Source organism: Acartia tonsa, chromosome 2 (genome assembly GCF_053477335.1).
Source record: "Acartia tonsa isolate MP-2025a chromosome 2, ASM5347733v1, whole genome shotgun sequence".
Lineage (NCBI taxonomy): Eukaryota > Metazoa > Arthropoda > Copepoda > Calanoida > Acartiidae > Acartia > Acartia tonsa.
In genome coordinates, this window is record NC_137261.1 from 17,677,721 (window position 1) to 17,740,956 (window position 63,236).

General features: G+C 33.9%; 1 long non-coding RNA gene and 1 other non-coding gene across 2 annotated transcripts; one reads left to right on the top strand and one right to left on the bottom strand.

Annotated features, from left to right (window-relative positions):
• Nucleotides 1-10,176: 10,176 nt before the first annotated feature.
• On the bottom strand, nt 10,177-10,380 carry LOC145312902 (small nucleolar RNA U3). The gene has a single exon (XR_013877173.1). It is a non-coding gene; the product is annotated as a small nucleolar RNA U3 (small nucleolar RNA).
• An 11,750-nt stretch (nt 10,381-22,130) lies between these two features.
• LOC145312732 (uncharacterized) lies at nt 22,131-23,256 on the top strand. Its single transcript, XR_013877095.1, has 2 exons — nt 22,131-22,258; nt 23,202-23,256. It is a non-coding gene; the product is annotated as an uncharacterized LOC145312732 (long non-coding RNA).
• Nucleotides 23,257-63,236: the final 39,980 nt, after the last annotated feature.

The window sequence follows — 63,236 nt, forward strand, 5'->3', positions numbered from 1 at the left end:
AGTCGATGTACATCCCAAAGATAATTCACAAGATTACCCCTGCTTTACAAATAAATTAGTAGTTGAGATGTTTTAATACTAAACTTAATGTATCAATCAATCAATATTCACTAAAGTCCTAAAAGTTGTTGAGCCAACGATTAGGAAACGTTATGAAAAAATTTTGGGACTAGTGTAATAAACAGCCCAGTGTCCCCTATTTCTCTGGGGATGGAGATTGGTTTATCTCCTGTTTTTAATTTTTACAATTAGAATATGAATCAACATTTTTCAGTCGGTTTGATAGTTTTAGAGATCTTTCTGAACTAATATACAAGAGGAAATTTATAATTTCTTGGGTATCTTTTTTTTTTGTTTTTTCTGCTTTATTTGGATTTGAACAAAAATAAATCTAACAGACTGATAAAAATGTCTAACCCATCCATTAAATAGATAGATAGATAAATCTATTGATAGATAGATAGTTTAAATGGTCCAAGTTTCTCTAAGTATTGCCGTAAAAGTTTTTCCATTGAGTGGCATTTCATGCTGAAAGGTTATAACCCCAAGCCAAAATCATTTTTTATGCAACATTTCAAGTAAAATCAAAGGACAGGGAGATGAATAATTTATTTTTCAGTATGGCTTCGAAACTGGTTTATAGCCATTTGTAACTCAACTCCAAACTCAAGGAAAGACTTTTTAGATGTTTCAATTTTTCATTTTAATATCCGCGGAAAGCTTCCTATTATACGATGCCTTAGATAACTTATTTATTAACAGTTCTAATTTTTTAGTTCTAACTTTTAGGTACTCTATTCCTATCTTTAAGTACTATAATAAGATTAGAAATATAGAGTTACAAACCATTCTATAATAGTCTTGATATCGAAGTGAAATTTATATCTAAGTATTTCTGTCCCTTAAGATCTCCTAATTGCTAGAACCATTTTGCTATTTATGTCATGGTTTCTGTATGTCCTTAAAGATCTCGCTTACTGCTAGAGGGGACAATGGCCACTTTATTACACTAGTCCCCAAAGTTTAAAATAACATTTTGTTTGGGGACTGTTATTAAATTGTTATTGGTTGGTGCTCAAACCACTAATTGTAATCTACAGAAGGGATAATTTAGTGTATAATCATTGGGGATGAAAATCAATTTTTCGCCATTGTCTTATCCCTTTAGATCCCTAAATATTTTAATTTCTAAACATACTCTCCTTTGAAGCTTCCCTAAAGGCTAGAGCTCATCCCACAGTGTCTTGAAGTTAAGATGAACCTCTATAAATATTACCTTTTATGTTACAACCTTTAAATCCCTTTCCCAAAATTTCTTTCACATCTAAGTAGTTTTGAGTTAAGCCATTCAAATGATGATCGCATTACAGAGTCGTTCATGGAAAAGGGATTTGTTAAAAGGATTTAGAAAATCCGAGAAAAATAATCCAGTGATCTAAAGGAATAAGACAATGGCCGATAAATTGATGTACTTCTTCAATGATGACACACAAAATTACCCCTTCTGTAGATTGAAATTAGTGGTTGAAACGTTTGGACAATCAACCTGAATCAATTATTTAAAATTCACTAAAGTTTCCAACATTTTTAAGCCTACGAATAAGAGAACGGTATTTTAAACTTTGGGGACTAGTGTAAGAAGCAATTAAAATTAAAAAAGAAAAAACATTGCCAACTCCAATTCAATCAAATTTTTTCATAATTCAAAATTATACCAAAGTTTATTGTCCAAAAGAAAAAATAATTCAGGCTTTTGACGTAGGTTAAACAATTGAAAGCATCAAAAATCGTATACTTTTATTATAGAGTAATTAAAATACTTAGGAATAACTTTATTTAGAATCATTAGAAAAAAGTATCAGTATGACTGTTTGTAAGTGTATAGCGAAAGATCTCTCTTACTGCTGAACCTATTTGGTTCTCCCGGGAAGTTATTTTAGGGTAGGGTAACTATTCCCTTTAAAGAGGAATCGCCTTTAGTTAAATATCGCATCGTATTATAAACAGCTTTCCGCGAATAAAAACATTATTTTCAAAAGTTTACTTATTCTTTTTCTTTTTATCTTACCTAAAAAATACAATTTCATTTAATAAAATACAATTAAAATATAAACAGTTGTCTAATAATATGCTGTTTAAAATGTACAACCAAGATAAAAATGTTTTATGTTCTCATGATATACTTAACCTTGACAAACTTATACATTTATTATGTGTGGTAGTATACAGGGATATAAAGGGATAAAACAAAGGCCAAAAAACTTATGAACATTCCCAATGACGATACACAAAATTACTCCTTATGCAAATTACAATTAGTACTTGAAACATTTGGACACTCAACTAAATAAAGCAACAAATCAAAATTCTATAAACGTTGCTAAGCCACTGAATAAGAATAAAACTTTGGGGACTAGAGTAATAAACAGCCCAATGTCTCCTCCCACCCTGGGTAGTATATGTATATAAATTTAAAATATATATATCATAAGTATAATAATCTATAATACAAAGTAGAACGATGTATGTTTGTCTGTGTGTCTGTTTGTTTGTTTGTAGCGAAGGATCTCGCTAACCGATGAACCGATTGGGTTCTACTTTACAGGGTAGCTACTCAAAGGTCCCGGGAAGGTTTATAACTATTTTCTTAGGGGATGGGACACCCTCAACCCCCCAAAAAAATTAAAAATACCCCCCCCCCCGAAAAAAGAAAAAAAAATTTCTTTTTAAAACTAAAATTAAAATTACGAAAATTGGTTTGATCAAACTTCTTGGGGCAAAGCCCCTAGAGGCTAGGAGCGAAGCCGCTAGTATATCTATAAAACATATGCATCAACCCATAAAGACGCCGCAATTCCAGTATAGCACAGAAAAAACTGTAGAAAAAAATAAATTAGTACTAGAAATTTTAGAAATTATTGTATACTGGTGGAAACGCCCCTCAGTAGTTCAGTAGTTCTCGATATCTTAAGCTACAGACAAAAAAAACTTACTTCTTTATATAATAGAATGCTATAGCAAAAATACCTATTGATCTTTCTACCAGTGATCTAAATGGATAAGACAATGGTCGATAAATTGATGTATATCCTCAATAATGCTGCACAAAATTACCCCTTCTTTGCATAACAATTAGTTGTTGAAGCGTGAAGACACTTAATTTAATCAACTAACCAATAAATCAACAAAAGTCCCCAAAGTTGTTTGGACAACAAACAAGAAAACGTTATTATAAAACTTTGGTCATAAACAGCCCAATGTCCTCTTCCTCCCTGTCTTTCTATACATTTTTCCATGTTTTTGTGTGATGATGTGACACAAAGCGTTGAATAAACTTTTCATTTAGGATCAAAGATGTCAAGGGCTTAATTTTACATTTTTATACCCATCTCTCTTTCTCTCTATATTTCTCTATTTCTTCAGTCATTGTCTCCCTTTTTCTCTCTCTATCTTTCTCTTATTTCTTTTCTTCTCCCTCTTTTTCCCCACATCTTAAAGGAAGCCTGCAAGAAATACCACGCTTTAACTGCTGAAAGACTGCCACAAGTAGACCAAATACCCAAAATTTGAAGCCTTCAGCTTCTATAACAAAAAAGTTCTAGGCATTTTAAAATGACATTTTATGTACAATGGAAATTTTGAAAGAATTGCAATGCTCATGTTGAAAACTTTAAAATTAAACTACGTGGCCTAGAAACAAAATTATAAGCTTATTTTTGTCATAAATTTAGGTTTCCAGTAACTAATTATATTTTTACAATAAAAATACCCATTTTTATAGTCAAAATCATTAAAAAAAAAAAGTTTTACTTGCGTTGTACCGAATGTACTGTAGCCAATCAGAAGGATGAATGAGCTTAACAACCAATCACAGCTAAGCTTGTATTAGTTTACCCCTTTGTTTCCGCTATGATTTTCGTTTAAAAATGCAATTTAAATCGAATTTTTTCCATAGATTTTGACTATGAAATGTGGTGTTTTTATTGTAAAAATGTAATCAGTTACAGGCAATCTAAGTTTCTGACAAAGATAAGGTTATAATTTTATGTCTAGGCAACGTAATTTAATATTGTTTTTTCTTTTATGAGCATTGGAAATCTTTCAAAAATTCCATTGTACATAAAATGCTATTTTGAAATGCCTAGAACTTTTTTGTTATTGAAGCTGAAGGCTTATAATTTGGGGTATTGGGTCTTCTTGTGGCAATCTTTCAGCAGTTAAAGCGTGTTATTTCTTGCAGGCGTCCTTTAAGTCATCTCTTATATCTTTCTCTCACTATTCCTCACTCTCCTATTTCTATTCTTTATCTACATATTTTCACTAAAGAAATTAAAAACTGATTATAGATCATATTAGGTTTTCATCTATTTTGGGAAGTGTCAGTGGTTTCCTTCCAAGTGCATAGCGAGCACAGAAACCCTCTTCTTATTTTTTAAATAAATTGAAAATAACCGGATAGGGCATTTACTAATAATTTATTCCAAAATAAGGAGGGAAAATGATTTTTGTGCGCGACTTGGCATTTTTGAGAGAAAACTCCTTCAAAATTGTTTCCCTTTTGAAGTACACATAAGTATAGGGAGGAACACTTATCAACTAATCAACTTGTAATAAAAAGCACACCCAGCTTAAGCTTTGCTAACCACTGAACCTTTGGTAAAAGCCATCCCCTAACGCCAGATCAATTTTAAAAGTTCTCTTATATTTAACTGTGTATTCTTTAACTCTTCTTTGATGTGAAAATGAATGAAATTCACAGGTATAGGACAATAATGGATATATTATTACTTGGATCCTTACATCAGATATTCATGAACTTTAATAAAGTGAAACTCGCAGCGGACTAAAATAACGATAACCCCCATCCACCCCATTTCTCCTACAGGATGAAGAAACTGACTAATAAGTGAGTTCCATGATAGCATCCTAAATTGACGACAATATACCTTAGTATATTTCCAACCATTTAATAACGATCATTTTTATGTTTTGTTATTCTGCAATTTATCACAACAGTAGTAATATTAAAAGAAGACAAAGCACCAGTCATGTGAGACTGGTGGAGGTGTTAGAAGCATAACAGTTTTTCTTTTGATGCAACATTCTTTTTTCTGTGAATGCATTGGCGAAGACCTTCGCCCTTCAGTTTCCAATCTTATTACAGTTTAATAGGACACTCATATTTTTTTTTTAATTGCAGTTCAGAAAAAAACTACAAAAATTTAAAAATAATTGGTAGACTGCAATTTTAATTTATTTGAATCGACGTAGGATTTATTACTTTAATATAAACTGTTACTCTAATCTTATTTACTGTTTTGATTTAATCATGCTATTTTTGCGGGAAATATGACTTACTATATATGAATTTGGATAATCAGTATATATAATAGTTGATAATGCGCTAAAATGGGTATCGAGGAGCAACAAAAAAGTTATTCAAAAAATAAAAACAAATCAATACACATTAACTAAAATAGTGGTCTGAGTTAAAGTATACATTTCCATTAATGCATTAAAGGGTTTAGAAACTCCAATTAATTAGTTCTAATTGATAAAGGATTCCAAGAATAGATCACTTTGAAAGTTAATGATTAAAAGATTAAAAGGTTGTATCTTATTTCTACTTTAACATACAATGAAGGAATAGTATTTCTCGCATCTTATTATAAATAGCTTTCTGCAGATATAAAATGTTCAATTATAAGATTAAAACCATTTTTTTTTATATTAATAGAAAACTGAAATCTTTAAGTATCACAGTTAACACAGTTAGGCCTACAGATGGACAGACAAATTGTTTTTAGAGTAGCTCAGCTAATATGAATGTAAATAGGAAATTTATCTATCACATAGTGATTAGTAATTGAACACTTGACAGAGTATACTAAATTTTAGGTTTAAATCAGAATAATTATTTGTACATGCATTGCATTTTTAGAATCCTAAAGAAATTCAGCATTCATGCAAAATTTTTGTGAGAAAAATAGTATTCATCAATCTTCAATTTGAAATGTGTACAAAGATTTCATTTGAATTTTCAGACATGCTATGGGAATTTTTAGATTGGAAAAGATGGTAATTAATCAAAAAGGTGCTATTCTATGCAAAGAATAGTTATTTATTGCATCGTATTATAGACAGCTTTCCACTTATATTAATTTTTCTTGGTACATGATTCATATTCTACATTGATTGTGATATCTTAATGGACATACAATAATAATTATCTGACTTCTTCATTCAATAATAAAACTATTTGTACTCTTAAATACAAAGCCATAAATATTTTTATGAAAAATAATAAGATCATGGAAAATAACGAAGTGGAGGGTTTTGCAATATTTTACAGTAGCTTTTCTCCTATTTCTAGTCCCTGCGGCAGGCTCAGAACCTGCCAGGCCTATTTTTTTTAACCCTGCGGGAAAATCAATAACATTGACTTAACCTAAAATAACCCTTAACCTAAAATAAGAATAACCTATCAAAAGCTACTGTAAAATATGACAAAACACGCTACTTTGTATTCTTTCCATGATCCAAATATTAAAAAAAAACACTGAATAGTCTACTTTTCAATGAAAATAATATGTTGTTTAACGTTAAGCACAGACAAACGAAATCTGATTAAACTAATCTTTCTTTGCCTTTGTTTTTAGAAGATATTTTAGATTAGAGGGCCAAATGTTTTTTATATATTCTTTTATAAATGGTATAAATGCTTTAAAAAGTATGTTAGCAAAAGAATTTTGCCAAGGGAGGTTCTCAAAGTGCAGAACCAAATCGAAAGGGTGTAATAAAGACAGCAAGAAGGCTTTTGTGTATCATCTGCATTGGTGATGAACATAATTTTTATTGGCCATTGTCTTATCCTGGGAATTATTCCTCTATATCTCCAATTCTATTTTGGGTGGTGATATAATAGGATCATGATATTGGTATTTACAGACAATTAATATTAAACTAAACTGCATTCAATGCTTGTAGTTAGATGATTTCTTAAACATAGAATAATTCTAGATAGAAAATAAAGCAGGTAGCTTTAAGTTATCAATTTTACATAAAATATATCTTATTTTAATACACACAAAATCAAATCATGATAAGAGATAACATACATTAAATTACGTAATTAGAAACTAACTCAAAGATATTAAAGTTTATAATTTAATCTATTTTGCAATTTTTATCTAATGCTAGCTTTTACACCTTATAAGAAGAAAAGTTAAAACACAGATTAAATTCAGATAGAAAAAAATTTATAGAGCTTAAGATTAGCAAAGCTAGAATTGTCAAAATTGTAAGACAAAATTAAAAGATAATGTGTATTATAAAACACAGACTAATTTTTCAAGGCATTGGATACCTATTTTCCTTCTACTTTTATATTTAATCCTATTTTGTAATGGCTATTTGCATTACAACAACCATTTAGTATTTTAGCATGATAAGAGTTTCATTTATACCATTACAAATAACAACATTCACTCTAAAAAAGTTTTTTTTAAATTCGATGATATTTATACCATATTATTTTACATTGTTATTTTTAACACCTTCAAAAAGAACATTAATTTTTTGGGAGGGGTGGAGGGGGGAAATGGTATAGAAGGTGGAGTTATTAGAGGTTTTTTGTTGGAGAGGTGAAGTATTGCCGAGTAGCTTAAAACCTGACCTGAGAAAATATGTCAAAGGCTTTTAAAATTATTTTTACAGTGTGCATGGTATGATACAAAAAGCCAGATGTGCTAAGCAGATTATCTTTGAAGCTTTTCACGGATTGGGACATGTTACTTAGATTAGGAAAACCTAGATTGCCACCAACTTTTCTGCCGGTCTTAAATCATATCAATTAGATAACTTCGGCATTTGTAATCAATAGTAATCCTTATAATAAAGTAACAGGATGTTTGTTTGTCTGTAACGAAAGATATCGATAACAGCTGGACTGGGACAGGGTAGCTTCTCATAAGTCCTTGGAAGGTTCATAAATATTTTGGGGGAGGGTACCATCAACCTCCCAAGAGAAATCGTAAAAAACATAGCTTACCCATCTAGCAGCCGAGAAAATATTTTTAGTATACAGCTGTTCTTATAGTAAATTTTTACATTTAACGTTCGGCTAGATGCCTCTAAGGGCGCAGCTGCTAGTATTTAAAAAGCAATATTTTAAAGTAAATAATCTTTTATATGTCAAAATAGTTTTTTTTCGATGTATTATCCCAGTCCCTGTTTTCTTTATGCACAATCATAAATTACAAGATTACAAGATTGAAGGGATGAAATCTAAATTTCACTTGCAGAATTTACAATTAAGCTTGTTATCTTTTTTTCTCATCAGAATAAATTAAATAAAAATGCTAAAAATCTTCTAAAGCAATAGGCTATTTTAACAAAACTTTTTGGAAAGATTTAAACTTACTATTCTGTACCCCTTTATACATAATTTATTTTAAAAAATGACGTCACACAATACAAATGACCAATGATAGGCCAATACACAGACTAAATTACCAATAGCAGGCCAGTATAATTTTAATTGACCAATGGTAGGCCAGTATGACGTCCTTTTTTAGGTATTATAAAAAGCTTCTACTGCTAATACTATTTAAAAATATAAATTCTAATGATAATAAATTGTTGAAAGTTAAAAAAAAAGCTTCTACAATACAATTCACTTAGTCCGTCACCAATGCAATAAAATCTGAGTTTTGTTTCTCCTAATATACGTCAGCTTTTGAATTTTTTTTATATTTTGTATGTTATAAAACCTTTCTTGCTTAAAATAAGATTTTAAGCAAAAAAGGTTTTTACCTATAGATGGTTTCATCCTTGTTATATATCCTATAATATAAAGTAGAAGGCTTTTTCTGTCTATAGCGAAAGATCTTGCTAACCGCTTAACCAATATGGTCCTCCTTTACAGTGAAGATATAAGTCTTATGGTAGTTTTAAGCTATTTTGTAGCCCTTTTCTTCCCCTTTGAAAACAGAACCCTTAGATGCTAGGGACGCATCCGCTAGGTATATAAATAAATGGCTGTAACTTTCTGTAAGTGCAGTAATGAAAATACATTACAAAGTTGGTAAACTTGACTGATTACCAGCTTATGGAAGGGTAATAAGCAGGGATCTAAAAGGATAAGACATTTGACGGTAAATTAGTGTACATCTCCAATGATAATACACAAAATTACCCCTTCTGTATGTTACAATTAATGGATGAAACGTTTAGTGTTGACCCCCAACGACAACTGAAAATAATAATAATTTTTTTTGAATTAATTTCGTTGTTGGTATAAGCTGACACCCTGTACCCCATTAGATCGCACCAAATTATCCAATTCTAAAACTTTTCTCCGAAAGATGAAAAAGAAGAAAGGTTAACAATAATGATAACATTTCCAATATTGCTTCGAAATCGATTAATATCCGCTGGATTGGAACCAGTTATCAGCTATACTAAAAAATTATGTTTAGCATCGAATTACAGACAAATTTCAAAAAAAAATTAGAATTAATACCTGTTTGATAGCTTGACCCTTCGGCCCCACGGTGCTATCAAAATTGGTTTAAATTTTATAATTTTCCATTTGATATCTGCGGAAAGCTGTCTATTATACTATTCTATTTACATAAAGGGATACGCTACATAAGCAAAAATTATAATGCTCAATTTCTTGTCAGTCAATAAAATTCGTAAATATACCGAATATATTGTATTTCTAAACATTTAATCATAAAAGGATGGTTGATTTAAATGAATTCTAAATATATATCATATCTAAAGTGAAGTATATCGCTAACCGCTGAACCGATATGGTTCTTCTTTATAGTGAACCTTAGATGGTTTAGGGTTATTCTAGGTTTATAAATAAGTCTAGGTATGGTTTTAGGTTATTTTTCTGCCCTTTCATATCCCTTCGAATATAAAGCTCCTAGAAGCTAGGAGGTGTAGCCGCTAATAATTCAAAAAAAATAGCTGTTATTGAGCTTTCATCAGCTTTGACAGAAATCGCGTATCAGCTTATGCTGCAACCGCTGGACCTATACACACCTCTTAGTGAAATAGGGGCGAAGCGATATTTTTCTACAAAGTGTAGATAAGCGCTTGTACAGCTGCCAGTATTTTAAATTGTTTAGCATATGACTAGCATATAACAGATATTTAAATTCAACCACTCAGCCGATGTCGTGGTCCATCTAGGAGATCACAGAGAGACTTCCAAGCGATCATCGATATGTTAATGGAGTCAACCATCAACGCCTTCTCACGCTCAGGACATGACATTCAACTCATCATCATGGCTTAGCTATCTTTAAGTTTCGAAAAGATACAAAGGATATATACTACAGAAATGATTCTGTGAAGTATAATCTTACCGAACAACGACCTTTTTGGGACATATTTTGAAAAGACTATAGATAGGTTGCTGACCAGCTGTAAACCTCCACACACAGCTTGATTCAGTTGCTGTGTCGCCTCAGAAATGCTATCTTTATACTTTTTCAAATAGCTGGTGACATACTTTGTTGATGTAACCTCCGGTTGGAGGTCTTCTATTAGGAAAAAAAAAGACACCTAGTGGCCAAATTATCGACTACATAACACACGTGTACACTGTTAAAAATAATTTTTTTTTTTAGCATCAGATGATACTCTATATTCTTCACATTAATGTATAGTATCAATCCGTACGTAGTAGGAAAAAAACGTCATTACGAAACAAGGAAGTTTTCAATGCATTATTAAGTATTAGGTAATGTTTTGTGAAGTAACAGGTAGTACTAAATAATGTATTTGTCTGTATAGTATTGTCTAATACGCTCTTGGGAATATAATTCATTACGGTATAAGTAAATTTTCATTACGCTCCTTCGCAATTGTTATTACGCTCATGGAAATTAACACTCTCTCATCTAAACCCCCCCTCACTGTCGACTAAAATTTCTCTAACAAATTTTTTTCGCCAATCTTCAATCACTTATATATTATATTATATTAAATATTATTTTATTGTTATGTAAAGGAATTATAATTTATTCAGCATGTGGGTTTTAAAATAAATTTTTCCAACATTGGTGAATTAGTCCTAGAATTTTTGTTCATTCATAAGGGAATATTCATCACACAGAAATTGTCCCATGCGATGGTAACAGCTGATTTTACTACAGCTCCGATGGCGATAAATATTAGTGATTGAAAAAAATACATATAAAAATAAGTAGTAGTTTTGATTAAAAATTTTAAAATTGTTTTTTGTAATCAGTAAATTGAAGAAGATAGGATACAAATTAAAAAAAAGCATTTAAAAAAAAAGTATTCTTCTAAAAAATGTTATGTTTTTTATTACTTCAAAAAATATTGGCGCGCATATTTGTGTGTTCAAGAATACACGAATGCCTGATTTTTAATTAATGTAAATTTGTTGTTAGTATTATTTTAAGCAAATTCTTCTTCAAGAAGGTTAAGTTATAAATGTTTTAGGCGTTAAGATCTAGAAAATATACCTAGTTGGTTTTATTTAGATATCTTAAAATCACACGCTTCTCGCAAATTCTTTTCCTTTGCATTAAGTAGTTTAAGTTTTCACCTAACAACATTAAATACTAGCGGATGCGCTCCTAGTATCCTAAGTAGCCTAAAAAAAACTTAAAATTAAAAAAAAAAAAATTAAATAGCCTAAAACCATCCAGAGATTTATAAGATCCATCCATAAAATGGAGAACTCAATCGGGTCAGTAGTCATTAAATCTTAAGCAACAGACAAAAAAAACTTCCTACCTTATATCATAGTTTTAATAAAAATCTGTTATGGACGGCCAGAATTGTAGAAAAGCTTAGCCTATCTCCCTTTCTAGCTTTTCAAATTATTATTTTCACCTGTGTTTCGGAATTAACCAAATATTGGCAAAATTTATAAAAGGGCTACATTTCAGACAACCATACACTCAAAATGCCAGCCAAGAAACAAGAATTTCCCCTTACAAGCAACCTTGCTCCCGCCATCCGCCGCCGTCGTTTTCCGCCACCGCCCCCAAAAAATTTGAAAAAATAACATGGTCTCATATGATTCAAAATTGCCTAATTCAGCGAGAAATGCAATAAAAAAAAATTTCGTGACGGCGGCGGACGGCGGGAGCGGCGGTGCTGCTGCCGTTTTTTTTTAAAGATACCAAAACTTGGGGTAATTAGTGACACAATCAAAAAGATTTCATCCAATTATCTCTAAAACTAAAGGAATAGCATACTGTATTTAAGATATACCTTCATAAACGAGAATTTGAAAAAAAATGACTAAGTCCCCCCGCAGGGTTGCTTGTAAGGGGAAAAATTTTTGAAAAAAATAACATGGTCTCAAATGATTCCAAATTGCCTAATTCGGCGAGAAATGCAATAAAATTTTTTTTTATGGTGGCGGCGGAAAACGGCGGCGGCCGGCGGGAGCGGCGGTCCCGCCGCTGTTTTTTTTTGAAAGATACCAAAACTTGGGGTAATTAGTGACACAATCAAAAAGATTTCATCCAATTATCTCTAAAACTAAAGGAATAGCATACTGTATTTAAGATATACCTTCATAAACGAGAATTTGAAAAAAAATGACTAAGTCCCCCCGCAGGGTTGCTTGTAAGGGGAAAAATTTTTGAAAAAAATAACATGGTCTCAAATGATTCCAAATTGCCTAATTCGGCGAGAAATGCAATAAAAATTTTTTTTATGGTGGCGGCGGAAAACGGCGGCGGCCGGCGGGAGCGGCGGTCCCGCCGCTGTTTTTTTTTGAAAGATACCAAAACTTGGGGTAATTAGTGACACAATCAAAAAGATTTCATCCAATTATCTCTAAAACTAAAGGAATAGCATACTGTATTTAAGATATACCTTCATAAACGAGAATTTGAAAAAAATGACTAAGTCCCCCCGCAGGGTTGCTTGTAAGGGGAAAATTTTTGAAAAAAATAACATGGTCTCAAATGATTCCAAATTGCCTAATTCGGCGAGAAATGCAATAAAAAAAAATTTTTTGGTGGCGGCGGAAAACGGCGGCGGACGGCGGGAGCGGCGGTCCCGCCGCCGTTTTTTTTTAAAGATACCACTAGTTGGGGTAATTAGTGACCCAGCCCAAAAGATTTCATCCAATTATCTCTAAAACTAAGGGAGTAGCATCCAAAATAAAATTGCTGGTATGTCGTGTGACGAGTCACCACATTTTCCCCCCCCCCTTTTAATATGTCATGAAGATAAAAAAGTTTAAAATTTGAAATCTTCAATTAAAAATTTGCGGTCACAGGAACCGTTTAAAGATTTATGAAGACCTGGAGGTTCAGGACTTGCAAGATTATACCTGGAACCTGAAATCGACTTGAACACATATATTACATATGAGGATGTACGATTATAGGATAGTTTAGTATTAGATAACATGAGATGCTTTGTTTAAGTAAAAAAATATTTTTACTTTTTACCTGAATAACCTTACCAGATTTGCTGGCATCCTGTGCCTGCCAGGAAGGAGGTATTAAAAAATTTCAACTCTCAGTTATGTCTCATACCCATATTTCAAAAGTCACTATTTTTATTTATCTAACTGAAGATTGTTCTTGACATGAAACACTGTGTATTGGACTTATCAAATAAAAATAACATGTTTAATTAAACTGTGTTGATCACTCTATATTATATAAAGTAGTAAGCTTTTATGTCTGTAGCGAAGGATCTCGCTAACCGCTGAACTGATATGGTTCTCCTTTAGAGTGAAGCTTCTTATAGGTCCCAGAGTGGTCTTAGACTGTTTAATTTTTATAAACAAATCGTTGTAAGGTTTTAAGTTATTTTTCTGCACTTTCATGTCCCTTCTAATATTCCTAGATACTAGGGACGCAGCCGCTAGTATAATATAAACACCAGTTTATGAAGAATTTTTTTTTGCGGGTATAGTCCCTTGCGTGGTAACGCCCCTTAAGGAGTGATTATTCGTATTTTCACAGTAGCTTTCCCCCTATTTCTAGCTCCTCGCAGGGTACTCTAACCTTGCGGGGCTAATTGCCTAACCCTGCGGGATAATCACCTAACCAAATATAACATAACCTAACCTAAAATAACCTATTAAAAGCAATTTTAAAAAGTCAACGAATCACCCCTTAAGGTGCGTTGCCACGAAAGGGACAATATCCTTTTTAGATACTTTAATATGTAGTAATTTGGCCGGTTATCCGGCCGGATATCTGGTAATTTGGCCGGATAAGTGCCCTTAGTGGGGCATTGCCGCCCCGCCAGTATTATAAAGTAGTAAGGTTTTTTTGTCTGTACCTTAAGATTTCCATGACCACATGAACTGATGGGAGTTTTAAATTTTATGGAAGCTTTTTATAAGTAGCCGGACATTTTTAGGCAAAAATGGCTCTAATCTTAGATTTTAATTTAATTTTCATGGAAAATTGTCTGTTTTGTTAATCCAGTGGGGTAGAAGGCCCAGGCTAACAAAACTGGTATTCATTTTATGATTTTTATTTTAATGTTCCGTGTAAAATTGTCTGTAATATGATGCCATACATGTTTTTTCAGTTGGGTTGACAACTGGGTTTTAACCAGCGGATATTAATCGGTTTTAAAGCCATACTATAAAAAAACCTAAAATTTGATGTGTCACAACATGTATATTGGAAAAAATGCACTTAACCCTTGCGGGCCATTCACCTAGCCCCCTGGGGTCGGTCCCCAACTTGCTGAATCATCTTAAATGATGTCCTTATTAATAGACACAGTGTATTTTAGTTAAAACCCTAAGAAAACACAATTTAAGGTAAGTTTCCACATCAATATATACCAAAAAATAAAATTTTTGGATTTTTTTTGCCATTTAGATGTAATACCTATAGGACTAGGCTTATATACCAAGTTTGAAGGGTCTAGCTCAATATTTAGACCATTTTGCTCACGGATTAAGAATAGATGTCATTACCCCCCCCCCCCCTTCTAATTTTTTACCACAACCCATTACCATATTAAAAAGCTTGGACGTCCTTGCGATTACGAGCAGATTTGGCCTTATACCCTTTAAAATTATTACATAATAAAAGTATAACACAACCGGAAATAAGAGGTCCTTAAAAAAAAAGAATTTTCGTTCAGGCATGTGAAAAATCACAACATGAACATTAGGATAAAAATCATAAAATTAATAAAGTAAGCCTGGGCCTTATATCCCTCTTGGTTAACATCTATGGGTCTAATCTCAAAATTTTTTATTTTAATAACAGCGGAAAGCTGTCTATAATACGATGCAATAAATTACTATTCATTATTACAAAATATGGAGGCACTTTTAGAAACCAAAATGAAAAGTCAAAGGAACTTCCATTTTTTTTTTGCTCTAGTGGCATCCACAGGAAATTTCGGACTCCTATCCCATGTGCCGAGCCGGGCCTATATAGAACGTAAAAAAATGATACAAAAATCATATGAAAAATATTAATTTGATTAAAACAAATTCACAAATGAATGTAGTTGGCAATAAACTTTAAAGGAGGATGTGGAAAATAACCATTTGGGCAGGGGGGGGGGGGGGAGGGGTTTACTCGAGAAGCCTTAGAGCTAGAGGGAGCTAATTTTGGATTTAAGCTTCTGTAGGGCCAAAGTTACTTTAAAAATTACACATTTTATTTTGGGTCTTTCCTTCGTGGGGCTTGTGGAGCCAACACTAAAAATAGGAGTTATTTTGAAAGATATACCTAAACCTGATTTTTTCAAAGAAAACTTTTTAAAAATAACTGAACTAAGTTACCATTACACATTTCATTACAACCAAATCTGTTAAGGTTACCTAGTTTAGTTATTTTTAAAAAGTTTTCTTGTATTTATTTGAATCTGGTGGATAGGAACCGGTTCTCATCCATATGAAAAAACTATGTCTAACATTATATTATATCCAGCTTTCTTTGAGTTTAAAAATGTACAATCATAAGATTAAAACCAGTTTTTTTAGCTGGTCCCTTAGGTACCTCGGGGCTAAAAAAACAAGTTTTAATCTTATAATTGTACATTCTATATCCGCGGAAAGCAGTTTATAATACGATGCGAGAAATAACTTTTCTTTGTTATCTTTAATTTAAGCTTAGAACTCCTATTTTTAGTTTTATGGGGTCTTTTCTCCAAAAGGCAAATGATGAAGGAAAGTCCCAAAATAAAATGTGTAATGCTTATTAATCAGGGTTTCAGATCCGCATTGATTTTTTGCGGATCTGGATCCTCCAAATTTGGTTAGTGCGGATCCGGATCCTTGACAATGAAATTAAATCACCAAATTTTTCAAAAATATTTATTCTTTAATTTGAAGTCAAAAATACTTTTAATTTTCAAGTCTGACCCTAAATCTTAAAGATTGGCTCTCATCAAGAGATTGTCTGAGGTTTTATATAAATTTAGGTAGATTTTTCTATTTTTTCCGCATTTTTTTGAGTCCAAGGATCCGGATCCGGATCCTTGGACTCAAAAATATGCGGATCCTTGCGGATCCGGATCCGAAACCCTGGCTTATTTAGTTCAGTAATTTTGATAAAGTTTCTTTTAAAAAATTCAATTTTCTAAGTTTTACCTATACATTCAGTCACATAAGAGATTTTACAAAAAAGAATTAGGTTGATAACAAAAAAAATAAGCATACACGTCCCTCCCAAAATTTGATACCTAATGAATTTAATTTCCTTTAAGTGTACAAACTTCCCTCCCTTATAGTCGGTCCATCTGTCCAGAACGGATAGCTTTTTTGTTTGTTAATTTAGGCATGTTAGAATTGTCCTATCAATCTCAAACTTTGTATAGTGATTCCATTAGTAGTGAGGTACAATTTAGAAAGCGTAGCAACTCTATAAGCATTACTGGTATGTCCGTACATCCATTTTTAACATGCTGATTTCTACATTTTACTAACAAATTTTTATGTGATCTAATTATCTGATTGATCTAATGTATGGTATACTGATTCCTGGGAAAACGCAAAGCAACTCTATAATCAAGTCCTAAAAATGTTAGTATGTCCATAAACATTATTCTGTATCAAGCAGTCTTTCATTTAATTTGCTTACAATTTGGATTATCCTCTTATACATTTATATTCTGATTGTTCAGTTTTGACACTATACATGGGTTAATGTCCATTTGTCCTACCATTTCTGTGCTTCACTTTAATGGATGTTGTCATTCTTGTAGAATATGGTACTACGTCAAACACTAGATACGTCAAACAGTAGATGCGTCAAACGCTAGACAGCCAAACAGTAGATGCGTCAAACGCTAGACAGACAAATGATAGATACGTCAAACGCTAGACTACGACAAACAGTAGACTTTGCCATTTCGCGACAAACAGTAGAATTTGTAAAGTGCGACAAACACTAGAAGCGACATACGCTAGAATTTAAACTTATAAAACATTTTTTCGTACATTAATACTAAATTTATATTTCTATTAATGCAGGTAGGGTAGTGCAGGGTTATTCCGGTAAATTTTTTGCTTCAACTTAAAAAAGAAAATTTCCCAAAAACTTTTTCCGGTTTTTAAGAGTGCAAATGAAAGATATAGCAATAACAAAGAAGCCTGTCTTGGTCCCGTTAAGATCTCGCAATTAGAAGTCGGTCAAAAATCGGTTTAAAGGGCCGTGGTTGGCCTATACTGGAATAACCCCACCAGTGGGGCTATTTCGTTCAGTTGACTTTGAGGGGGTGGAAGACCCCCTTAAAATATTTTTTTTAACATTTTAAACTATGAGTAGAAAGCTGAGGTCATTAGCTTTCTAACGGTACTAGTCGCATGCAGATCAGACAATTTTTTGACAACATTTTCCCCATTTTAAAAAAGTCGATAAAATTGCAAAAAAACATCAATTTTTTTCATGCAAACTTTTTTTTTAAAAATCGTACTTTTTATTATATGATTAGGTTTTTTTAAGCTTTATACATAAATTAGAGTCAATTTCTGATTCACAAGTTTTGGAATTTCTTTAAAAAAGTGATTTTTTCCCAAAAAATTTTTGATTTTAAAAATCCTGCCAGTTTTGACAGCAGTTTTTGATACATTTTTTCTTGTCTCAAATTGGCTAGTATTGACCTACAAGGGTGGTTAAGGTGTCTAAAGATGCAAAATTACATGCCTGACAATTAACTCGAAATGATATGGGGTCTAACTCTAATATTTCAACACATTTTATGCAACAGGAATTTTGAAAATGCAAAATCTTGGATATGTACTCTAAATCTTGGAGATAGAACCCATATCCTGGGGAGTTTTTGTTAGGACATGCAAAGAGCTTTCTAAGACACCTGAAACACCTTTCTAGCTTAATCCTAGTCGATTTGACATAAAAAATCCCAACCGCGCAAAAATCGCAAAAACCCTCTCATACAAAAAAGATGCAAGGGTTTCATATGGAATTTTAAATCTTCTAGCGGTATTTCTAACCCCTTCTTACATGAGCAAATGCAGCTGATACATCTTCAGGCAAATATTTAAGGCGTTACTTGGGTGATATACTCTTCCCATTACTATAAAAATGTGTCTGAAAAATTTTTAATGTCTTTACAAGTTGAAAAGCTTAGGCAACAAAACATGACATAATACAAGCAGTAAAATGACTAGTATTGTACATCACACAACAGGCAAGGCAATGATTAAAGCTTAGGTCATGCATTTAGGTTGTTTATGCTTCCAGATCACCCAAATTAAACATTAGGGTATTATACAGTTATAAATACAATAATAAAAAAGTAAAAAAAGTGACCGGAATAGACGATTTTTTTTTTGATGAAAAAAAAATTATGAAAAAATCAAGTTAGAACAATGCCTCCAATTGCAAATGATAAATGAATGCCATATCTTTCATTTTACAAAAACCCGGAGGTTGCTCAGCCGTTTAGCCGTTTTTTAGCTATTTTTAGGGCAAATCTGTCAAACTTTTTTGCTTTAAATCATGTGAAATGATAAAAAAAAAACATTTTTTAGATTTCTAGTACCAGCAACTACCGGCTAGAACCGTTTGAAAACGTTTTGGAGCGGGAAAAAGCATTATGTGGAGAGAGGTTTCGTGACTTATTTCTCTTGTAAATACCCAACAAATGTCTACACGGCTGAGCCGCCAGCCGTTAGCCACTACTTTTCCAACTTTTTCTTCGATTTAGGGAAAATGGACCCACCAAGGATTACTCATGCAAAAGGGGTAGTTTCATGAAATGCATTTGAACTTAATTTAGTGAACCGCATATTTTATCCTGGTTAAATGGTTAAACTACATTTATATGGCATATATTTGAAAAAATTTTAATTTTCTACCACATAGTTTTTGAAATATCAAGACTTGAAAATTGTCTTTTTAAATTGCATATATCACAAAAAGACAATTATCAGGTCTTGATATTTTAAAAACTACGTGGTAGAAAATTGAATTTATTTCAAATATATGCTATTTAAATGTAATTTACCCCATTAACTAAGAAAAATATGTTATTGTCCTTGTCTTTGAATCAGTAAAGCGATTCATCTGGGGTCATTTTGGGGGAAAATAGGGGAAGGCAGGCAATACTAATTCAAATTTCAATGGTGTGTTGTCACCTCGCTACAAACCCCTACCACAGGCACTACTTTAAATAATAATCACCTTATAATTTTATTCAGTAATAGGCAATATAATTTAAATTTCACAAAATTAGTTAAAAACCTTCTGGACCTATATGAAGCGTCACTTTAAAGAAGAAACATATCAGTTCAGCGGATAATGAGATCCTTTGCTACAGACAAAAATGCTTATATCATTTTCTTTTTAAGTTTTAAAAAGGTAAATTATTTTTTTTTTGTGGGGGGGGGGGGGTAGATACCCTCCACAAAATTAGTTAAAAACCTTCCCTGGACACATATGAAGCTTCACTTTAAGGAGAACAATTTCGGTTTAGCGGTTAGTGAGATCCATTGCTACAGACAAAAAAGCGTATTACTTTACATAATAGGATTAATTCTAGCCTTTGTCGTATCTATTGTTTGTCGCCTTTAGAAAAAATCTAGGGTTTTTCATATTCTAGTGTTTGTTGCATTCTAGTGTTTGTCGTATCTAGCGTATGTTGTGTCTAGGGTTCGTCTGTCTAGCGTTTGTCGCATCTACTGTTTGACGTATCTAGGGTTTGACGTAGTACCCTAGAATATACATCTAATATCATGGAAAAATCTAGATTTTAAATTTTTTTCAATTTTGTACCCCCCCCCCCCCCGACTACCAACGACTATTTTAAGTTAGGTTAGGTTTTAGGCTAGGGAGCCGAGCGCTGCGGCTAGGCAGGCAAGGGGGCCGAGCGCTGCAGCTAGGCAGGCTGGGGAGCCGAGCCCTGCGGCCAGAGTTCATAGTTCGCTGTCGGGGGGGGGGGTACTCAAATTTTCAATATTGAAAAAATTTTCTAAGATAAAATACCTCTCTTGTTAAGATTGGATAAAAAAATCTTTATGGTCGAGACTCCATAACTGTGGGGGGGGGGGGGGGGGGGGTTAAATGTGGTGACTTGTGCCACGACATACCAGCAATTTTATTTTGGATGCTACTCCCTTAGTTTTAAAGATAATTACTCCAAGTTTTGGTATCTTTCGAAAAAAAACGGTGGTTGGACCGCAATTTTCCGTCGCCGCCAAAAAAATTTTTTTTATTGCATTTCCTGCGAATTAGGCAATTTGGAATCATTAGAGATCATGTTATTTTTTTCAAAAATTTTTCCCCTTATAATCAACCCTGCGGAGGGAACTTAGTCATTTTTTCAAATTTTCGTTAATCAAGGTATATCTTACATTCAGTGCCTCTCCTAAGCTTTCAAAGATATTTAAACAAAATTTTTTAGGTAGGTCAGTACAAAATATTTAAATAAGAAATGGCAGCTGTACCGCCGCTCCCGCCGTCATTTTCCGCCGCCGCCGCCAAAATTTTTTTTTGCATTTCTTAAATTCAGTGCTTCTCCTGTGCTTTTAAAGATATTGAAACAAAATCTTTTACGGTAGGTCAGTAAAAAATATTTAAATAAAAAATGGCGGCGTTTTCTGCCGCCGCAGGATGGCTTGTAAGGGGAAAAATTGTTGAAAAAAATAACATGTTCTCAAATGATTCCAAATTGCCTAATTCGGCGAGAAACGCAATAAAAAATTGTTATTTGACGGCGGCGGAAAACTGGATATATCTAGATAAACGAGAATTTTAAAAATATTTTTTACTGACCTACCTCAAAAGAATTTTTTTCAATATCTTTAAAAGCACAGGAGAAGCACTGAATTTAAGATATACCTGGATAAACGAGAATTTGAAAAAAATTTATCAGGGGAAAAAAAAAATAACATGGTCTTAAATGATTCCAAATTGCCTAATTCGGCGAGAGAAGCAATAAAAAAAATTTGGCGGCAGAAAACGGGGATGGACGGCAGGAGCTGCGGTACCGCCGCCATTTTTTATTCAAATATGTTTTACTGACCTACCTAAAATGATTCCTAATTGCCTAATTCGGCGAGAAATGCAATTAAAAAAAAAATTTGGCAGCGGCGGAAAATGGCGGGGAACGGCAGGAGCGGCGGTCCCGCCGCCTTGTTTTTGAAAGGTACCAAAACTTGGGGTTATTAGTGACCCAGCCCAAAAGATTTTACCCAATTATCTCTAAAACTAAGGGAGTAGTATCCAAAATAAAATTGCTGGTATGTCGTAGCACGAGTCACCACATTTTAACCCCCCCCCCCTTTTCTCATTAGATTTTCATTGATCGCTTATGATTTTTTCAATATTCATACATTTTCAACTTTAAAAGAATTAGAAAGTGCAAAAGTAAGAAAATTTTGTAGTAGAAGAACAGTTTCATTTAGGTATTTTAATATTAGGCGCTTCTCGCAAATTCTTCTCCATGTAGTTTAAGTTTTCACCTAGCAATATTAAATATTAAGAAAAATCCCATTTCTCGCTTATTCGTGTAAGTTTTAATTAGGTACATATTCTAGTTTGGATTCGAATGATGTGTGAGTGTCAGTGGTTCTTTCTATTGATAACACTATTTTTTAGCCAGTGTCTTCGGCGTCTCGAGACAAAAAAAATTGGTTTTAATTTTATAATTGTACATTTTATATCCTCGGAAAGCTGTACATAATACGTTGCAAGAAATAATAAATATTCTATTATTTAGGACGTTCCTGGGTTGCCCATCAAAGTAGTGGGCGAAACAAGCAAGACTCTACTGAATTTAAGCAGTTAGTATACAGGTATACTTACTCTAGTATGGCTTCGAAACCGATTTATATCTACTGGATTAGAACCGGTTCACAGCCAAATCATTAAATCATCGTATTACAGACAATTGTCTATGAATATTAAAATAAAAATAATAATATCAATACAAGTTTTTTTTATCTAAAGAAATTAGGCCTTTTCGTGGCTAACAAAACTGGTTTTATACTTATAGTTTTTTATTTAAATATCAGCGGACAGCTGTCTATAATACGATCACAATGTTTCGAGAATTCTAATATAAAACAGAAACTCATAATTCTGTTAATTTTGCTTCAATTTAGGAATTTTTTTTTAATAAGAGATGGCAGTCTGTCAAATTTTTGGACCGGATTCTAAGTCTTACAAGAATTCGTCCATAAAATGGAGCATTCTTGCGGATTCCGGATTCTAGCAATATTTTAAAAGGCTTTAAAAAAAGGGGGGGTTTTCAATGCAACCATCTCGTAATCAATGTATAAATGGCACTTAGAATTCGAATTTTGATCTAAAATTTTGCATGAGTAATCCTTGGTAGGAATATTATCCCTAAATCGAACAAAAAGTTTAAAAAAATAGTTATTTCTCGTATCGTATTATATCCAGTTTTCTACGAATATAGAAATGTACAATCATAAGATTAAAACTGGTTTTTTTAGCCCCGTGGTGCCGTTTATAATACGATACGAGAAATAACTATTCTCGTATACATTCAAAACCGATTCTAATCCGGTGGATTAGAACCGGTTCTCATCCATACGAAAAAACTATGTCTAGCATCGTATGACATCCAGTTTTCTACGAATATAAAAATGTACGAGCATAATATTAAAACCAGTTTTTTTAGCCCCGAGGTGCCAAAGTCATTTTACATTTTTATATCCGCGTAAAGCCATTTATAATACGATGCGAGAAATAACTATTACAAATATTTTTAAGGTTTCAAGAATGATGATATTGCAGCAATTTGGCTGGAGGTTTAGACCTCAGATAAGTATTTTATTATCCCAATAGGGGGAGGGGGATGAGGTGTAGGGCAAATGTTAGTAAACCTTAAACAAGTAGGACCATATGTAAACCTGCGGCCTTTTTTCTCTCTCTCCATATCTCGTTAAATTAAACTGTTTTAATTAATTTTATTTTTTGTCCAATTTTTTTTTGCCTAAAGATTCTTTGTGTTTTTTCTTTTTAGGTTACACAGGAACAATTGGCATTTTCATTCAAGAACAGTTAGCAGGTAAACAATATCTATAAAAGTGCTTTTCGTCAAAGTACCAAGTGAGCACCCGTTAAACCCCTACCTCCCACCTTATTTTAAAAATTTAAATAAGCATGGATGTAGTTTTCTTTATTTATTATTGACCGCTGCGGGGAACCCTTACCCTACAGGGATATCCTGCATGTATTTTAACGTGAAACACTTGGAATTTTGAGGGGAACCACCTGAAAAAAAAGTGGCTTCGCTTATATTATACTTTGTTGATCCAGGAATCAGTATACCAAAAATCAGACCGATTGGATAATTAGATCACATAAAAATTTGTTGCTATAAAAGTAAAGAAATCAACATGTTTAAAATGGACGTACGGTCATTATGGTAATGATTATAGAGTTGCTAGGCTTTCTAAATCTTTCCTAACTACTAAAGGAATCACCACGCAAAATTTAAAATCGATAGGACAATTCTAACATGTCTAAATAAACGAAAAAAGCTATCCGTTACGGACGGACGTACGGACGGACCGACCCTAATTATAGAAAAGCTTCGCTTTTAAAAATCAGACCGATTGGATAATTAGATCATATAAAAATTTGTTGCTATACGGACGTACGTATGGACATTCCGATAATGATTACAAAAAAATGGTACCTAAATACTATAGGAGTCATCAAGCAAAGTTTAAAATTGATAGGTCAATTCTAACATGCCTAAAAAGCTATCCGTAAGGACAGACGGACGTACGGACAGACCAACCATAATTTATAAACTAGAAGCACAAAAATTGTGGATGGGAATACGTAGAAGTAGATTTAAAGTGTATTTATTAAAATCAAGAATAGATTTATTGGAGAAAAAAACAGGAAAAAGTTTTAATAAACACCAAAGATATGGGGAAATACGTCAAACATATAAAAATAGCCAAAAACCTACAAACGGGCAGTCTGACTATCATTGTTGTCTTCTTCAAACGACAGGTAATTTAATTTTGATATCTTTAACTGAAAAAATTTCGAAAATCGGACCATAAACACCAAAGATATGGGGAAAAAAATGTGAAAAATATAAAAATAGCCAAAAACCTGCAAAAAGGCAGTCTTGACCGTCTTTGTTGTTTTCTTCAAATGACGGGAAATTTAATTTTGATATCTTTAACTGAAAAAATTTTGAAAATCGGACCATAAACACCAAAGTTATGGGGAAAATTTGGAAAATATAAAAAATAGCCTAAAACCTGCTAAAAAGCAGTCCGACCGCCATTGATGTTTTATAATTGTGCTCCTTAATGATGGGAATGTTGTCAAAAAATTTCAGCTTTCTATCTTTTGTAGGAGCCGAGAAAATCACATTTCCCCCAATTCATTAATTACGGACGGACGGACAGACGGGGACGGACAGACGGGGACGGACGGATGGACGGACAGACGGACGGACCGACGGACCGACATTGTGAATTATAGAGTAGCTTCGCTACTAATACACAATTCTGCATCGTATTGATTTTTATGCTAGAACATAGGAAATTATACTATATAATAATACACATTTCTGTACCGTATTCTCCAGTGCCCTAGAGCGTATGAAATAGTACTAAATTTATAAACATTTCTGTGTAGCGTATTCTCCAGTGCCTTAGAGCGTATAAAGTAGTACTAAATTTATATACATTTCATTAGCGTATTTTCCGATACCCTACAACGTATAAAATATTACTATTTTAATATACTTTTCTACAGCGTATTCTTTATTACCCTAGAGCGTATCAATCAATACTAAAAAATGTTGTTATTCTATATCGTAACAATTATTGTGTTATACAGTATTACATAGTGTTATATATTAATTATATAGCTGTAGCGTACTGTCGGGTCCAATACTCTCCAGAGTATCATTTGATACTAAATAAAAAAATTATTTTTAACAGTGTATACATACCTAAAAATAAAAAAAAATAATCAGTTAAAAAAAAACATCAATTTATGTTATGTAATAGATTCAATTTGGAACGATTGTAATTAAATTCAGGGATTAGAAAATGGCCGCTAAATTGATGTACATACCCAATGATGATTCGCAAAATTCTGTAGATTATAATTAGTGGTTGGAACTTTTGGACACTCTATTTAATGAACAAATCAATCAAAATTCAATATAGTCGCAAAATTTTTTAAGCCAGCGAATAAGAAAATATAACTATAAAACGTTGGGGACTAGTGTAATAAACAGCCCAATGTCCTTTCCCTCGCTGATTTCAATTAATCACACAAACATTCGATTTTATACATAATCTTGTAAATTAAATATTTTTTAAAATTTTTTTTCTCTATTTGTAATTTTAAATTATTACTTTACTAAACAGATATTTGAAGAAGAAACAAAAATGTCCCGTTTAAGCTTAAAATTACTTTACATTGCATGCTACTCAGTGTTTGTCATCCATCCGTCCTAGTAGCAGGGATACAGGGATAAGAAGTTTTTCGGGTCAATTATACCTCCCCCCCCCCCTCCCTGAAAAACAAACAAACAAACATACTTAAGACTTAAGTGTCATTAAGGCCAAAAAAGACTTCTTTGGAAATATAATAGAAACATCTTAATGTAAAAATTTCTGTAAATATATTTAAATTACAAAAATGTTGATGCTTTTTATAGTGCCTGTAAAAATGACGTCGTACTGGCCTACCATTGGTCAATTAAAATGTACAATTGGTAATTTAGTCTGTGCATTAGTCTATCATTGGTTATTTGTACAGTAAAACGTCATTTTTTTTATAGGCACTATAATGATTTTCAAAAATGTTCCCTTTATTTTATCAGATATGTGTGACTTAAAAAATATTAAACCAATTACTTGTAGACTCTTTACATATCATTTTTAAGTAGCGTAAGCCATTCTATCATTAGGATCGGTCTGTCCGTACGATTTTCTCAGAGGCTATGTAAGATAGTTTTTTAGTGTAGATTCTCCAAACTATATAACTAAATGCTTAAACAAGTTTAAAATGAGTCCAAATAATCTCTAATTAATACACAACACACTGTTTGTTTATTATTTGTAATATGCATCCTTTTTATTAAATATAAAAGATCAAGTCTCCAATAAAATAAAACTTAAAGATACATTGCAATCAAAAACATTGTAATCATATAGTAATCCTACAGTGTTTTTTGTCTGTAGCTTAAAATCTCAAGAACTACAAAATTGATTGTGTTCTTTATTTAAGGTAAGCTTTACTTATGTCATGTGACGGTTTAAGGCTATTTTATTTCCAGAATTAAGTCTTGGAATGGTTCTGAGCTATACCTACTCTGTCAATTTAAATGCAGAGCCTCTAGATGCAAGGGCTTACCCACTAGTTAGTAGTTATTATAAAAGTTGTCATCTAAGGCATATTAGCGTTAACATACTTTTAAAAGATTTCAATTGCCTGATACTTTCGTTGAACTTATAAATCATTCATTTTATATTTTAATTTATTATTGGTGAGGAATTGTCTGTAATACGATGCTATACATGACTTTTTAGTAAAGGTTGAAAACTGGTTTTAATCCAGCGGAATTTATTGGTTTCGAAGCCATACTGGACAATATCTTTAATTTTTTTTATAGAATTGTAAATCTGTATATTCTAATTCATCCTTTTCCCCTAGTTGAGATTACCCTAGTTTGTCATATCAAACAAGATATGCAGTTACCTCAGGGATCTAAAGGGATAAGACAATAGCCGATTAATTAATGTACATTCCCAATGATGATACACAAAATAAAACCTTTCTTATATTACAATTAGTGGTTTAAACCTTTGTACACTCAACTTAATGAATCAACCAATCAAAGTCCCAAAAGTTGTTAAGCCAACAAATAAGAAACGTCGGCATAAAAGTTTGAGGACTAGTGTAATAAACAGCCCAATGTCCACTCCTTCTTTTAATTTAGTTACCTACAACAATTTTAGCAGAGCAGCTATTCTATACTTATTAATTTCTGTTTATCAGGCTATAGGAGAAATTCAACTCACTTTGTCAAATGTAAAAATCACTTATACACGTTTAAAAGAAGAAGTATTTCTAATCAAGGAAACAAAGGGATAAGACAATCGCCAATTAATTAATGTACATTCCCAATTGTGATATACAAAATCATCCCTTCTGTAGTATTGATAGATTCATATCAGTCTTGTTTAATTCTATATTATAAAAAAAAATTTGTATGAAAGTGCAATGAAATGCAAAACTTAGGCGACGTTTTTCTAGCAATTACTTATGTAATTGAGTAGACGTAGTTTAATCCGTTTTTTTAAATATAAACTTAGTTAACTTATGTACGTAAAAATTCGTGATTTCTGTAATAAAATGTCTTTATTTTGGTTTATAATTTTTCAGATTGTTATTGTTGTATTACTTGACTCAAGAGAGAGGAGACAACGAGCTTTTTTTCACTAGTCCCCAAAGTTTTATAATAACGTTTCATATTCGTTGGATTCAACCACTTATTTTAATATACAGAAGGAATAATTTTGTGTATTATCATTAGGGATGTACATCACTTTATCGGCCATTTTCTTATCCCTTTAGATCCATGGATTTTAACCCAATTATGATTACTCTAAAGTTATTTTCTCTATTACACTTGCGCACACTCTTAATTTCCGTCAAAGAATGTATTTGGTTTGATTGATATACTACATACATTTCTTAGCAAGTGTAAATACAAATCCACATAGAAAATTTGCAAAGAGAGAGAGGGGACAATGGGCTGTTTACTACACTGGTCCCCAAAGTTTATAATAACGTTTTCTTATTCGTTTGCTCAACAACTTTGGGAAATTTAATTAAATTTTGATTGGTTTGTCTCTTAAGTTGAGTGTCCAAACCTTTCAACCAGTAATTGTAATCTACAGAAGAGGTAATTTTGTGTATCATTATTGGGAATATACATCAATTCTTCGGTTATTGTTTTATCCCTTAAGATCACTGCTAATAAACTGTTGCTGACACATACAGTCTTTATAGTCAAATTTGTTTTTAGCAAAATTATCTTTATTACAGATTAAGTGAACACCACTAAATTATTTGGAATGATGTTACACTATTTATTTGAATATCCTGAGATTGATAATTCACAATCATTTTCATTTATTTACAAATTTAACGTTTTGTATTGATAAAGGGCTGTTTATTACACTAGTCCCAAAAGTTTTACAATTCCATTTTCTTATTCGTTAGCTTTACATTTTATGGGACTGAATTTTAATTGGTTGGTTCAAACATTTCATCCACTAATTTTAATCTACATGAGGGGTACTTTTGTGTGTCATCATTGTGGATTACATAACCTTATTGGTCATTGTCTTATCCCTTTAGATCCCTGATTGACAATAAATAGAATAAAACCCGTGGTCTAAAGAACCCTCTAACCAAGGAATAAATTGATGTACATCCCCAATAATGATACACAAAATTTAGACACTCAACTAAATGAACCAACCAGTCAAAATTCGCTAAAAGTCCCCAAGGTTGTTAAGCCAACGATTAAGAAAGCTTTTGTATAAGACTTTGGGGTCTAGTGTAATAAGCAGCATAATGTCCTCTACCTCCCTGCAAGAACCTTCTAACAAAGGTTGATAGATCATTAAATCAAAAGGAATTTTTTTCAAAGCAAATTATTTTTTTAAAACAACTTGAACTATTCGTTTGTAATTTTTAGGAGAGCTTGAAATATAACTTGAAATATATATGTTTTTAGGGTATTCAAGAGCATACTAGTTTTTCGTCAGATTTTATATCACTAGTTTGTACACTTTTAAATTTGTAAAGGTACAAAGCTATTATCCAAAATTGCGTATGAACCTTAATAGCATAAAACCAGAATAAAACACAAATAAAAAGGTATGTTTAATATGAATAATGACTAATTCTATACACTAAAACATAATTTATCAAATACACACAAGAATCATAACATTCCAACATAGCGAGGCCTTGAAATTTTGTAAATAACCAATTTTTTTAGAATCGGGCTGTATTTTATATTAATTTCTTAAATAATAACTATAACAAAGTCCTATAGGTATTTAATAAATCATGTTTTTTTTGCAAAGCTATAATATAATTACAAATGTCCGGTGGTCTGTACATTTCAAGGACGTTCAAGGTAATGGTACAAAGGAGACAAGTAAAGACCAATGGTAGGCCAGTATGGTGCAGAGAAATAAAGAGATAAGACAATGGCCCGTAAATTATTGTACATCCCACTGGACGATAAACAAAATTACCCCTTCAGTGGATTACAGTTAGTGGTTGAAACGTTTGGACACTCAACTAAATGAACTAACTAATAAAAATTACGTAAAAGTCCCCAAGGTTTTTTAAGCCAACAAATAAGAAAATATCATATCAAGACCTTGGGGACTAGTGTAATAAACAACCCAATGTCGCCTCCCTCCCTGTGTTTGACGTCATTTTTATAGTCACTATAAAAAGCTACAGATTGGTTACAGAGAAGCCAAATTTCAGTGCTGTATGGCACATGAAATAAATGCATGCACGGCTGATTATTTGCAAAATAACTAAAACATTGAATAGTAATCTCATAAACAATTATACAAAAGGATAGAAATCTTTCTGCAGATATAAAATCTATTAAAAAACTTAACTGTTGTACTTCTTTATGGTTAGGTGAGGCTTATATTAGTCTTAGAGGGCCTGCAAGGCTTATGCTTCTAAGACTGCAGGGCTAAAAAACCCAGCAGGGGTTCTATTCAGACAGAGGAGACTGTTATTATACTAGTCCCCAAAGTTTTATAATTACTTCTTCTTATTCGTTGGCTCAACAACTTTGGGGACTTTAGTAAATTTTGATTGGTTGGATCATTAAGTTGAGTGTTCAAACGATTCAACCATTAATTTTAATGAAGGGGTACCGATGTTTGAAAATAAGTAAGTAGTTTCAAAGTGAATGAAACTAATACCTTAAGGTTTGAAACCCCGTTAAATAAGGACGTCCAAGCTTTTTTGGGGTTTGGTGGGTAGGGGTAAAATAAGGGTTTTCAATTGTTTGGGGGGGGGGGGAGTTCTGTTTAAAAGGGAATGTGTCATGTGTGACGTCATAAAAAACACGTAAAAATTCATCTCTTTTTTAGAGGTTTAATACTTCTCCTCTCATCCTTCTTTTTAGACGTATTTTTATGACGTCACACATGACACTTTCCGTATCTCCCTATATAATATATGAATATTTATATGAATATTTCTCCCTGCCACTGTGAGGCGAATGTTTCATGTGTATTACATGCTAAATATCTAAAATTTTTGCTTTACATTAGTTTTCTTATAGTTTTATATCTTTTGGCTCATCTTAATATTCAGTTTTTAGCTTTACAGCTAGAAAACGATTTTGGTAGATTTTTTTCTATTTTAATCTTTAATAAAAGGGAAAAGATGACTGGACTGGCTGGAAATGGCTCTCCTCTGCTATTAAACTTCTTATAGATCCCGGGAAGGTAGATATCAATTTAAGGGGATTGCAGAACACATACACACGCACACACAAACAAACACACTCCCACGCACATATTGAATGCTAATTGCAATGAAACTCTAATTGTAATTTGAAAATGGCAAAAATTTGCATGAAAACTTACTTGTATTACATATTTTTAAAATTTAAATGAAAGTGATATTGATAAAAACCTCAAAACAGTACATACATACATACAATTATATATATCTGAGGGCAAATATATTACTGTTGAACACAGTAATAGTGTCTGACTGATTATGACGTAACAAAAAAAATTAGCCAATGAGAGGCCACTATAAATTTTACCATTGGTCAATAACGGCCTCTCATTGGCTAATTTTTTTTGTTACGTCATAATCAGTCAGACACTATTACTGTGTTCATTACTGTTACTAGACAGGTTTTAAGCCATTTTATGAATTCCAAATTAAATTTTTTATAAATTTTATCAATTACTGTTCGTTTTCCTTTTTTATTATAACTTCAGGGTGGGAGGGTACATTGGGCTGTTTAAAACACTTGTCCTCAAAGTTTTATAATAACGTTTCTGAATAATTGGCTTAACAACTTAGGGACTTAAATTTTGATTGGTTGGTTAATTGAGAAGAGTGTCCAAATGTTTCAACTAATAATATTTATCTATAGAAGGTGTAATTTTGTATATCATCATTGGATATGTAGATCAATTTATCAACCATTTTCTTATCCCTTTATATCCGTGGTTAGATTATAAGATGTGTATGTATATATTTTTGATAAATGAGAATCAAGAAACTGTATTTTCTTTGTGCTCTACTAATAAATTTTCATTCGCTGACTAGAGAATATTTTAAAGGTCAATATTTAAACAACGAAACTTATTGGCTTTCATATTATCATATGCAGAATACATTATGCGGTTGGGAATATCAGTATACACAGGTGTACTAAATCCAGGGATCTAAAGGGATAAAAAAAATAGCCGATAAATTGATGTACATTCCTAATGATGACATACAAAATTACCCCTTCAGCAGGTTAAATTAGTGGATGAAACGTTTGAACGCTTAACTTAATGAGTCAACCAATCAAAGTCTAATCAAGTCTCCAAGTTTGTTAAGCCAACGAATAAGAAAACGTTATTAAAAACTTTGGTGACTAGTGTAATAAACAACCCATTGTCCCCTCTCTCTCTGGTTATTTACACTTTGTTACATCATGTTGAATTTATGTTCCCTACTGTTAAAATGTAATGTATTTAAACTTTGAAGAAAAAAAACTGTCTTAACTTATACTCAGGGTTAAGGCAAAAAAATCTATAAATTTTAATATGATCATGTACCTATGAATCAAAAATTTTAAGGATACCAATATAATAGTAAGCTACTTTTTAAAGATACTTAGATATGTTTAAGTTTAACAAACGATTTAATTGTAATCAGAACAGATTTTTTATGATCAATATCATAAATAAAATATGTTTAAAGTCATATGACCTCTGTGTATACAGACAGCCAAAAGGCATTGACTTATTTTAAAACAATGTAAAAACTTTTCCAGTTTGGCTTTGAAACCGATTAATATCCGCTGGATTAGAACCGGTTCTCAGCCATTCTGAAAGAGCAGGTATAGCATCGTAATATAGACAACTTTCCAAGAACATTAAAGTAAGAATCTTAAAATTAAAGCCAGTTCTAATGGGCCGAAGGCGCGGGCTATATGCGATAATTAGCAAGAAATGTCTTATCCTTAACGTCCATGACTAAGGAATATCAAAATTAAGTTTTTATGCAAATATGTTTTAGGGGACTTGGTGCCTTATAAATATGTTTGGGGGGGGGGGGTGAGGTTTAAGGGAGTATGGTGGTGCATGATAAAGTAATGAAAAATGTGATCCTATCAGTTTGTTAAACCGCTAACTTTTGCTTGTGAAGCATTAATGTCCCCACTTGCCAGTGAATATTTTATATAGCAATACTTGATGCTAGCGGAGGGCTAGAAGGATACAAAAAATAGCATAAAACCAAAAAAGACATTTATAAAGCTTTAATAAAAAGTACAATTGATTTGGACAATCAGATTCTGAGATCTTTAGCTTCAGACAAATAAGCTTTACTACTATATAATACAGGATAGTATTTATAGCACCATCCCCTTATTTTCAACTTATTTTAAAAGTAAAGAGGGGGATTCTGTGCTTGTTAAGCACTTTGGGAAAAGAAAACCAGTTCTCAGCAATACTGGAGTTAATCCTATAATTGTACATTTTTATATCTGCGGAGAGCTGTTTATAATACGATGCGATAAATAACTATTCAAATATCCTCAGCTGCAGCCCAGTAACTATAAAAGTAAGAATATGTCATGCAAACTTTTTTTTACTTTTTTTATGGGGGTCAACACTCCTTTACCCCTTCCCCCATTGAACGTCCCTGCTGTTTTTTTTCAATAGACTTTTTACTGTTTTGAATTCACTCATATGTGTGTGTTGTCTATTTTAGAAAAGACTTTTTGAATAAGAATATTTATATACACACATAAATAAATACATACATAACCCAACCCACATTTCTTTCATAGATTTTTTTTTGAATTGCGAAGCTTCTCTATATTACATCATAATTCACTCTTTCTTTTAGTTTTCAGGGATCTAAAGGGATAAGACAATGGCCGATAAATTGATGTAAATCACCAATGATGATCCACAATATCGACCCTTAGATTAAGATTATTGGTTGAAACGTTTGAACACTCAACTTAATGAATCAACCAATCAAGAACCTATTAATAGTGTCTAACTTTTTATCTTTGTGACGTAACAAAAATCAGTTAGTCAGTAAATATAAAACTAGAAATTCGCCTGACAATCCAACTCATGTTTTTTTTGGACGACCATTCTTCAATAAAAAATCAAACATTAAAATATCATATAAGAAATAGACAATTCCTTTTTTAAAAATGCTATATGGTCGACACATCATTTTAAAGTTCTAAGTAAGTAAGTTGTTTTTACTTTATTTTTGACTGACTGAATTTGCACATAATAGTTCTTGTTAGAACAATACATATTTAGTATACAAACGAATATAAAACATGTTTTAAATGTATACAATCATTGTTTTTTTTCAATAAAAAGTTTGAGTATACAGTATGGCAAATCTACGACTAGCAAAAATACAGTCATCTGACTGCAATAAACACAGTTTATATTGTCAAATTCACACCTACATTTTATTAAATTTTGATTGGTTAATTCATTTTTGAGTGTCCTAACGTTTTAATTTCTAATTGTAGTCTTCAGAAATGGTAATTTTGTGTATCATTGTTGGGGATGTACATCAATTTATCAGCCATTGTCTTATCCCTTTAGAACCCTGATTTTTAATACACCAATTAAAAAAATGATCTAATTAAAATATTGCCAAAAGAAATTTGCTAATTAAAAGTTATGAAAAGAAATTCTTTCTTGTTGCCCTAAATATCAATTTGTATATTTAATTGCCATAATTTAAAACACTCCTTTTTTTAGGGATCTAAAGGGATAAGACAATGGCCAATAAATTGATGTACATTATAATGGTAAACAAATTTACCAATCAAAATTCAATAAAAGTCCCCACAGGTGTTAAGCCAAAGAATAAATATTCGTTGGCTAAACAACCTTGGAGACATTATTTATTGAATTTGATTGGTTGGTTCATTAGTTAAGTGTCGAAACGTTTGAACCACTGACTGTAATCTACAGAAGGGGTATTTTTAAGTATCATTACTGGGGATATACATTAATATATCGGTCATTTTCTTGTCCCTTTAGATCCTTGACTTGGTGTAGAAAATTTGAAGCATACCCGAAAAATTAATAATAATTTATTACTTTCAAACAAATAGTAGTAAAACGTTAAAATAGTATTAAATATTTTTATTAGTGTTGTGAAATTTTAACATTAAAATATTTGGCGCCAGATTTATAAGCAAAAATTGGGTTACAGTAGAGTCGTGGATTTTTAAATAGTAGAAACCTTTAGGGGAACTACCAAAATCATAAATTTTTTTTAATACTTTAAGAAATCCAAAAATTTTAGCGTCTAGGCCGATAATATCAAATTAGAATAATCATTGTACATGCGTTGCAAGATGTGTATTAACTCGAGAAAACAAAGTGGAAAATGTATTTCTATATTAATGTGATTATTTTACAACTAATAGCACCTTTTTCGCAATTGGTATGGAATTATTCACGAATACCAAATAAGGATTTCCTAAATTAATTTTACAATTGCGTCCTCCTTATCCCATTGCCTAAATAGGTATTTAAATCCTATATTTTATTAGGTACTAGAAATTTTAAGTTTAGAAACATTGACTTTTTGGTTTTGATGGTTTTAAGGGTTTACTTCAATAAGAATAAGTTATATGGCAAAATTTTGATAGATTTTTTACCCATTAAATTAAGCTTGATACTTTGAAAATTATTCTTCTGCTGCTACATCAGATGCAGCTTATACCAACGAAATTATTTTATTTTTTTTAATCAGGAAACCTATACGGGATTTAAGCTGTCGTTGGGGGGAAAAACTTTTTAATTTTTTTTATTTCGTTCCTATAAACAACTTTATACTTGTTTATTTGTCGTCAATTAAGAACGGAGCAGGGATCTAAAGGGATAAGATAATGGCTTATAAATTAATGTAGATCCCTAATGATGGTACACAAAATTACCTCTTCTGTATATTACAATTAGTTTTTAAAACGTTTGGACGTTTAAATAAATGAACCAACCAATCAAAACTCAATCAAAGTCCCCAAAGGTTAGGCAAACGAATAAGTTGTTTTTATAAAGCTTTGGGGACTAGTGTAATAAACATCCCATTATCCCCTCCAGATTCAGATTATCTGCGTGACTGTGAACAACTTTATACTTGTTTATTTGTCGACAATTAAGAACGAACATAAAATTTGTCAGGAAGGGAGGGGACAATGGGCTGTTTATAATAACGATTTCTTGTTTTTTGCCTAACAACTTTGGGGTCTTTTATTAAATTTTCATTGGTTGGTGTATTAAGTTGAGTGTCCAAACTTTCAACCACTAAATGTAATATACAAAAGGGGTAATATTGTATATCATCATTGGGGATGTACATCAATTTATACGCCATTGTCTTATCCCTTTAGATCCCTGAAAATGTTGTTCCCTAGTTGTTGTAGAGTAATAATAATTATTGTCAATAATTATCATTAATCACTTCACAGTTATATTATCTCAAAACAGCTGATGTTTACAAAGAGCAAATTGTTTTCCATTAGCGTCACTTTTTGAAGACTCAAATGTTAAAATACCCCAAAAAGTTTTCCTGGCAAAATAACCCCTTTGTGTTAAATGATTACAATCAGTGGCGTGCACTTGGTTGAAAATTTTGACACCATCCTCAATCATCAAGGGGGGTTTAGTGGGGTTACAGACAATAACAGAGGTTTTGTTTTGTTGTCTAGGGTCAAAAGTAAAAAAAAAGTAAACTTTTTTTCACATATCCCTCAAACTTAAGGAGGGTTTGTCCTTTTTTACCTTGACACACCACTTAACTGTTTTAGGGGGTTGTATCAGGAGCCGTCGTAGCCTTTGTAAATTTGCCAGAGGGGTGTGTATTACACCCTACTGCACGAATCGGATTACAAACATATTTTTAAGTTTCATGAAAAGAAAATTGCTTTAGATATTACCTAGAAAAGCTTAAATCAGTTGATTTAATAAAAGAGACATGAATTGCGCATAGAAAAGTATCGTTCATATAACTACTAATAATGTTATTTTTCGTTATTTTGATAAAGTAAAAGGATCTGCTTGTGTGTCTGTCTGTTTGTCTATACCGACGGATCTCGCTAACCGCTGAACCGAGAGTAGCTTCTCATATGTCCTGGGAAGTTTTATAACCATTTTGGGGTAGGATACCACCACCCTCCCCCAAAAAGTATGTAAACTTTTTATTAAAACTACAATTAAATGTGAGTGGTCGACTTCTCCCCCCCCCCCTAAAAGCCACTAGAGGCTTATAGGGGCGTAGCCGCTAATATTAGATAAACTGGCAATTTAAAACTTTTGTTCTTTATTTTTTTGTAGTATTGTAAGATGGTAAATCACAGTAACTATGAAAAAACTAAACCGTGAAGTACATAACATTTTAAAAAACAAATATTTTAATCATATCATATTTTATGTAAGTTGGTTATTGTAAAAAAGAGTGTTTTTTTTATGATGAAATTGAACTCGATTTATTGTCTTATCTTTAAAATTTGTAGCTATGTTAATGTCTTCCTACTCTTACATGGAGAATTCTTGTTTTAAACTATTTTCTTTATTTTTTATTCGTTGGAATATTAGTAAATAGTCTACATATTACACTATCAACTAAGTAAATCAACCTTTTACAATATACATAGTTTTTTTTTCAATTATGACGTAATTAAGAATTGAAGATGATTCTATGTTAGATACCATACTCCTAGCTATCTTTGGGTTTGTATTATTTAAAATCAAAGTCGGGTCAACGGTCTATATTACGTATAAACTATTGCCCCAGGCCCTAGGATATGTTATACTAATAGGATATATTATTATATATTAGGTCCTATTAAACTAACATTTGAAGGGTATTCAATTATAGATAGATAGATAGTGTAGAGGTTTTCAATTATCATAAATAACTAACTGTCCGAATAACTAAAAAATACTGATTCACACCCTTTTTGTTTAAGCTAAAGTGGTAAAAAGTTTTTAAAAAGACAGTACAGAACAAGGATGACAACATCCATAAAAGCGAAGCACTGAAACGGTAGGACAAACGGACATTAACACTTGTATAGTATCTGAACTGAAAAATCGGAACATAAATGTATAAATGTCGAATCAAAATTGTAGGTAAATTTGTTGAAAAACTGCTTAAAAACAGGATAATATTAATGGACATACTTACATTTTTGAACTTGATTATAGAGTTGCTTCGCTTATAATATTGTTCTTTGTTTTCCCAGGAATCAAAATACCAAAAATCAGATCAAACGGATAATTAAAACACTTGAAAATTTGTTGTTAAAAAAATTAGAAAAATCAACATGTTTAAAATGGACATACGGACATTCTGGTAATGATTATAGAGTTGCTACGCTTTCTAAATCGTACCTAACTACTGAAGGAATCACCATGCAAAGTTTGAAATCGATAGGACAATTCTAACATGCCTAAATTAACGAAAAAAGCTATCCGTTACGGACGGACGGACCGACCCTAATTATAGAAAAGCTTCGCTTTTAAAAACATATGAAAGAAAAGTGGGTTGGGTTATGTATGTATGGACATACGGACATTCTGGTAATGATTATAGAGTTGCTACGCTTTCTAAATCGTACCTAACTACTACAGAAATCATCATGCAAAGTTTGAAATCGATAGGACAATTCTAACATGCCTAAATTAACGGATAAAAGCTATCTATCTCGGACGGACGGACCGACCCTAATTATAGAAAAGCTTCGCTTTTAAAAAGACTAAGCAATGAAATAAAGGCTATACTTTTTCATATACTGTTCTATTAATCTGTTTACTGTGGGTTGTTTTAGTTTGTTTAAATTTTTATAAAGTACCCATCGAGTATTTCACACCCCCCCCCCCACAACTCTTTTTTTAATTAGTTGGAAATAAAGGGGAAGGGGTATTTTTTCTATTATGCCTAACCCCTGTTGTGGCTCTAACCTAGCAGGCCTATACCCTAGTACCCATTATAACCTAACCTAAACTGACCTAAAGTAATCAAAATAATCTTATAATAATTAAGTTATTCTAAATAATATCTTCTTATTACACATGAAGGTCTTTCGTAAATTTTTAAAAGCGAAGCAACAAATTTTCTTAAAATATTGTTTGTACTGATGCATTAATATTCTGCTAATTCAGTTCTGACAATCTACAAGTGTTAATGTTCGTTTGTCCTTCCATTTCAGAGCTTCGCTTTTATGGATGTTGTCCTTGTTTAATCAAAATTTTGTTTCTATCTGACAAACAAGATGATAGTGAGTTAAATGCTTGATTAATACATAATTCTGTATTCGTGGAAAATAAATATGTCTGTCCTTGTTTAGACCGTGTTTTGGACGAAACTGTCCTTGTTTTGCTTATAGTTCAGATAGATATATCTACCAGGGAGGGAGAGGACATTGGTCTGTTTATGCCACAAGTCCCCAAAGTTTTATTTATTTATTTTTCTTATTTGTAGGCTTAACAACTTTGGGGACATCTATTAAATTTTGATTAATTGATTCAATAAGTTGAGTACCTAAACGTATCAACCACAAATTATAATCCACAGAAGGGATAATTTGGTTTATCATAATCGGGGATTTGCATCAAATTTTCGGCCATTGTCTTATCCCCTTAGATCCCTGTATATCTACATCCTTTTTCTACACGAAGCAGACGGAAAAACGACGTGCCTAATGACTGCTAAGGTGCCTAATTACTATTCAATGACAAAAACATAGACCAACCTGAATATTTAAAAACACTCCATACGAAGTTTTAACACTTTTTTCACCGAATTATAAAAAAAACACTTCTCCAAAGTTATCACTTTTTGTAGATTGTTGCTAAACTTTTTATTTATTTTTTTAAAACACAAAAATAAAGAAAGCACGTATATGAAAGTACCTAACACAATGTTATTATGTCTGACGCGGGTTTATTATGATGTGTACGCGAATTATTGCGTAGCGTTACGCATATCTAACATTACTAAACACGTATTCTTGCGATACATTGTAGCGCTCAAGTATATACATAGTGGCGTACGTTTAACAAGGGGGGAGGGGGAATTATAATCCCCCCCCCCTTGTCTTATTCGTTTTTCATGTGACACCCCCCCCCCCCTAGGTCCCATCTTCTTCACCTTTAGGGAGAAGATTATTATGACTTTCAGGGTTAAATAAGCACAAACTGCTTTCGACCTTATCGATTCTTTTTTTTATTTATATGATTTTGATTGTAATATTTAGATAAAAATGTTTTTAAAAAAGACTAAAATTATCAAAAATGCCTTGAAACAAATTTTCTCTGCCGGGGCCCCACCCACCATCCTCAACACTTTTTCTTCAACATTATGGGGGGGAGGGAGGGGTGCATCATTAAAATTAGTTGGGGCTGTTGAATTTGGGGGATGGGGAAATATCTGTTGTTGTTAGAGGGGAAAATTTAGGGTTTTTGGGGAGGGCGGTGGGGGGATTTGTGGTGTTGGTTTGGATAGATAGATAGTAGGATAGCTAGATAGATAGATAGTTTGTTGTTGTTCTGAGTGTAGTTGGCATGCAGTTGTATCATCCCTGTTCTCAAACATCCTAGTGGCGCTGTTTCACGACCCCCCCCCCCCCCCCAACATTCATGCAGTAAAACTTTATATCAATCATTAAAACTACTGTGCATGCCTGTCTCTAACGAAGGATCTCATAAACCGCTGAACCGATATGGTTCTCCTTTACAATGTAGCTCAACATTGGGTGCTGGAAATGTTTATATAAATTTTGGTGCGAGGGTACCATCTCCCCTCAAAGAGAAATCGAACATAGAAAAAAAATCCAACCCCCCTCCCTAAAAAAAAGTACTTTTCATTTTAAAACTAACTATTCAATCCCCCTCCACATTAAGTGCATCTAGAGGCCTCTAGGGCGAAACTGCTCGTGGAAAATAAATTACTATACTCATACTCAATCTATACAACTTTAAATCTGATATGTATATAAATTATCTTTTATTGGATTTTCCTTTCATAAAATATAAAACATATCTTATAATAAAAGATAAATATAATTTAAATTAACCTCTTTAGAGGGAGAGGGTAGGTGTATTTTATGGCTTTAACAAGCAAAGGAGGGAAAATGCCTAGAATTCAACAGCCAACAACCATCTCCCACTCCCCCCAAACAACAACCATCTCCCACTCCCCCCAAACAACAACCATACCACCCAACAACACAACACAACCATAAGGTGATAATGGCATGACAAAATGGGAGGGGGGGGGGGGTAATTTTGTAGTGGGGTCGGAGTAACTTAGGAGGGGGAGGGAAGAGGGGGGATGGGAATAATTTTAGACAAGGGAGTTACACTTGGGTCATGAAGAAGAAGGATCTTTTGTCTCAAAATTCACATCAATCCCCCCCCCCCCCCTCCCTCCTATCCTGAACATAAACTCTGATTCCCCAAATTAAATGTTGTAAATTTGGGTGGCTCTGTGTGTGTGTGTGTGTGTGTGTGTACCCAAAAATGCTCATCTTCTCTTGTTGGCTAAGGACTTTTACAGTATTTAAAACTAGCTGCTGCGCAACTAGCATCTAGGGGGATCTGTATTCAAAGAGGTATATAGTAGACATAAAAAATCCATTCCAAAGATTAAATCTAATATTAAAATAGCCTAAAACCATCCCGTGACCTATGTGAAGCTTCCCTATAAAGGAGAAGTTAATGAAATATGTTTGAAAAGAAGATTTCTACTTATTCAGTTAAATGAAGATTTTATAAAGACTTTAAGTTTATTTTTAACTAAAACTAAATTTTTAGAGAAAATTTTATTTTGGCTAAAGGTAAATTGTACAATTAAAATTTTCATTAACAAAAAAATCCTATTTTGAGGGATTTTTTAGAATGGTCCTTTCCCTCGCTCAATAACTCAATCACTCAGAAATTGTATGTAAGAGAATAATTTATTATGATATTTGCATATATTTTACTCAAACAAGGATTCATATATAATTTTCTTATTATTAAATTTAGAGTCTTCAGAGACTTTTTCCAGTGAGGAGTCCCCCCCCCCCGGGAAAAGTTTAACAGGATGAGATGAATAAAAAAATTGGTGTTAACTTCTCGACAATATCTCCTCCCCTCCTTATTAAAAATTGTTTTGCATGCCATTGGTTTTTTAAAAGCCTAACAATTATAATTTAAATTGAATTTATATATCATATTTCCCCTGAGTATATAAAATTAATGGGAGAGATGTATGGAAAATAAAGAAACAACGTACATATCAGGGAGGGAGGGGACAATGGTCTGTTTATTACACTAGTCCCCAAAGTTTTTAAAAGTTTTCTTAATCATTAACTCAACAATTTTCGGACTTTTATTGAATTTTGATTTGTTGGTTGATTGAGTTGAATGTCGAAATATTTCAATTAGTTGTAATCAGTAAAAAGGGCATTTCACGTATTATTATTAGAAAGGTGCTTCAATTTATCGGCCATTGTCTTATCCATTAGGATCCCTGATATAAAGTTAATGGGAGAGATGTATGGAAAATAAAGAAACAACGTACATATCAGGGAGGAAAGGAATATCCTTGTAATAAAGTACAAGATCTTTGTCAGTCTGTCTGTCTGTCTGTACCAAAGAATCTCGATAACCGCTAAACCGATATGGTTCTCCTTTAGAGGGTAGCTTCCCATGGGTCTTGGGAAGGTTTATAAATATTTGAAGGAGGGTAACACCATCCTCCAAAGACAAATCGCCACTAAAGAAATCCCCCCCACTCTTATTTTTTTTAAAACCTACTTTTTAAATATATAATAAAACTAAGTTTCCAATTCAACTCCCCCTCCTCACGTGCCCCAAGAGGCCTCTAGAGGCGTAACCGCTAGTTAACAAATGTATTAATATTTACATATTTTTTCAACAAATAGTTAATACCCATAAAAGGTAAGAATTGGGGCAAATCTTTAATAGTCCTATCTGCAAATCCCTGATCATGTACATATGTTTAAATAGAAAGATAGTATGGGTAATTGATGGGGAAAAGAAAAATTAGGGGAGGAGATTTTAAAAGAAAGAAAGACAGAGAAAGATGGTTTTATAACAGGAATATAAGGAATATATAAAAAAAGAGACTGTTTGAAATCAATTAAAAAATGTATGCAATAAAGACGTTAAATAAGAATTTCTTTTATACTTTTAATGGATTAAATACAAGAGATTTTACTACTACTATAATAAGATTTTAATATTAATTAGGGTGCTTTACAGTATTTAACAAACTTGATTTTTCATTTTAAATTTAAGGACCAGGGAAAAAGACAAGAGCCTTCTAATCCTTATAATCATAATGATAAAAATATGCAAACCTTTTTGGATCATAGACACCCTCAATGCTTCACCCCCCACCCCTGCCTCTTTTTTATTGAAAAGTATGTTTATAGTCTCTGCAAGAAGCTCTAACCCTGCAGGACCCAAACCATACGGGATAAACGCCTTTTCTCTTCAAAATGTCTTTTAGGGAAACCGCCGAATAATTAAGTCTTCATCTGTAATTCAAGACTAGGAGATAGTTATTTATCGAATCGTTCTATAGGTAGTTTTTCGCGGATATTGATATAAAAAATAATAAGATTAAAACGAGTCCAGTGTAACAAAACTGGTATTAATTTTATGAATTTTAAAATTTTATAATTTTTGAGAACTGGTTCTAATCCAGCGGATAATAGAAATATTTAACCAGCTTTTACAACAAATTATAATGGTTAAAAGAATTACTTAAGTCTTAAGACTTTTTTTTAGAAATCTGAAAAAAAATAAAAATACATCTTATCAAAATTAAGTCTTTAAGTTAATCTGTACATAAATTATAAGTTGTCCTTAAAGTGAATTAATTTTCTGAATTGCATTCCCCGTCCCGTTTTTTGGGTATATTTAGAGGCTAATTTGATGTAACTGTTTTCAAAACTACAAATCCACAAATACATACATTAGACACAAATGACGAACAATAAATAAACAAAAAAAAACTGTTTGTTTGTGTCTTACAACCATCTCCACCCCCCATAGTTTGGCCTTTACCCCCGTGTAAAAGAAAGCTTAAAAGGACATTTATATTTTTGATTTTATGCAAGGATCTAAAGGAATAATGCAATGGCCTATAAATTGATATTCATCCCCAGTGTTCATCTAAAAAGATTGCCCCTTTTGTAGATTACAATTGGTGGTTGAAACGTTTGGACAATTAACTTAATTAACAAACCAATCAAAAATCATTGAAAGTCCCCAAAGTTGTTAAGCCAACGAATAAGAAAACGTTAGTAAAAAACTTTGGGAACTTGTGTAACAGCCCATTGTTCTCTCTCTCTTTCTCTCTGATTTGATGATTTTAGAAATATTATAAATATTTATATAAATAAGTCAAGCGGTATCTGAAGGGACAAGAATCAACCAAGCAAGGAAAGTCATACTGGAAAATCACTGAATGTCCTTTTGAGTGCCCAATTTATATCTCAATTTTAACAAGAAGAATTCAATTAGACGTATAAACAAAGGAGGCATTCCTATAGTCACTAGTTATAGTATTGTCACATTAGACAAAGGAGTGATTCCTATAGTCACTAGTTATAGTATTGTTACATTATACAAAGGAGTTATTCCTGTAGTCACTAGTTATAGTATTGTCACATTAGACAAAGGAGGGATTCCTATAGTCACTAGTTATAGTATTGTCACATAAGACAAAGGAGTGATTCATATAACCACTAGTTATAGTATTGTTACATTAGACAAAGGAGTGATTCCTACAGTCACTAGTTATAATATTGGCATATTAGACAAAGGACTGATTCCTATAGTCACTAGTTATAGTATTGTTACATTAGACAAAGGAGTGATTCCTATAGTTACTAGTTATAGAATTGTCACATAAGACAAAGAAGTGATTCCTATAGTCACTAATTATATTATTGTCACATTAGACAAAGGAGTGATTCCTATAGTCACTAGTTATAGTATTGTCACATTAGACAAAGGAGTGATTCCTATAGTCACTAGTTATAGTATTGTCACATTAGACAAAGGAGTGATTCCTATAGTCACTTCTTAAATTATTGTCACATTAAACAAAGGAGGCATTCCTATAGTCACTAGTTATAGTATTGTCACATTAGACAAAGGAGTGATTCCTATAGTCACTAGTTATAGTATTGTCACATTAGACAAAGGAGTGATTCCTATAGTCACTAGTTAAAGTATTATTACATTAGAAAATTTTAATCAAACAAACACTAAAATATGAAATAATTAAAAGCTTTTACTCCACTGATGAAAATATTTTGATTTTAGATTTAAAAATAAATGAATGTAGAATTTCATTGATTTCATGCTATGGGCCAACTCAAAATAACAACAAAAATTTCTTTAAACAATTAAGGGAAAAAATATTGAGCATTGGAAATACATTTTACATAATTGCAGGGGATTTGAATGCAATACCTACGACTATTCAACCAGAACAAGGTCTCGAGCACATAGACTTGATAAATACAAAATCATTGCCAAATTTTGAGCATTGTAAAGAACTTTCTTTGTGGATAGAAGAAAATTTGGGTATAGTCCTTTCCATGACATCGCTCCATATGGAGGAGCGATGGAGGAGCGATGGAGGGGCGATGTAGGAGCGATGAAGGAGCGATGTAGGAGCGATGTAGGGGCCATCACAGTACAATTTAATATAAATTTGGAGAAGGAGCGATGAAGGAGCGATGTAGGAGCGATGAAGGGGCGATGTAGGAGCGATGTAGGGGCCATCAAAGTACAATGTAATATAAATTTGGAGAAGGGGCGATGGAGGAGCGATGTAGGGGCCATCAAGTGGGATGTTATATAAATTAAGGTAAGGGACTACGGAGGGGCGATGGAGAGGCTATGAAGGAGCCATCATGGGGCTATAGTATAGCCTCTTATCATAAGAGGCGATATTAACGCCCCTTCAAAGGAGCTATTAAGAGGCCATGAAGGAGCTATAGCATAGCCTCTTATCATAAGGGGCGATATGAACGCTCCTTAAAAGGGGCTTTCACATCGCTCCATATGATAAGAGGCTATGCTATAGCTCCTTGAAGGAGCTATAGAAAATCATCGCCCCATATGGAGCGATGTCATGGAAAGGACTATACCCGAGGGTATAGTCCTTTCCATGACATCGCTCCATATGGAGCGATGATTTTAATTGATCGCCTCTTATGACAAGGGGCGATGTATTGGCTCCTTGAAAGGAGCGATTTAATAGCCCCATATAACAAGAGGCGATGTTATGACTCCTTGAAAGGAGCGATTTAATAGCCCCTTGCCCTAAGAGGCGATTAAATGATCCTTTATCGCTCCTTTATCGCCCCTTCTAAAGAGGAGATGATATGTCCTCTTATCCCAAGGGGCTATTTAATTAAATATCGCCTCTTCATGGCCCCTTCACTATTATATATATCTTAGTCCCTTGATGGCCCCTACATCGCTCCTACATCGCTCCTCCATCGCTCCTTCTCCAAATTTATATTAGATTGTACTTTGATGGCCCCTACATTGCCCCTCCATCGCTTCTACATCGCCCCTTCATCGCTCCTTCTTCAAATTTATATTACATTGTACTTTGATGGCCCCTACATCGCCCCTCCATCGCTCCTACATCGCCCCTCCATCGCTCCTACATCGCCCCTTCATCGCTCCTTCTTCAAATTTATATTACATTGTACTGTGATGGCCCCTACATCGCTCCTACATCGCTCCTTCATCGCTCCTACATCGCCCCTTCATCGCTCCTTCTCCAAATTTATATTACATTGCAACTTGATGGCCCCTACATCGCTGCTACATCGCTCCTACATCGCCCCTCCATCGCTCCTTCATCGCTCCTTCATCGCTCCTTCTCCAAATTTATATTAAATTGTACTGTGATGGCCCCTACATCGCTCCTACATCGCTCCTTCATCGCTCCTACATCGCCCCTTCATCGCTCCTTCTCCAAATTTATATTACATTGCAACTTGATGGCCCCTACATCGCTCCTCCATCGCTCCTTCATCGCTCCTACATCGCCCCTTCATCGCTACTTCTCCAAATTTATATTACATTGCAACTTGATGGCCCCTACATCGCTCCTCCATCGCCCCTTAATAGCCCCTTACCTTAATTTATATAACAAAGCTCCTATATGGCCTCTCTATCGCCCCTTAATAGCCACTTACCTTAATTTATATAACATAGCCCCTACATAGCCTCTCAATCGCCCCTTAATAGCCCCTTACCTTAATTTATATAACATAGCCCTACATAGCCTCTCCATCGCCCCTTAATAGCCCCTTACCTTAATTTATATAACATAGCCCCTACATAGCCTCTCAATCGCCCCTTAATAGCCCCTTACCTTAATTTATATAACATAGCCCTACATAGCCTCTCCATCGCCCCTTAATAGCCCCTTACCTTAATTTATATAGCATAGCCCCTACATAGCCTCTCCATCGCCCCTTAATAGCCCCTTACCCTAATCTATATAACATAGCCCCTACATAGCCTCTCCATCGCCCCTTAATAGCCCCTTACCTAAATTTATATAACAAAGCTCCTATATAGCCTCTCCATCGCCCCTTAATAGCCCCTTACCTTAATTTATATAACATAGCCCCTACATAGCCTCTCAATCGCCCCTTAATAGCCCCTTACCTTAATTTATATAACATAGCCCTACATAGCCTCTCCATCGCCCCTTAATAGCCCCTTACCTTAATTTATATAGCATAGCCCCTACATAGCCTCTCCATCGCCCCTTAATAGCCCCTTACCCTAATCTATATAACATAGCCCCTACATAGCCCCTTCATCGCTCCTTCTCCAAATTTATATTACATTGTACTTTGATGGCCCCTACATCGCCCCTACATCGCTCCTCCATCGCTCCTTCATCGCTCCTACATCGCCCCTTAATAGCCCCTTACCTAAATTTATATAACAAAGCTCCTATATAGCCTCTCCATCGCCCCTTAATAGCCCCTTACCTTAATTTATATAACATAGCCCCTACATAGCCTCTCAATCGCCCCTTAATAGCCCCTTACCTTAATTTATATAACATAGCCCTACATAGCCTCTCCATCGCCCCTTAATAGCCCCTTACCTTAATTTATATAGCATAGCCCCTACATAGCCTCTCCATCGCCCCTTAATAGCCCCTTACCCTAATCTATATAACATAGCCCCTACATAGCCTCTCCATCGCCCCTTAATAGCCCCTTACCTAAATTTATATAACAAAGCTCCTATATAGCCTCTCCATCACCCCTTAATAGCCCCTTACCTTAATTTATATAACATAGCCCCTACATAGCCTCTCAATCGCCCCTTAATAGCCCCTTACCTTAATTTATATAACATAGCCCTACATAGCCTCTCCATCGCCCCTTAATAGCCCCTTACCTTAATTTATATAGCATAGCCCCTACATAGCCTCTCCATCGCCCCTTAATAGCCCCTTACCCTAATCTATATAACATAGCCCCTACATAGCCTCTCCATCGCCCCTTAATAGCCCCTTACCTAAATTTATATAACAAAGCTCCTATATAGCCTCTCCATCGCCCCTTAATAGCCCCTTACCTTAATTTATATAACATAGCCCCTACATAGCCTCTCAATCGCCCCTTAATAGCCCCTTACCCTAATCTATATAACATAGCCCCTACATAGCCTCTCCATCGCCCCTTAATAGCCCCTTACCTAAATTTATATAACAAAGCTCCTATATAGCCTCTCCATCGCCCCTTAATAGCCCCTTACCTTAATTTATATAACATAGCCCCTACATAGCCTCTCAATCGCCCCTTAATAGCCCCTTACCTTAATTTATATAACATAGCCCTACATAGCCTCTCCATCGCCCCTTAATAGCCCCTTACCTTAATTTATATAGCATAGCCCCTACATAGCCTCTCCATCGCCCCTTAATAGCCCCTTACCCTAATCTATATAACATAGCCCCTACATAGCCCCTTCATCGCTCCTTCTCCAAATTTATATTACATTGTACTTTGATGGCCCCTACATCGCCCCTACATCGCTCCTCCATCGCTCCTTCATCGCTCCTACATCGCCCCTTAATAGCCCCTTACCTAAATTTATATAACAAAGCTCCTATATAGCCTCTCCATCGCCCCTTAATAGCCCCTTACCTTAATTTATATAACATAGCCCCTACATAGCCTCTCAATCGCCCCTTAATAGCCCCTTACCTTAATTTATATAACATAGCCCTACATAGCCTCTCCATCGCCCCTTAATAGCCCCTTACCTTAATTTATATAGCATAGCCCCTACATAGCCTCTCCATCGCCCCTTAATAGCCCCTTACCCTAATCTATATAACATAGCCCCTACATAGCCTCTCCATCGCCCCTTAATAGCCCCTTACCTAAATTTATATAACAAAGCTCCTATATAGCCTCTCCATCACCCCTTAATAGCCCCTTACCTTAATTTATATAACATAGCCCCTACATAGCCTCTCAATCGCCCCTTAATAGCCCCTTACCTTAATTTATATAACATAGCCCTACATAGCCTCTCCATCGCCCCTTAATAGCCCCTTACCTTAATTTATATAGCATAGCCCCTACATAGCCTCTCCATCGCCCCTTAATAGCCCCTTACCCTAATCTATATAACATAGCCCCTACATAGCCTCTCCATCGCCCCTTAATAGCCCCTTACCTAAATTTATATAACAAAGCTCCTATATAGCCTCTCCATCGCCCCTTAATAGCCCCTTACCTTAATTTATATAACATAGCCCCTACATAGCCTCTCAATCGCCCCTTAATAGCCCCTTACCTTAATTTATATAACATAGCCCTACATAGCCTCTCCATCGCCCCTTAATAGCCCCTTACCTTAATTTATATAGCATAGCCCCTACATAGCCTCTCCATCGCCCCTTAATAGCCCCTTACCTTAATTTATATAACATAGCCCTACATAGCCTCTCCATCGCCCCTTAATAGCCCCTTACCTTAATTTATATAGCATAGCCCCTACATAGCCTCTCCATCGCCCCTTAATAGCCCCTTACCCTAATCTATATAACATAGCCCCTACATAGCCTCTCCATCGCCCCTTAATAGCCTCTTACCTTAATTTATATAATCCTTACCTTAATATATATAACATAGCCCCTACATAGCCTCTCCATCGTCCCTAAATAGCCCCTTACCCTAATTTATATAACATAGCCCCTACATAGCCTCTCCATCGCCCCTTAATAGCCTCTTACCTTAATTTATATAACATAGGCCCTACAAAGCATCTCCATCGCCCCTTACCTTAATTATATAACATAGCCCCTACATAGCCTCTCCATCGCCCCTTAATAGCCTCTTACCTTAATTTATATAACATAGCCCCTTCATAGCCTCTTCATCGCCCCTTACCTTAATTTATATAACATAGGCCCTTTATGGCTCCTGTACAGCCTCTGTAATTGTATTGCCCCTTCATTATAGAAGGTAGGGCATTAAGGTAAGGAAGGAATGTGACCCTCTACAGTTTTAAATTTAAGTTTTAAAAGGATGACAAGGATGACAACATTTATAAAAGCAAAGCTCTGAAACGGTAGAAAAAAGTTTAATGAACATTAATAATGTAGAATGTCAGAACTGAATAGTCAGAACATAAATTTAAAATTCGAAACAAAATTGTAAGTAAATTTATTGAGAAATTGCTTACATGCAGGAAAATGCTTAAGGACGTACTCACATTTTTTGGACTTGTTTATAGATATGATTCGCTTATAACATTCTATTTTGTTGTCCTAGGAATCAGTATCCCAGAAATCAGATTAATCGGATAATTTTGATACATAAAAATTTGTTGTAAGTTAATAATTAGTATGCTTAAAATGGACGTACGGATATTCTGATAATGATTATAGACTTTCTAAATCGTACCTTTCTACTACAGGAATCACATGCCTAAATTAACGAAAATAGCTAACCGTTACGGACGTACGGACTGATCCTTAATATAGAAAAGCTTTGCTTTTAAAAAGTTAAAAAGATTTTTTGAGGGGATGGGGTAATATTTTTCTTGGGGTGAATTTTCTGGGAGGGTGGAGATACCCTCCCTCGAAATAATTATAAACCCTCTATGAACTTAAAAGAAGCTTCACTGTAAAGGAGAACCATATAGGTTCAGCGGTTAGCTTTTCTACAGACAAAAAAAGATTACTACTTTATATAATAGGTTATGAAAAAGGAAAAAAAAGCAAGATAACAAGGATAACAACATTCACAAAAGCAAAGCTCTAAAATCAGGAGGTCAAACAAATTTTGTTAAAATTAGCGTAAATCTATAATACAAAGTAGAATGATGTCTGTCCATCCGTCTGTCTGTCTGTTTGTCCGTCTGTCTGTCAGTCCCTTAAGATCTCGGTAACCACTGAACCGATTATATTCTACTATTCAGGGATTATACCTACTGGTCCTGTGGTGGTTTTAGGCTATTTTCTTGGGGGGTGGGATACCCCCAACCCCCCCAAAAACAAAAAAATCCCCCCCCATTTTTTTTTTGCTGAAGATTTTCTTGGTCCTATTACGAATTTCGCCAAAAAAATTTTTTATCACCTCTTGGGGTAAAGCCCCTAGAGGCTAGGGGCGAATCTGCTAGTATAGAATATAGTAAAAGGGCATAATTTTATTTTTAGTATTTGATTATAATACTAAACCTTGTTGTCCTAAGAAACATTACTCCAAAACCCAGATGAATGGGACAATGATCTTATACAAAAAAAATGGACGTACATACTTTCTAGTAATGAATATAGTATTGTACCCAACTGTTATAGAAATCATTCTGCAAAGTTTGAAATCGATAGGATATTTATAACATGTCTAAATTAAAGAAAATGTCGTCTAACCGTTTGGACGTACGGACAAACCAATCCTTACTATAGAAAAGTTTCGCATTTAAAAAGGAAAATTATAATGAAAATATAATGAATTAATAAAATAAATATAAATAATATAATAACATAATGAAATAAAGAAAAAAAAATAAACTAAGAGAATGAAATTTTTTAGTTAAATAGAATATTGAATAAGGATCATATAATGGACAAACAGACAAAGTAAGTTATAGAGCAGACTTTAAGAGAATATGCTATTACTCAAAGATTATCACGAAACCTAAGTCTTTTGAAGCATAATTGAGAGACAGACAAAATAATTTATAGACTGGATATACATATGTCATGGGAATATTCACTAAAAATCTCAACAGTCTATCTTTAACAATAGCAGAGAAAACCACATGCTTAACTTAATGAGAAGAGCAATGACGAAAGGACTAACCCTAATTGTAGAAAAGTTTCTCTTTTAACAAAAAAAGTATTTTTTTTGGTCTGAAGCTTAAAAATTTCATAAACTGACTAAATTCTCCATTTAAGGGAAGCTTCACATAGGTCATGGGATGGTTTTTTGCTATTTCATTTTCAGATTTAAGCCCCTAATTGGTTTAGGCTATTTTTCTGCCTCCTTACATTAAAAAGAGCGCAGCTGCAAGTGAATAAGAAAAGAGAAATATAAAAGAAGAATACATATTATCCTATTATATAAAGTAGTAAAACATAAACAAACGTTGGAGTGGACAAACCTAGGAATGGGACAATCGTCGGAGTGGACATTGCTTATGTAAAACGCAGGAGTGTCTTTAATTTTATTTATAAGATAAAAATCTTTCAAAACAAAAAAAAAATCTTGAATATCTTTTCTCACAGACTGAAATTTTAAAATCAGTCTGACAGTTTTCCAAAGTAGGTAAGTTCTATCGAAAGGCAAAGGTTTGAAACAGATAGAACATTTCATTAAACTAAAACATATTTTTTTCTCACATTGTTTACAACTGTCAAATATGTTTTTTTATATGCCTAACCCCTGCAGGGGGCTTATTTGTATATTTATATCTTAACCTAACCTAACCTGTGTAGAAATAACTAAACAAATGTTGTTGAAACCTAATTTTTAAGATATTATAGACACTTCTGCGTTTTACTTATATAATGTCCACTCCGACATTTGTCCGAAATATCCTGCGTTTGTCCACGTTAGTAAGGCTTTCTGTTCTGAAACTTAAGATCTCAATAACTACTAAACAGATTGCGCTTTCTATTTCAGGTAAGCTTAATATTTGTCTTGTAATGGCTTTAGGCTATTTTATTTTAAGTCGAGGGATGGTTTTAGGCTATTCTATTTTAAGTCCTGGGAAGGTTTTAGGCTTTTATTCATTCCCCTTTGAATACAGAGCCAATAGATGCTGGGGGCGTAGCCGCTAGTCGATATACAAAGTTTTTTTTTGTCTGTAGCAAAGGATCTCGTTTGCTCCTAAACCGATATGATGTATGTCTGTCTGTCTATATCGTAGGATCTTGCTAACCGCTGAGTCCTGAGATGATTTTAAGATAGTTTATTTTTTTTCCTTATAATAAAATAACAGGATATTTGTCCATAAAAAGCGAAGCAATATCTTAATTTTTGTTGTTGGAACTGTTATTCAGTTGATTATACCGAGGATCTAAAGGAATAAGACAATGGCCGATAAATTTTTATCCTTCCCTAATAACGATACACAAAATTGCAACACTACAACCAAAATATGACAAAAGTCCCCAAAGTTTTGAGCCAACGAATAAGAAAACTTCATTATAAAACTTTGGAGACTATTGTAAAAATTGCCTAATGTTTCCTTTCTCCCTGAGATTATACAGACTATCCTCAAACTAATATTTACATTAAAGTAACAGGATGTTTATTAGTATCAACTGAACCGATATGCTTCTCCTTTACATTGAAGCTTATTTTACTCGCAGGAAAAGTTTTCATTTTGGGGAGGGGACCAACACTTTCAGCCCCCGGAAGGTATCACTTCCCTTAAATTCTTAACCTTCCCCCTCCCCCCCCCTCTCCACCACATCTATTCATTAAAGTACTCCTAGGGTCATCTATGGGATTAGCCGTTAGTGACTTAAAAATAATTCAAGAGCAATGATATATTTACCAAATTAATACGATAATTTTGTATACATTTTTTATGAAAAAAAATTATTTTGCCAAAGGCAGCCAAAAAATAAGCAGCAAATATTTCAAAAATGCTCTGATAATCAGAGATCTACAGGGATAAGACGAGTGTCGATAAAATGATATATATACATATATACAGTGTGTTTTTTTTATGAGAACTTTTTTGAAAGCAATTTTACCTTACTTATAGTTATCAGAATTTAATGATTAATGGCTTATTCTCTTCTTTTTTTATAACCTTTAATAGAAAAGCAAAAAATATTTCAGTTTTTATTCAAAAAGTACAGTAAATTAAAAAATTTAAATCTTAGGTGTCAACATCTAAAAATGGTTTTAGTGCATTTTTCTTATAATCTACCTTTGCAAGAATGGCTGCAAAACGCTTCAAAGTTGAGATATAGAGCTAAAAATTTATATAGATACTATTTGTGACATGTACTAGAACATTTTGAAATTTGAAGGCCATATCTCAACCAGGGAGGGAATACTGGCCCCCCAATGTACTCCCTCCATTCTTGGAAAGGGTAGAAGATTTGAGCATTAGAAAAATGCGCTAAAACCATTTCTCGTATTCATTTGAATCCGGTGGATAGGAACCGGTTCTCATCCATACGAAAAAAATATGTCTAGCATCGTATTATATCCAGCTTTCTACGAATATAGATATGTACAATCATAAGATTAAACCCAGTTTTTTTAGCCGGTGCCTTCGGCACCTCGGGGCTAAAAAAACTAGTTTTAATCTCATAATTGTACTTTCTATATCCGCGGAAAGCCGTTTATAATACGATGCGAGAAATAACTATTTTAGATGTTGACACCCATGTTTTGAAATTTTGAATTTACTGTACTTTTTAAATAAAAACTGAAATATTTTTTTGCTTTTCTGTTAATGGTTATAAAAAACGAAGAGAATAAGCCATTAAATTCTGATAACTATAAGTAGGGTAAAATTGCTTTCAAAAATGTTCTCATAAAAAAAACACTTTATATATATGTATGTTTATATATTAATTATTCCCATTGATGATTCACAAAATTACCCCTTCTTTAGTTTAGAATTAGTGGTTGAAACATTTAGACACTCAACTTAATGAACTAAACAATCACTAAACAATAAAAAGTCCCCAAGGTTGTTAATCTAACGAATAAGAAAACGGTATTATAAAACTTTGGAGACTAGACAGCACTCTTGGATAAGCCAACTTATAACACTTTGGGAACTATCCCAATCCTCCCTGGCGAAATGACAATGAGATTTTTTGGTAAATTTGTGGCAAACTTTATTCTTAATAAATTAGCACTTGCCAAAATTATACTGGAGAGATATTTCATTGAAGAATAAATCTTTTTTTTTGCCCAAACTTTTCGTCAGCCAATAATAACAGATAAGTTAAACATTGTAAAAATAATATAGTAACTTAACTCGAGTTGTCGAGAAATTAGGTCCTGAGATGGTTTTAGGCCTGGAAAGGTTTATAACAATTTTATCTGTATTTCTTAAAATAAATTAACAGAATCTTTGTCTGTATGTATGAATGTCTGTCTGTACCGAAGGATCTTGCTAACCGCTGAACCAATATGGTTCTCCTTTACAGTGAAGATTCCTATAGGTCCTGAGATCGTTCTCCTTAATAGGGTAGCTTCTCATAGGTCCTGGGGAGGTTAATAACTATTTTATTTTAATCCTTATAATAAAGTAACAGGATCTTTGTCTGTATGTATGTCTGTCTGTACCTTGCTAACCACTAAACCGACATGGTTCTCCTTTACAGTGAAGCTTCCTATGGGTAATGAGATGGCTTTAGGCCATTTTATTTTTAATCCTTATAAAAAGTAACAGGATCATTGTCTGTATGTATCAAAGAAGATCGCTAACTGCAGAACCGATATGGTTCTCCTTTATAGGGTAGCTTCCAATAGATCCTGGGAAGGTGTATAACTGTTTTGAAGGAGGATATAAGGGGCTATTAAGGGGCGATGGAGAGGCTATATAGAGGCTATGTTATATAAATTAAGGTAAGGGGCTTTTAAGTGGCGATGGAGGGCTATTAAGGGGCGATGGAGAGGCTATGTTATATAAATTAAGGTAAGGAGCTATTAAGGGGCGATGGAGAGGCTATGTAGCGGCTATGTTATATAAATTGGCTATTAAGGGGCGATGGAGAGGCTATATAGGGGCTATTTTATATAAATTAAGGTAAAGGACTATTAAGGGGCGATGGAGAGGCTATATAGGGGCTATGCTATATAAATTAAGGTAAGGGGCTATTAAGGGGCTATGTTATATAAATTCGGGTAAGGGGCTATTAAGGGGCGATGGGGAGGCTATGTAGGAGCTATGTTATATAATTAAGGTAAGGGGATATTAAGGGGCGATGGAGAGGCTATGTAGGGGCTATGTTACATAATTAAGGTAAGAGGCTATTATGGGGCGATGGAGAGGCTATGTAGGAGCTTTGTTATATAGATTAAGGTAAGGGGCTATTAAGGGGCGATGGAGAGGCTTTGTAGGGGCTATGTTATATAGATTAGGGTAAGGGGCTATTAAGGGGCGATGGAGAGGCTATGTAGGGGCTATGCTATATAAATTAAGGTAAGGGGCTATTAAGGGGCGATGGAGAGGCTATGTAGGGCTATGTTATATAAATTAAGGTAAGGGGCTATTAAGGGGCGATTGAGAGGCTATGTAGGGGCTATGTTATATAAATTAAGGTAAGGGGCTATTAAGGGGCGATGGAGAGGCTATATAGGAGCTTTGTTATATAAATTTAGGTAAGGGGCTATTAAGGGGCGATGGAGAGGCTATGTAGGGGCTATGTTATATAGATTAGGGTAAGGGGCTATTAAGGGGCGATGGAGAGGCTATGTAGGGGCTATGCTATATAAATTAAGGTAAGGGGCTATTAAGGGGCGATGGAGAGGCTATGTAGGGCTATGTTATATAAATTAAGGTAAGGGGCTATTAAGGGGCGATTGAGAGGCTATGTAGGGGCTATGTTATATAAATTAAGGTAAGGGGCTATTAAGGGGCGATGGAGAGGCTATATAGGAGCTTTGTTATATAAATTTAGGTAAGGGGCTATTAAGGGGCGATGGAGAGGCTATGTAGGGGCTATGTTATATAGATTAGGGTAAGGGGCTATTAAGGGGCGATGGAGAGGCTATGTAGGGGCTATGCTATATAAATTAAGGTAAGGGGCTATTAAGGGGCGATGGAGAGGCTATGTAGGGCTATGTTATATAAATTAAGGTAAGGGGCTATTAAGGGGCGATTGAGAGGCTATGTAGGGGCTATGTTATATAAATTAAGGTAAGGGGCTATTAAGGGGCGATGGAGAGGCTATATAGGAGCTTTGTTATATAAATTTAGGTAAGGGGCTATTAAGGGGCGATGTAGGAGCGATGAAGGAGCGATGGAGGAGCGATGTAGGGGCGATGTAGGGGCCATCAAAGTACAATGTAATATAAATTTGGAGAAGGAGCGATGAAGGGGCTATGTAGGGGCTATGTTATATAGATTAGGGTAAGGGGCTATTAAGGGGCGATGGAGAGGCTATGTAGGGGCTATGCTATATAAATTAAGGTAAGGGGCTATTAAGGGGCGATGGAGAGGCTATGTAGGGCTATGTTATATAAATTAAGGTAAGGGGCTATTAAGGGGCGATGGAGAGGCTATGTAGGGGCTATGTTATATAGATTAGGGTAAGGGGCTATTAAGGGGCGATGGAGAGGCTATGTAGGGGCTATGCTATATAAATTAAGGTAAGGGGCTATTAAGGGGCGATGGAGAGGCTATGTAGGGCTATGTTATATAAATTAAGGTAAGGGGCTATTAAGGGGCGATTGAGAGGCTATGTAGGGGCTATGTTATATAAATTAAGGTAAGGGGCTATTAAGGGGCGATGGAGAGGCTATATAGGAGCTTTGTTATATAAATTTAGGTAAGGGGCTATTAAGGGGCGATGGAGAGGCTATGTAGGGGCTATGTTATATAGATTAGGGTAAGGGGCTATTAAGGGGCGATGGAGAGGCTATGTAGGGGCTATGCTATATAAATTAAGGTAAGGGGCTATTAAGGGGCGATGGAGAGGCTATGTAGGGGCTATGTTATATAGATTAGGGTAAGGGGCTATTAAGGGGCGATGGAGAGGCTATGTAGGGGCTATGCTATATAAATTAAGGTAAGGGGCTATTAAGGGGCGATGGAGAGGCTATGTAGGGCTATGTTATATAAATTAAGGTAAGGGGCTATTAAGGGGCGATTGAGAGGCTATGTAGGGGCTATGTTATATAAATTAAGGTAAGGGGCTATTAAGGGGCGATTGAGAGGCTATGTAGGGGCTATGTTATATAAATTAAGGTAAGGGGCTATTAAGGGGCGATGGAGAGGCTATATAGGAGCTTTGTTATATAAATTTAGGTAAGGGGCTATTAAGGGGCGATGGAGAGGCTATGTAGGGGCTATGTTATATAGATTAGGGTAAGGGGCTATTAAGGGGCGATGGAGAGGCTATGTAGGGGCTATGCTATATAAATTAAGGTAAGGGGCTATTAAGGGGCGATGGAGAGGCTATGTAGGGCTATGTTATATAAATTAAGGTAAGGGGCTATTAAGGGGCGATTGAGAGGCTATGTAGGGGCTATGTTATATAAATTAAGGTAAGGGGCTATTAAGGGGCGATGGAGAGGCTATATAGGAGCTTTGTTATATAAATTTAGGTAAGGGGCTATTAAGGGGCGATGGAGAGGCTTTGTAGGGGCTATGTTATATAGATTAGGGTAAGGGGCTATTAAGGGGCGATGGAGAGGCTATGTAGGGGCTATGCTATATAAATTAAGGTAAGGGGCTATTAAGGGGCGATGGAGAGGCTATGTAGGGCTATGTTATATAAATTAAGGTAAGGGGCTATTAAGGGGCGATTGAGAGGCTATGTAGGGGCTATGTTATATAAATTAAGGTAAGGGGCTATTAAGGGGCGATGGAGAGGCTATATAGGAGCTTTGTTATATAAATTTAGGTAAGGGGCTATTAAGGGGCGATGGAGAGGCTATGTAGGGGCTATGTTATATAGATTAGGGTAAGGGGCTATTAAGGGGCGATGGAGAGGCTATGTAGGGGCTATGCTATATAAATTAAGGTAAGGGGCTATTAAGGGGCGATGGAGAGGCTATGTAGGGCTATGTTATATAAATTAAGGTAAGGGGCTATTAAGGGGCGATTGAGAGGCTATGTAGGGGCTATGTTATATAAATTAAGGTAAGGGGCTATTAAGGGGCGATGGAGAGGCTATATAGGAGCTTTGTTATATAAATTTAGGTAAGGGGCTATTAAGGGGCGATGGAGAGGCTATGTAGGGGCTATGTTATATAGATTAGGGTAAGGGGCTATTAAGGGGCGATGGAGAGGCTATGTAGGGGCTATGCTATATAAATTAAGGTAAGGGGCTATTAAGGGGCGATGGAGAGGCTATGTAGGGCTATGTTATATAAATTAAGGTAAGGGGCTATTAAGGGGCGATTGAGAGGCTATGTAGGGGCTATGTTATATAAATTAAGGTAAGGGGCTATTAAGGGGCGATGGAGAGGCTATATAGGAGCTTTGTTATATAAATTTAGGTAAGGGGCTATTAAGGGGCGATGGAGAGGCTATGTAGGGGCTATGTTATATAGATTAGGGTAAGGGGCTATTAAGGGGCGATGGAGAGGCTATGTAGGGGCTATGCTATATAAATTAAGGTAAGGGGCTATTAAGGGGCGATGGAGAGGCTATGTAGGGGCTTTGTTATATAAATTAAGGTAAGGGGCTATTAAGGGGCGATGGAGAGGCTATGTAGGGGCTATGTTATATAAATTAAGGTAAGGAGCTATTAAGGGGCGATGGAGAGGCTATGTAGGGGCTTTTTTATATAAATTAAGGTAAGGGGCTATTAAGGGGCGATGTAGGAGCGATGAAGGAGCGATGGAGGAGCGATGTAGGGGCGATGTAGGGGCCATCAAAGTACAATGTAATATAAATTTGGAGAAGGAGCGATGAAGGGGCGATGTAGGAGCGATGAAGGAGCGATGTAGGAGCGATGTAGGGGCCATCACAGTACAATTTAATATAAATTTGGAGAAGGAGCGATGAAGGAGCGATGGAGGAGCGATGGAGGGGCGATGTAGGAGCGATGAAGGAGCGATGTAGGAGCGATGTAGGGGCCATCACAGTACAATTTAATATAAATTTGGAGAAGGAGCGATGAAGGAGCGATGTAGGAGCGATGAAGGGGCGATGTAGGAGCGATGTAGGGGCCATCAAAGTACAATGTAATATAAATTTGGAGAAGGGGCGATGGAGGAGCGATGTAGGGGCCATCAAGTGGGATGTTATATAAATTAAGGTAAGGGACTACGGAGGGGCGATGGAGAGGCTATGAAGGAGCCATCATGGGGCTATAGTATAGCCTCTTATCATAAGAGGCGATATTAACGCCCCTTCAAAGGAGCTATTAAGAGGCCATGAAGGAGCTATAGCATAGCCTCTTATCATAAGGGGCGATATGAACGCTCCTTAAAAGGGGCTTTCACATCGCTCCATATGATAAGAGGCTATGCTATAGCTCCTTGAAGGAGCTATAGAAAATCATCGCCCCATATGGAGCGATGTCATGGAAAGGACTATACCCGAAAATTTTTGTGTAGACTTATTTAGATTGCTTCATCCGACTAAATTAGAATTCAGTTATGTTCCTTTCTCGAAAACAAAGGAAAACAGAAGTAGAATTGACAACATTCTAATTAGTCCACAGCTTGTAAACATATTTAAACGTTGTGATTATGAGCCATTAAAAGCGTCTATATTTGACCACAAGCAAGTTTTTTTCAACACTTATCAAAATACTTCTAAACGTGAATGTACTATAAATTCTTCATTTTTAGATATTGATGGTCTTACTGAGTGTGTCCGAATCGATGTTTACGAGCTGGTTCTACAACACTGTGATGTTCCTAACAAGCTACATCTACAAGACATCATTTCTCAGATAAGTTTAGCATTTAGATTAAAGAATGACCTAAGTTTGACAGACTTTAAAAACGATAGGCTAATATTATTCTGGATTGAACAAAAAGATAGGGCTATAAATTATCTCTTTGATTTACTTCCCCCTTTAAATGACTTGTACGAAATGCCTTTAAATATTAGTCATGATGCTTTCCTTGAAGTTTTATTAAATTGTATTAAAAACTCTATAATAAGCTTTCAATCCAACTATCTTAAGAGCTGTAGAAGAATACAAAAAGATTTGTCAAAATCATTAAACGCGTTGAAGTGTGGAAATGTCAAGGATGAAACTGTACTTAATAAAATTATTGATATTGAAAATAGTCTGTGTAAAATGGAGGATGAAGAGAATTATCGTAGGTTAGAGAATTCTGGGTATTTCCACATTTTAAATGCAGAAAAGGCTTCAAAGGCATTTAGTAGTTTGCTAAAAAATTCAAAAAAAGCTGACTCTATCTCACAAATAAAGAATGACTTAGGTGAATCTTTTACCTGTGAAAAAGAAAGAAATGAGTTTTTAACAAATCACTTTAAAAGTAAATTTGGCACAGCCTTTATTTCCAATTCTTCTCTCTTAGATTTTTTAGGCAATAATGTAAATCACCCAAAAATATTAGAACATAAATTAAATAATACCGATAGAGAAAAATTAGAGGCAGACATCACAATTAATGAATTAAAAGAGTCACTTAATTCAGCTAATTTAAATTCTAGTGTAGGACCAGATGGTATTCCTTATAGAATGTTGGTTAAGTTTTGGGACATTGTAAGCTTTCCTTTAATGAGAGGTTTTAAAGAGATGATTAATAAAAAACAGTTAAGAGGCATGCTAAGATGTGGTAAAATTAGACTTATAGCCAAAAAAAATTCTGACCTTTCAAAAATTAAATCTTGGAGAACAATATTTTGTCTATCTACTGTGTATAAAATTTTCTCTGGGGTTATTGACAATAGGTTAAAAAAAGTAATTGACAGAATAAATATAAGATCTCAAAAAGCCTATTCTTCTAAATACACTATTCAGGAAAATTTGATTCAAATTTATGAACTTATTTCTAAAACTTTAGCTTCCAACTCGTCTCTAGCAATTGCATTAATTGACTTTCACTCAGCCTTTGACTGTATTGGACATGAATATTTAAAAGATGTATTAAAATTTATGAATTTTGGCCCAAATATGATAAACATGATTTTAACTTGCATGAATGATAGATTTGCCCACATTCTGACTGATACTGGAATAACACCTAACTTTCCCATGAAAGTTGGTTATATGCAAGGTGATAGGCCAAGTCCTAACATATTTAAAATTGCCCTAACCCCTTTATTACTTACTATTTCAATTAACAATGAAATTGCAATACCAAGAGCAATACCTTTTAAATTGACCGACACAGATACACAGCCAGACCCTGAATCAGCATTTGCCGATGATTGTAATGTTGCATTTACTCCTACAGCCATTGCTTTAAGAACTATTTTTCAAATTCTTACCTACTTTGCTCAAGTTTCTAATTTAAGAACCAATGTTAACAAAACTAAAATTTGTATTATAGGTAGGAAGCCATCAAATGATTTTTTTCTTGAATTGGATTTAATTGGTATTGAATTGGTTGATGATTTTGATATTTTAGGTTTACATTTTGATTCAAAACTGTCTAATATGCAAGATAATTGGAACAAAATTGTCACTAAAATGTCAAAAGTTAGAAATTTTTGGGCACTTTTTTACCTTACTACACCTGGAAAAATTGCAATTATTAAGGGATTCATGTTACCGTTACTGAATTATGTAGGAGCAGTTGTCTTTCCTTCTGAAGAAATAATTTCACAAATTGAAAATATCATTATTTCTTTCTTAAGTCAAAGTAGACCAATTGCAAAATCTAAAATCTTTTCAAGTGTTGAAAATGGAGGTTTAGGAATACCAAAAGTAATAGATTTTTTACGCTCTTTAGATATTTTAATGTATAAAAAATCTTTATCTATAGTAGATACTTGGTCTTTAGAAATAAAAAATACGAGATGTCAAGCAAATGATCCATTTTATTTCAATGATAAATTAGATAAGAATATTAATCCTATTTTATCTAGAATTATTGAATCATATAAAATATTTTCAAATTCATTTTGGCTAAACCATGACAACATAAAAGACATGAGAATTTTTAAAAATAATTTTTTTTGTAATAGTGAAAAACAAATTGTAAGCAGGGCTATTTTTACAGAAACAACATGGGTACGATATGAGAATGATATAAAGTCAATTTGTTTTGGAGACCTGCTAAATATTGATAATATATGTCTA